The sequence below is a fragment of the Phyllobates terribilis genome, unplaced genomic scaffold, assembly GCF_046119375.1.
Source record: "Phyllobates terribilis strain yellow unplaced genomic scaffold, ASM4611937v1 Scaffold_1__5_contigs__length_1240528914, whole genome shotgun sequence".
Taxonomy (NCBI): Eukaryota; Metazoa; Chordata; class Amphibia; order Anura; family Dendrobatidae; genus Phyllobates; species Phyllobates terribilis.
The window spans coordinates 464,865,349-464,937,437 of record NW_027362761.1 but is presented as its reverse complement, the minus strand read 5'-3'; positions in this window follow the sequence as shown (position 1 = coordinate 464,937,437).

The window sequence follows — 72,089 nt, the reverse complement described above, 5'->3', positions numbered from 1 at the left end:
TCCTTAACATTTTTCCCAGGAAAATCCATTTTGGTTTAGTTTTTGTATGTTTTATTGTGAGTCCATAAAAATGGCATAATACCTCTGACAACGTTGTTGACAGCAGTGACCTGAGAGTCAGAGATGATTCCAGGGGTCTTCCCCATGCTATTCCCATGTCATTTGAGAACTGTTCTCATCGATTTGGGCAATTTTTAGGCCCTCTGCAGACCGCCAGGGAGAGCCGCCGGAAAAATGCTTGAGTTTCCCATAGACTTACATTGGGCTCGTTACTCAGACCGAGCACTCGAGCATTTAAATTTGCTCCACCAGAGCAACGAGTACCCGATCATTTTAGTGCTCGCTCATTACTAATAAATAAAAAATAAAGTTGCACTCTGTGGCGCTATAGCCTTATTGCGGCTGCTGGGTATACATAAATTTTCTAATTTATGCACTAACTATTCTCATTTTTCCTAATTTCTAGAACAGTAATGCAATTCAAATTTCATATATTTCATCTTTGCATGCTATAGAGATACAGAGTGCAACTTTTAATAGTTAGTTATTGTCACGGGTGTGTCAGAGGTGACAGACAGTCGCCCTGCAGTTGGTTGCAGGAGATATCTATGTTTGGCATTACAGACATCTTCTTACAGGCTGTCTCTAGGACCCAGTGGCTACCTCTCTCTGGCTAATTAACTCCGTGGCCTGGGTGTATAAATACCTGGTGTGTTCTAGAGGGATGTGCTGGTGATATTCATTATTCCGTGTGAAGGCTTAGCGAGAGCAGTACCTTTTCCTCTCTGGAGCTTGAGAACGTGTTTGTGCACTTGTCTGGAGTCATCTAAAGCTAAGCACTTTTCCCCTGTTTGTCCTTCCTTGTTGTCTATAGTGTTTAGTGGAGATCGACTGGTGCTCATCTCCTCCCATCCCTAGCTTGAGCCAAACGCCAGGGAAAGACAGGGCAAGGTACGCGATTGGTTAAGAGCCAATACAGGGACGTTAGAGTAGACAGGGTGACGCTAGATCAACCTAGGAGGTGTCCACTTTTCCCCCTTTCCCTAGAATCTTAGCTCCCTTTCCCTTTTCCCTTTGTGTTGCACTAATTCTTTCCCACACCTTGCGTGACATTTATATATGGAGATGGCTACTCTTAGTAAGCACCTGTACACACTTGTTTTCTTTTTGAAAGTGAAGGTCAGTCTTTTGTTAGTTGTATGCATAGGTTCTCTGACTGAGCACTCTGCCCATCAGCCTCTGTTTTAATCACAGCAGGATCCTACCTACCCATTTACATGTAGACTTCAGCTTAGGAGACGAATCACATTAGGTTAGATCCCATCAAAAAGAATTGCCTTATCGTGGCTGCTGGATGCACGTGAATTAGCCAATTTATGCACTATATATTCTCGTTTTTTCCTATTTTCTAGGGCAGTAATGCAGTTAAATTTAATATATTTCATGTTTGCATGCTACAGCGCTACAAAGTGCAACACTACAGAGTATTTGACATATACAATATAACAGCATTGCCCCTTTTTTACCAAAAATCTCTCTCTGTTTCAACGTTTCTGATTTTCATAGTTGGTAAATAGCCAATTTTTTATAATGATAGTGAAAAAAGTGCTACATAAGAATTAATGATGAGCGAATATCCTCGAAAAACTATAGCAAATTTCAAATTCGGCACAAATATGGCACATTCGAATTCGTAATCAGAAACACGAGCAATTTTTCTTAAAATCTGCAAAAATCTATAAAATTCGGTAAAAGAGTGGGAAATTATTGCGTTGCAACTAAAGTATTTTTATCACTTTGGCTAGGATAGTGGTGGTGTATGATGAGACGGGGGATGTGTTTGATGATGGGAGGGGCGGGGAGAGCACAGAGGAGCTCAGTGCAGCGGCGTGCTTGTAATCTTTTTTTTTTCCTAACTTTATGTGCAAATCGCGGTTAGTCAATCAGGGTGCAGGAACCATCCACAATGTCCAGACATAAGGGCTTGTGCCATTGACTGCTGAAATCACATGTCCCTCTCTTTATAAAGAGAGGACATGTGATTTTATTGCCATTTTGGCATCATAATAGCTCACAGAGGCTGTTGCTGACGCTGCTCCTGGACTCATTAGACATTTTAGTTAGTTAGCTAGGCGGTTGCTTCTAAGTCAGATAGTTTAGGTAGCTAGTGTCCTGAGTGGCTGTGAAATCGACCTTCCAGCAGATTTTTTTTTCTTGTGCCATTACTGAGGTCCACACAAAGACAGCACGGCACATTTCATTGAAGTCTGTTGCGCACTGCTTCTATTGTGCTCCATGCACGAGTACACCTTTAAAAATCTATTTTTTTTCCATTGCTAACATGGTACAGCAAGCCTTAGTAGCCCACCTTGTCATTTTGTGAGGGTGAAAATCAGCTGTATGCAGAGCTCCTGCAGAGAACAAAAATCTATTTTTTTCTGTGACAAACGTGATACAGTACACCATGTTACCTTGTCATTTTGTGGCGTTGAAATTTAGCTGTGTGCAGAGTAAAGAAATATATTTTTTTCTATGAGCAACATGACACAGCACACCATAGGCCACCTTGTCATTTTGTGGTGTTGAAATTCAGCTGTGTGCAGATTAAAAATATGTATTTTTCTCAGCTGCTAACAAGAGTTAACATTTCTTTTTTTTCAATGACAAATGTGATACAGTACGCCACATGTCACCTTGTCATTTTGTGGTGTTGAAATTCAGCTGTGTGCAGAGTAAAAAAAACTATTTTTTTCAGTTGCTAACAAGAGTAAAAAAATAAAACATTTTCTGTGATAAATGTGATACATTACGCCATATGTCACCTTGTCATTTTGTAGTGTTGAAATTCAGCTGTGTGCAGACTAAGAAAAATCTATTATTTCTGTGAGTAACATGACACAGCACACCATAGGCCACCTTGTCATTTTGTGGTGTTGAAATTCAGCTGTGTGCAGAGTAATAAAATATTTTTTTTTCTGTGACTAACGTGATACAGCAAGACATATCTCACCTTTTCATACAATGACGTTGAAATTCATCTGTGTGCAGAGCTGTTGCAGAGTAAGAAACTTTTTTTCAGTTGCTAACGTGATATACTAAGCCATATCTCACCTTGTCATTTAGTGCCTCTGAAATTTAGCTGTGTGCAGAGCTGATGCAGAGTAAAAAAATTGTGATACAGCAGGCTAGATCTGAGTTTGACATTGTTTGGATCATATCTTCTCTGTTATACAGGCCTCATCCACACTAAAAAATACTTTCTTCTGTTACTAACGTGATACAGTAGGGGAGATCTCAGTTTGAAATTGTTTGGAGCATATCCTGTATGTTATACAGGCCTCATCCACACTAAAAAATACTTTCTTCTGTTACTAACGCGATACAGTAGGGGAGATCTCATTTTGAAATTGTTTGGAGCATATCTTCTTTGTTATACAGGCCTCATCCACACTAAAAAATACTTTCTTCTGTTACTAACGTGATACAGTAGGGGAGATCTCATTTTGAAATTGTTTGGAGCATATCTTGTATGTTATACAGGCCTCATCTACACTAAAAAAATACTTTCTTCTGTTACTAACATGATACAGCAAGCCATATCTCACCTTGCCACTGAAATTCAGCTGTGTGCAGAGCTGTTGCAGAGTAAAAAAAACTATTTTTTTCAGTTGCTAACATGATACAGCAAGCCATATTTCACCTTGTCATTTAGTGCCGCTGAACTTCAAGTGTGAGCAGAGCTGGTGCAGAGTAAAAAATCAAATTTTTTGTTGGTTTTCAAGGTATACGTGAAGTAGGTGGTAATGTTAGTGAAAGCACTAGTGAACCAACACCATCACGTCCTATTCAAAGACAACTGACAACTTCTGTTACTGGACGGGCTACTCCCCTCCTTTTCTTTGGCAGCCGCACAGCGGTACGCCTTGTTGATGAGGGACAGAAAGAGCAGTTGCTCTAGTGGATGGCAAGCGCTGCTTCAAGTGGCCTCTTCTCCTCTTCCTCCACCTCAACATCACACGCAGTACAGTCCACAGAGGTGGCACCCTTATTACCGTTGCTTCCACCCACGTCACAACTCTCCAATCGTCCAACTGTAGGGAACCACAGATAGGTAAGTATGCAGAGCTGTTCACACATGCTATGCCATGGGCATCAGAAGTGTACTCCAAAGATTTACAGAGACAAGAGAAGGAATCATCTGCACCGATGCCCAAATTTTTTTAGGTTGGATTCAGGGCAGGACGAAGTAGGGTCTGAGCAGCTTCCTGACCCTCATCACTAGACGTTAACCCCCGGGCGGGAGGTGATCCTGATGAGACTCCGATACCTGAGGGTCACACGGACTGTACCGTGCTGTCAGGGCAAGAAGAGGAGAAGGGTGACTCTCAGGGCGAGGAATGGGATAACACATTGGATGATGATGAGGTTGTAGATCCCACTTGGTGTGAATCCAGAGGCAAGCAGCTGTGTAGCTCATCTGAGGATGTGGAGGAGGAAGACAAGGAGGTTACGTTGCGCCCTCTGGCGCAGACAGAGTGATGCAACCAACGCAATCCAAATACGGATCAGCGGACCTCAATAACCATCAGTCGCCCCATCAACTGCATCTGCGAATGCTGAAGTATCGAAACACAATTTTACACAACCTTAAGAGAGGTTTTCCCCAAGACAGCAGTGAGGCACACAGTGTGCATCGCAGCTGTAGACTTTCAACCTCCGGCAAAAATTCATCAACGCCAAAACATTAGCAGCTGCTGCAGCAGCAGTAATGTAAGTGGCAGAAGCAATTTCTGTGAGTCCTTTCACACATTTTTTAGACCAGCTCGTGCACCAGCACAATAGAGTACAAGTCTGACACGTGTTGAACGACTGGAGAGGATTCTGCAGGAGTATCTAGTAGAGATGAGCGTTGTTCTACTCGAACTGTTCGCCAATCTCAAATTCGAGCTGTTTTGGGCGGTGTTCGAGCCGTTCGGCGAACACGAACAATTTGAGAAAAATTCGGCTGTTCGAGGTTATGTTCGATAACTGTTCGTGCACCAAAATCATAACTGGATTTTTTCTCAGTAATGATGAAAATTAATGTTAATACGCAGTTTGAGTGTACAGCGGGGTGGGGGGAGGGGCAGGGGATGGATCTCTGCAGGAACAATGAAGATCTCCATTTTTTTTTCTCTTTCCCGCATTTACAGTGGGGAGGTGCAATCTGTCAGCCTATCAGCAGCGCACACACGGAGCGAAGTGCTTTTTTTCACACAAGCAAGGGCATGTGTCATTGGCAGTGTATGTCACATGTCCTTGCCCTATAAGACCAAGCCATTTTCCCCGTCGCCACCATTTTCTCACTGCTGCAGCTGCGTGTTAGACGGCACCGCTGTTGCTGTGTGCGCTATACCTTGTTAATTTCAAGCCAATTTTCGCACAAATATACAGATAGCTTGGGAGTAGGGAATAGTTGTGATTGCAGTCCTTTTAAGGACTAGGTTACAGCATTTCCTACGACTTTTATCAGGCAGGTCTGTGCTCTTAAATAGATAGGTTGTGGGAGTAAAGACTAATTGTAATTGGAGTCCTTTTCAGGACTAGGTTACATCAGTTCCTATCAGTTTTTGCCAGGCAGGTCTGTGCCAGTGCTGTGCAAGTTTTTTTCACAGCATTTGGCTGAATCAAGCAAAGCTAATCCTTTTTGGCCTGTTGCAGAGTGTGTTAGTCAGTGGAGTAGCCTATCTGTGTTGCAAGATATACCACCTGTGTATAGAATACCAATTTTTTTACTGCACCTAGTGAAGTAAAATCTTTTGGGCATAGCATCATTCTATTAGTCCATCTATACTGACCTCCATCAGGTTGCAAACTGAATCTAATTTTTTTCTGCATCTAGCTCTGAAAAAATATTTGGCCTTCTAGCAGTGTGTGGGACTTGTTCTATTAGTCCACCTATACTGACCTCCATCAGGTTGCAAACTGAATATATTTTTTTCTGCATCTACCTCTGAAAAAATATTGGGCTTCTAGCTGTGTGTGGGACTTGTTGTATTAGTCCATCTATACTGACCTCCATCAGGTTGCAAACTGAATATATTTTTTTCTGCATCTACCTCTGAAAAAATATTGGGCTTCTAGCTGTGTGTGGGTCTTGTTCTATTAATCCATCTATACAGACCTCCATCAGGTTGCAAACTGAATATAATTTTTTTCTGCATCTAGCTCTGAAAAAATATTTGGCCTTCTAGTAGTGTGTGGGACTTTCTCTGTTAGTCCATCTATACTGACCTCCATCAGGTTGCAAACTGAATATATTTTTTTCTGCATCTACCTCTGAAAAAATATTGGGCTTCTAGCTGTGTGTGGGTCTTGTTCTATTAATCCATCTATACTGACCTCCATCAGGTTGCAAACTGAATATAATTTTTTTCTGCATCTAGCTCTGAAAAAATATTTGGCCTTCTAGTAGTGTGTCGGACTTTCTCTATTAGTCCATCTATTCTGACCTCCATCAGGTTGCAAATTAAAAATAATTTTTATCTGCATCTACAGTACCTCTGAAAAAATATTTGGGCTTCTAGCTGTGTGTGGGACTTGTTGCATTAGTCTATCTATACTGACCTCCATCAGGTTGCAAACTGAATATATTTTTTTCTGCATCTACCTCTGAAAAAATATTGGGCTTCTAGCTGTGTGTGGGACTTGTTGTATTAGTCCATCTATACTGACCTCCATCAGGTTGCAAACTGAATATATTTTTTTCTGCATCTACCTCTGAAAAAATATTGGGCTTCTAGCTGTGTGTGGGTCTTGTTCTATTAATCCATCTATACAGACCTCCATCAGGTTGCAAACTGAATATAATTTTTTTCTGCATCTAGCTCTGAAAAAATATTTGGCCTTCTAGCAGTGTGTGGGACTTGTTCTATTAGTCCACCTATACTGACCTCCATCAGGTTGCAAATTCAAAATAATTTTTTGTATGCATCTAGCTCTGAAAAAATATTTGGCCTTCTAGCAGTGTGTGGGACTTTCTCTGTTAGTCCATCTATACTGACCTCCATCAGGTTGCAAATTTAAAATAATTTTTATCTGCATCTACAGTACCTCTGAAAAAATATTTGGGCTTCTAGCTGTGTGTGGGACTTGTTATATTAGTCCATCTATACTGACCTCCATCAGGTTGCAAACTGAATATATTTTTTTCTTCATCTACCTCTGAAAAAATATTGGGCTTCTAGCTGTGTGTGGGTCTTGTTCTATTAATCCATCTATACAGACCTCCATCAGGTTGCAAACTGAATATATTTTTTTCTGCATCTACCTCTGAAAAAATATTGGGCTTCTAGCTGTGTGTGGGACTTGTTGTATTAGTCCATCTATACTGACCTCCATCAGGTTGCAAATTGAATATAATTTTTTTCTGCATCTAACCCAGCCAATAGTTTTGGCCTAATACCACAGTTTGGCCACTCAGCTCTGCTCGGTTACCATCCATTGTTTTTTTGTGCAAACAACTCCAGAGTTGTGAATTAGTTAACCACCAAAATGAGTGGAAAAAGGCCTGCTGCTGGTGGAAAGGGGAATAGGCGTGTTGGGAAGGGGAAAAAAGGTTGTGTCCGTGGGGTAGGTGTTAAAGCAACAGTAACATCTGCAGAAGAAAGACCATCTTCCAGCCAAACTAAAATGTCTACTTCTTTTTTTGCGGACAATGTGATAAGATCCCTTTCTTACGGCCACGCCAATCGCTACAAATTCCAGATGAGGCACAAAAACAGCAGGTGCTTCAACGGATATCAAGTGCTCCTTTAAGTGGGCTCTCCTCCACATCAACTTCAACATCACAAATACTCCAGTCCTCAAAGGTGTCACCCAAATCGCACTTGCTTCCTCACAGCTCCCAAATCTCCAGCTGCCCGTCTGAGTATGAGGTAGAACAGATGGTTGAGTCTGCAGAGCTGTTTACTCATACTATAGCCTGGGAATCAGAGGTCGACTCCAGCGCTTCTGTGAATCCAGACGAGGAAATGATCTGCACTGATGCCCAGAATCTTTATGAGTCGGATCCAGGACCAGACGCAGAAGGTTCTGACCATAATGTAGACCCTCATTCCCAAACTGTAACTCCTGTTGGTGGAGACAATGAGGAAGACGATGATAAGACTCAAATACCTGATTGGAGCGACAACTTTAGTTTTTTGTCAGGGCAGGAACAGGTTGGCTCTGAGGACGACGGGTGTGATAACACACAGGGTGATGATGATGAGGTTGGAGATCCCACTTACTGTCAACCCACAGTCAGCCAAGAGATGAGGTCAGCAGAGGAGGTGGTGGAAGATGCTAGTGACGACGAGGTCAGGTTGCGCCTTCCTGGACAGAGACGTAGTACTGGAAGCACGTCAACAACTGCATCCTCAAACACAACTCTGCCTCTCACCACAAGTCGTGGTGGCTCTTCAGGTCGCATGGGTGCTAAGCCTTGCATAGCCTGGGCATTTTTTCAGATCGATAAAGATGACCCAACTCGTGTTATCTGTAACATTTGTCAGCAAAAGCTAAGTAGAGGCCAAAAAATACATAGTTTGAGTACTTCATGCATGAACCGGCACATGGACATGAAGCATAAGTTGCAGTGGGAAGCTCAGTGTGCTACAATGCGGCCTAGCCGGCCGGGCCAACCACCGTCTGCCATATCTTGTGCATCCGCGGCCTCTTCATCCTCTGTGACTGGGGGGACAGCAGTCACACCTGTTTTGGGGCGCAGACCTGCCACCTCTTTACCCGCAACAGCCAGCGTGATTGGCAGGTCATCATTTTCTTTGGAGGTGGTAACACCAGCTGGTGTTGAGCGCTGTCCGACATCGATAGCACCACCTTTGGATCAAGGCAACCTAACATGTCCGCCTGCATCTTCCTCACAGACCGGCAGTTTGCCGGGGACACCGTTATCAACCCCGTCTAAGCACAATAGCCAGCCCTCGGTCCCTCAGATGTGGACAAGTAAAAGACCATTTCCTCCTAGCCATGAGAAAGCTAAGAGGTTGAATTTCACCATCTGCAAGCTCTTGGCTACAGAAATGCTGCCTTTCCGCCTGGTGGACACAGAGGATTTTCGAGACCTTATGTCCGTCGCAGTGCCCCAGTACCAGATGCCCAGTCGGCACTACTTCTCAAAGAAAGGTGTGCCTGCGCTCCACCAGCATGTCGCACACAACATCACCGCTTCTTTGAGAAACTCTGTGTGTGACAGGGTGCATTTCACCACAGACACTTGGACGAGTAGGCATGGACAGGGGCGTTACATGTCGCTGACTGGGCACTGGGTAACTATGGTGACAGCAGGACAAGGGGCTGCTGTCCAAGTCTTGCCGTCCCCACGAGTTGTGCGTCAATCCTCTTTATGTCAAAGTTCCTCCACTGCTTCTGCCTCCTCAACCTCCTCTCAGTCTTCCACCTGCACCCAAAGCCTTCCTGGTCATGCCATAAGCTTTCTAACTGCGCAGAAGGGATCCTGCACACCTCCTTACTATGCTGGCAGTAGGGCTCAACGTCATCAGGCGGTTTTTACTTTGAAATGTCTGGGAAATGTGAGTCACACAGCTGAGGAGTTGTGGTCAGCTCTGGAGAACCAATTTCATGAATGGCTGTCTCCACTGGACCTGAAACCAGGGAAGGCCGTGTGCGACAATGCTGCAAACCTGGGTGCGGCCCTTCGCCGGGGCAATGTCACACACGTGCCTTGTATGGCTCACGTGTTGAACCTGGTTGTCCAGCAATTTTTAGCCCACTATCCCAGACTAGATGGCCTTCTGCAGAGGGCACGGTCGCTGTGTGCTCACTTCCGCCGTTCGCATCCCGCAGCTCAGCGACTTACATCTCTACAGAAGTCGTTGGGCCTGCCACTTCACCGGCTAAAATGCGATGTGCCTACCCGGTGGAATTCAACTCTGCACATGTTGCAGCGACTGTGGCAGCACCGACAAGCCCTGGTGCAATACGTTCTGACGTATAGCCTGGGCCAACGAGATCCAGAGGTGGGGCAAATCACGCTGGAGGAGTGGTCTCAGATCAGGGACCTATGCACCCTTCTGCACAGTTTTGAAATGGCGACGAAGATGTTTAGTGCTGATGATGCCATTATCAGCATGACTATTCCGGTGATTTACATGCTGGAGCACATGTTAAACAGAATTCGGAGTCAGGTGGTGGCACAAGAGGAGGTGGAGGAAGTAGAGGAGGAGGAGTTGTATGCGGAAGGGCTAACATCTGCAAGGTCCAGACGGTCGGCAGCACCAAGGCGGCAGGCATGTGAGGGTGGGGGAGATAGTTTTACCAGGGCACATGGTAGCAGCCAAACTAGTGAGGAAGGTGCAGGAGCCCAGGAAGAAGTGGAGGACGAACTGATGGAAGACTCATCAGATGAGGGAGACCTTGATCACATTTCTGTTGTGCGAGGTTGGGGGGAGAGGACAGAGGAAGGAAGCATGATTGTTACCTCGCCACCAACACAACAGGGACTTGGTGCTCCTGGATGCGCAACACACATGAGTGCCTTCTTGCTGCACTACTGGCAACATGACCCTCGAATTGTGAGAATTAGAAATAATCCTGACTACTGGGTTGCCACACTGTTAGATCCCCGGTACAAAAGTAAATTTGCCGAAATTATTCCTGCCATAGAAAGGGATGCACGCATGCAGGAGTATCAGCAGAGACTGTTGCAGAATCTTACATGTGCTTTTCCACAAAACACAAGTGGTGCACGTAGTGAATCTCACAGTTCCAACTTGCCAACCGTGGGACCGTCAAGTGTTCAGCACTCAAACCGTAACAGAACCACAGTATCTGCTAGTAACATCAATTTTGCGGAATCATTTCACCACTTTTTTAGCCCATCCTTTGCAAGGCCACAGGAGACAAGAAGTCTGACACATAGTCAACGCCTAGAGACGATGGTACAAGAGTATCTCCAAGTAAACATTGAAGCCACAACTGTGTCACTGGACCCTTGCTCTTTTTGGGCTTCCAATCTGGATAAATGGCCGGAGCTAGCCACTTACGCCTTGGAGATCTTGTCATGCCCCGCAGCCAGCGTTCTGTCTGAACGTGTGTTCAGCGCTGCTGGTGGTGTGCTGACAGATAAGCGCACGCGGCTCTCCACTGATAATGTAGACAGACTCACGTTCATAAAGATGAACAAATCATGGATCCGAAACGACTTTTCTACCCCTGTGTCATCCTGGGGAGAGTAAAAGCTTGATGATTGGTTAAAATCACCCTACCAACCGTTTTAAGCTTTCAAATTACTAATCATGTTTATCTGTATCTTGACTGGAAAATAATTTGGGCTTTGTAGCAGTGTGCAGCACTGATCCTATTAGCCCATCTACCTGCAGCATGACCCTCATATTGTCAGAATTCGAAGTAATCATGACTACTGGGTTGCCACACTCTTAGATCCCCCAAACTTTTCGATCAACCTTTTCATTTTAATAAAGACCAAAAAAATGGTCATTTTTGAAATTATAAGCATTAGCAGGTTGTTAGAAACTGAAATCAAACAGTTTTCAACTCAAAACTTTATTCTAGGTGATGTTACATTTTCACATAGGACCACTTGTTCGAAAGGAGCTTCTGAACTCTCTCGTCCATTGAATTTGTCAGGTTTTGGATGGTTTCTGCTTCAATTGTTTTGCATGAGGACAGAATACCCTCCCAGAGCTGTTGCTTAGATGTGAACTGCCTCCCGCCATCATAGACACTCCTTTTAATGATGCTCCAAAGGTTCTGAATGGGGTAGAGGTCAGGGGAGCATGGGGGTCACACCATAAGTTTGTCCCCTTTTATGCCCATATCAGCCAGAGATGCAGATGTTTTATGTGCAGCATGAGATGGTGCATTATCATGCAGAAAAATGATCTTGCTGTGAAATACACGGTTCTTCTTCTTGAACCATGGCAGGAAGTGCTGTTTGAGAAAATCCACATACATTATGGAGTTCATCTTTAGCGCCTTCAGGGATCCTAAAGGGGCCGACAATCTCTCTCCCCATGATTCCAGCCCAAAACATTACTCCACCTCCTCCTTGTTGGCGCTGTAGCCGTGTTTGCGTGGGGTGTCCATCAACCAGCCATCCTCCACTCCATCCATCTGGACCATCGAGCGCTGCACGGCACTCATCCGTGAACAAAACAGTTTTGAAATCAGTCTTCATGTAATGTTTGGCCCACTGGAGCCGTTTCTGCTTGTGTGAAGTGGATAGAGGAGGTCGACAGGATGGCGTATGCACAGCTGCAAACCTCTGAAAGACCCTGCATCTTGTTGTTCGCGGGACGTTGGAGGCACAAGCAGCTTCAAAAACTTGTCTGCTGCTATGACAAGGCTTTTTTGCCGCTGCTCTTTCAACCTGACGTAATTGCCTGTAGGAAAGAGTCCTCAATTTGCCCTTATCAGCACGCACACGTGTGTACTGTGAATCAGCTACATACTTCTTGATTGCCAAGACACTTCATCATGATCATCGCACAATGTTGATTGTAGCCATGCCTTGACCTAAACACTCCACAATTTGTTGCTTCTCAGCAGCCGACACATCCTTTTTCTTTCCCATTTTGGCAGAAAATGTAGGCTGCTTAATAATGTGAGAGAGCCTTCTTAAGTAGTCTTGCCTTTCATTGGACACACCTGCCAAACTAATTAGCACAGGTGTCTGCAATTGCTTACAGTGATATAAAGAGCCCTGACACACATCACCATCAATGAGTTTAACTGACAAACAAACAAATTCTTCCCTTATCACTCCTAAACACTTTTTGCATAATAATTTGGAACGCAGTGTACATGTTCTTTTCCACAAAACACCAGTGATTCACGTAGTGAATCTTACAGTTCTAACTTGCCAACCGTGGTCTGTATGGAATTGTTCAATAAAGGGCCCAAAATTAAGATAACATAGATGGGAGAGGTCTCTATGAATAGGAATTCCTAAGTATTTGATACCCTGTGAGGGCCAGGCAAAGGGAAAGTTGGACTGGATGGAATCCTATATGGATTTGGGGAGGGAGACATCGAGGGCCTCAGACTTCGCTGCATTGATTTTAAAATTTTACCATGTAACAAAGTGATCTATTTCAGCCATAACAGCAGGGATGGATATATGTGATTGAGTGATATATACTAGGACATCATCAGCAAATAGAGAGCACTTGTACTCGGTGCCTCCCACCTCAATCCACCTAATATTGGGGTTATGGCGAATTGATGAGAGCAGGTGCTCCGTCACTAGGATGTATAAGAGAGGGGACAGAGGACATCCCTGCCTTGTCCCATTGGTGATTGTGAAAGGTGATGAAAATGTTCTGACGCACCCCCTGGGCCTTGGGACACCCGGAGCCGGACCCTTTTTGGTGGATGCTGGTGGTTGTAGTCTTCGTGGCGGCGACCCGGTTCCGTGGCTCAGGGCGGTCAAACCAGTGGCGGAACTATTTATGTGGTTTTGATGTTTAAATGTCCGACTACGCCACCCGTGGATTGCGGTCAGAGTGAACCGCCGCTACAGGGCAGACCGCTGAGGCTGGTGTTGTGGGTGCAGCAGAGCGTAGCATAACTCCCCACGGGAGGAGTATAGCCTCAGGGCAGTGTATGCGGAGGATGGGGGTGATGGTGCAGGGCAGCAGCAGTAACGACACGGAGTCAGTGATGCAGTCCAGGGCCTTTACTCACAGTTCTTATTATCCAGACCACGTCTGCAGGTAACGGCTGCCCACGTCGTACTGTGCTCACCAGGTGAGGGGCTCAGACAACTCCCAGATAACTTTGGAGCACTTCACAGGACCCCCTTTGTGTGTCCTTTGTCTGGCCTTTCTTACCAACACTTCTGTCCGGCTGCCTCGGGCCTCCTCTTGGTAAACTTGGCGCCAGTTTCCCTGACCCTATGTGGTGCCTTCCTAGCGGGTGTAGCGAGGGGCTGCGCCACATAAAATGTCAGAGCCTCCGGTTTCTAGCTGAGGGTCGTTTCCTGCCTCCACTAGTTCGGGGACCGGTCTCCCCCTTTGGCCTGACCCCTCCACGCAGGTGGATTCGGGCGTGCGGTGGCGACTCGCCCGTCCGCACCCCTGGGATCCCTTCATTCCTCGTTCCTGGAGCCTTCTCCGCTCCTCTTCCTTCCTTCTCCCTCTTCCAGGCCTGGGCCTCTGTTACTAGGCCCGCCTCCGGAGCATACTCCCTTCTCAATGCACCCAGGAACTGCTTCCTCCCTGCTCCTGCACTACAGGGTTCCCCTTCCTCAGTGTTCCCTCCCCCCACTCCAGCCAGGGACAGGGACTGTCGTGCCCATCTCAGGGGCATATTGGTCGCCCTGCCCCACGGCAATGTGGTGTAATGCATGCAGGTGTCGGGTCCTGATCCACACTCCATCCTTACCTGAGAGTGAGATATCACACCTCTGGGTGAGGTGCAATACGTCTGTAGCAACCGAGCCCTCAGGGTGCTACAGTTCCATTTATCTTCAGCCTAGGTGACGTATTGCGATACAGGGCTGTGATTTTGGCTATAAAAGGGTCCCCTAGACCCCTACCCCAAGCTTTTTAAGAGAATCATATATGGCGTGCCAGGAGACTCTATGGAATGCTTTCTCAGCATCCAACGAGAGTATCTAATTCCAAATTTTTAACTGCATCTAGCCCAGGAAATACTTTGTGCCTAGTAGCAGTGTCTGCTAGTCAGCGGATTATCCCGGCTGTTAAGCAAGCTACACCACCTGTAGTTTAGACACTTAATTTTTTCAAAGGAAATGCTTCGGGACCATGGGATACTTAGTGAAGAGCATCAGGAGGCACCCCAAGGCATAGGGGCTGGGACTGGCAGTAGGATGCCTTGCGGTGGACAGCCGAGCTCAATCCTTATAAAAGCTTTTTAACTGCAGCAGCTTTAGTGGACGCTACTGGAGCTGGAATTACCGCGGCTGCTGGCATGAGACTTGCCCTCCAATAGATCCTTGTAAATGGATTTAAAGTGTATTCATTCAAATTAGAGAGACAATTTAAATTAAAAAGCTTAGAGCTGCCTCCACCACAGGGGGGCTCGCTCGACCCACCAGCGGACAGGCACCAGTATTGGGAGAGGGGGGCTGGCCGTCAGGGTTCACCGCGGCTCTGGCACAAACCCGGCGACACGGAGGTGGCACGGGCAGGAGCGGACTGGCCGTGTCGGCTTCTCACTTTTTGGATTTTAGAAGGGCATGACATGCCTATATCTGTGTCTCCCCCTCCTTTTACTCCTCCACCTCTTTTATTTTCGCATGACTATATGTACTTGTCACTTTTCCATGTGTTAGTTATGTCTTCTGAGCAGTTTGTCAGCTTTTGGACACCTTTGAAGGTGTTTTCTATGTGTTTCTATGTGTTTTTGTTTGCCTGCCATTGGTTTTAACGGTGTTCGAAGGTGTTCGACGAACAGTTCGACGAACAGTTCGGCGAACACACGGGTGTTCGACGAACCGAACCGAACTCGAACACTACGGGGGTGGCTCAACACTAGTATCTAGAGGTCAATATCAATACCATCAAGGAGGGTTTGGACCCTTTTACATTTTGGTCTTCAAAATGTATGAGTGGCCTAAGCTCGCCTGTCACGCCTTAGAGGTTTTATTATGCCCAGCAGCCAGCATTGTTTCAGAACGTGTCTTCAACGCTGCTGGTGGTGGTGTTGTCCTGATTGATAAGCGCAGCAGGCTGTTCCCTGAAAGTGTAGACCACCTAAGTTGTAGTTTTTAGTGTGCTGCATTGATCTCGCGTAATTGCTGTCTGTGATATCTTTAGCATGGCTTCTATGCCTGCTGTTGCTGCTGCTGCAGGTGTTAACTCAAATTTTGGAAATGTGAACACTCCTGGTTGGGTCTCCATCTGCTAGCTTGGCTATAGTGGAAGAGGTGTCGGTTCTAATTATACTATTTCTACTCTAGTGAAATTGATACCACTTTGGTGGTGTCTGCCACAAATTTTTGGAAATGTGGACACTCCTGAGTGGTTCTCCATCTGCTGGGTTGGCTGTAATGGAAGAGGTGTGGGTCCTAATTATAATATTTCTACTCTGATTAAATTGATGCCACTTTGGTGATTTCTACCCCTAACTTTTTTAAATTTGAAGACTTCTGGTTGGGTCTCCATCTGCTGAGTTAGCTGTAGTGGAAGAGGTTTTGGTCCCCATTATAATATTTCTACTCTGGTGAAATTGATGCCACTTTGGTGGTGTCTGCCCCTAACTTTTTTAAATTTGAAGACTCATGGTTGGGTCTCTATCTGCTGAGTTAGCTGTAGTGGAAAAGGTGTCGGTCCCAATGATAATATTTCTACTCTGGTGAAATTGATGCCACTTTGGTGGTGTCAGCCCCTAATTTTTGGAAATGTGAAAACTCCCTGTTGAATCTCCATCTGCTGAGTTGGCTGTTGTGGAAGAGGTGTCAATCCTAATTATAATATTTCTACTCTGGTGAAATAGATGCCACTTTGGTGGTGGTCAGCCTTTAATTTTTGGAAATGGGGAGACTCCTGGTTGGGTCTCCTTCATTTGTGTTGCCTGTAGCAGTAGGCCTCCCAGACTGGCAGGCCTCCACTTACTTTCAGTCAACTACCCGTGTTACTATCCTTAAATTTTTGTACCAACACTAATTTATGAAGCTGATTTTTCTGCCATCTGAGTGTGGCTGAGCATAAAAGCAGGGTCAATTGATGCCACTTTCCTGGTGTCTGCCACAAATTTTTTGAAATGTGGAGACTCGTGGTTGGGTCTCCTTCATGTGTGTTGCCTGTAGCAGTAGGGTTCCCAGAACGGCAGGCCTCCACTTACTTTCAGTCAACTACCTGTATTTCTTTGATGTGTTTTATCAGCTTTTGGGCCAGTCTGAAGGTGTTGTGTACGCATTTGGTTTTGCCCCCCATTGAATCCAATGGCGTTCGGCTATATTCGGCAAATATTCGATGAATAAATCGGCGAATATTGCAAAATCGGCGATCGTAATCCAAACCGAATATTGAAATATTTGCTCATCGCTAGAAAGAATCTTGTTGTCATTGCTTTTACCAATATCCGTCATATGTTCAAATTTTCTCGCATACAGTGGGCTCCTCATATTTCCTATGTACATATATTATTACTAGAAGGATCAAGATATACCTCTATAGTGGATTTACAATTAAAGGAAATATGTCAGTAGGAACAACCCTCCTAAGCCGTCTACTTGTAGATCATAGGAAGCTGAATTCTGATTTCTTGAAGTTTGGAATCTGATGTGTTATTCCAAATCTGTGTTTTTCTTAATATGTGAATGAGTTGTTAAGATCTAGCTCAATCCTTCTAAGCTCTTTGTAGAAACAGGAAGTCTCTTTACCCTGCGTGAGTCATCCTCCTGTTCAACTCCTGACCCAGCTCCTCCCTCTGCCAGGGACGTTGCAGTGATGTAGAAGTGTAATTCAAATGATGACTCGTGCAGGGAAAAGAGACCTCCTGTTTCTAGAGAAAGCTTAGAAGGATTCAGCAAGTCAGTTTTTTAATCACGTGATGTCATAGACCTAATAAAAAACAGAAGTCTTAGCTGGGTAGAAGGGCAAAATGAGCAATTCTAAGTTCACAGTACTATATAATATGATGATTGCAATTTATTAAGATGATACAAATTTTGATGGGAGTGAAAAAAAACCTTTTAATTAGATATCAATACATAGAAAATAATGATTTGTATTTATCTATTTTTTAAACTTCCTTGTTGACAGCTACAATATAAAAATCATGGGCACAAAAGTTCTTCCTGTTTTGTTTGTAGAAACAGTTGTAATGCAGCAGCTTGCTAGCATTACTGTAAATGGTCCAGGATGTGTTTACCGGACCATGTTCCTTCCCCTTTAACTGACTGGTCACATGACTGTGACATCACACAGGTCCTGTATGCACAGTAAAGCTCTGCACACATGACTAGGACAGCACACAGGACCTATACACACAGCTGACTGATCACATGACTGTGACATCAGCAAGGTCCTGTCAGTATGTGGCTGTCTGTGCACAGCATATATAAACTCTGCTTAATTTGAGACAGGTGTGTTTGGTGTGAGAGGCGTGAGGCCTGTTCCCCATGTGTGTGGGATACCGTGATACCGTGAAGCCTGGCAGCCTGAAGGCAAAGACTGGATCCTGTGCGGATGCTAGTGGCCTTGGAAGGCAGCAGCTTTGGAGTGAAGCCTGGTACCTGAAGGGTCGAGCCTGGATCCTGTGTGGATGTCAGTGGCCTTTGAGGGAGAGCCGGCTTGAGTAAGAGTCCTGGAAGGCAGAACCTGGATCCTGTGTGGATGTCAGTGGCCTTTGAGGGAATGACGGCTGGAGACCCCCACCTGGGAAGCCGCAGAGCCACAGTGGTGGCAGAGTAACGGACTGAGACAGCTAAACCCGGCAAAGGTAATACCCTGTGCTATATGGACATTGTGATATGAACATTGCTATTATTACCTTGCCGTAAGCTGTAACCTGGAGCAAGTGGGCCAGTGTGCCACTTGGCTCATGAATAATGTAGATATGTGTGTCGGCGTGCCATGGAGTTGGACCTGATGAACTGTGTGGACTTGTGGTTTATGAAGTGCCATAATAAACTGCATTGTGGTGAAAAACGTAAAGACATTGCACGTGTGCATTGATTGACGCAGCGAAGCGAATTACCCCCAGTATGATGACTAGCGCTGCCTTACATATGGTTCGAGAGTGCGGGCAACGGCAGCCCGGTTGCTAGTGGCAACGACAACCCCGGTTGCTAGGGGAAACGGCACAGGACGACGAGTGTGGATAAAGCATCTTGCGGCAACTCGGCGGGGTTGCGAAGATTGGCGTCGCACTCAAACCTGGTTTGCTGTGGCTTGGTGGGGCCACGAAAATTTTTCCGGGAGAGCGATGAAGTGCTAGTGTGAACAGTGTACCGCGATGGCTGTGAGCAAAGCAGCAGATCTGTCTGGAGCTGTTGAGCGGTTGAAGGGCCAGTTGGGACCGGAGCAGGTATTTGGGAAACTTTTACTGGACATGGTGCAGGAACCACAGGAGCTGTGGGCACCATATGGAATGGCGGCAGTGGACCATTCTATGGACTCTCTGGGGGCGCCAGTGTTGTCCCAGAGTGCCCGGGGAGGTGGAAAGAGATGTTGTGAACTGAGTCCTAAGACTACTGCTGATTTTTTGTGTAAAAATTACCCTGCCGGTGTGGTTGTTAAAAAGGGGGCAGAGTCTAAAAAAGGGGCGGATTTTCACAAGAGTGTGGAGTGTAGAAAACTGAAAATTGTTACTGGTGGTGGGTTGGTGCCTCCTAAAAATGACAATGAGACCGTTGATAATGGGGTAACTCCAGTAGAAGGGGGTGACGTCAAAGTGGGAGGTGACCTGTTAGGCCACAACACCATGGGTAGTGACACAAACCCCGTAGCTGACTGTGACCCTATGAAAGTAAAAAGTGAGTTCAGTCAGGAGGGGCTAGACGAGGTGAGAGAGTCCCCATCTCGTAGACGGCGCAAGGGCCACAAATAGGTTGCTCCTGTAGACTTGGCTGAAAATAAAAATAAAGAGAATGTAGTACTGTGTGCCTTTGCTTCAAGTGTGGATCCTCCATTAGAGGTAGAAGAGGAGGTGACGTTGCCAGTAGCAACCTCCGGTACGGGACCGTGTCAGAAGGATCTGACAGCCTTGGAAGGGGAGGCGGCCAGTCGTGACCAAGAGCTGGAACCTATCGGCCAGCAGGGTCAGAGTGACTGGCAGCAATTATGTGGAAACCTGGGGAACGTGTCCTCAGTCCAGTTGATCCTGGAGTCTGAACAGCAGAAAATACACCAGCTTGTGAAGGACTTACAGCGAGATCTAAAGGGAAGCAACAAGGAAATTAACCAGTGGAAGGAAATGTTCTACACAATTAAGGAGGACCGCCGCAAAATCCAGGAAGAAGTTTTGCAGTTGAAGCTTGAGAAGGAGGCGCGGCAGAATGGTGTTTCTGGACGCGAACAAATCCTAGAACGACTGCGCAAACAGCTCAACCAGGAGCTGTGTGACTCCAAGAAGGAGTGTGGTGAACGCAGTAGGGAACTGCAACAGAGTAAGAGAGATTATGAGGATCTCCTCAAGGTGAAGGAAAAACTAGAGGAGGATAAGGTGGGTGCAGAGCAAGTGCGCCAAGCGGTTGAGACCACTCTGCAAGACACCCGTGAGGAGAATGATGGTCTCCGGGGAAAGACCCTAGATCTGGAAGCTCAGGTGAAGGAGCTACAGATGTCCTGTGATGCTCTCCAGAAGGCGGAGACGTACCTTAAAGAAACAGTCAGCAAGATGGAAGCTGAGCGGAAAAAGATGGAGGAGTCCGTCGGAGAAGCCACAGACCAGGGCCAGGAGTTGGCCGCTGGTGAGGGGAGGTGTGAAACAGATACCTCCTCGAGTGATGCGAGCTTGGATGATTTGGTGGAAGTAAGAGCCGAGATCAGGGAGCTCAAGGAGTTGCTACAAACCCAGTGGACGCAAGAGAAGCGTGAGAGACTGGCTATTGAGAGCCGAGTGGGCACATTGGAGACGGAGAGGTCTGAGAGAGCTCTGCTGCTGGAAGAGCAGTTGAAGCAGGAAGAGCTTCAGAGACGGGCCGCTGAGAGGTGAGTAACTGAGCTGGAAGGAGAAGTTTTAGAGCTCAAAGGTCGCCTAGCAAAGTGTCACGTGGTGAACGAGGTCTCCTTGGAGAAGAGAAAAGGCAAACAAGTTGCACTTACTCCCTTAGACCCTGAGAAGGTGGACCTGAGGAGAGCTAAAAGTATGGTGTTGGAAGATAAAGGTGAAGTGGAGGTGGTCAAGATGAAAAGTTGTGAAGTGGTAGCTGTGAGTCGGCTCAGGGGAAGCATCCAGGGTGAAGAAGCTGGAAGTCAGTTGTCCCTGAAACCTGAGCTGGTTGATCGTCTGGAAACCACTGGTGAGACCGAAACGTCTCGGTATAAGTGCCTCGTAGATGTACCCGAGGACTTGAGGGAAGAATGCACCCATGAATTCGTGCATGAGGAGTTTAAGAAAGCCGTTGGAGCCTGTAAGGTGTATCTGACCTCAGAAGCTAAACAGCTGGTGGTCCTGTCCACGACCGAAGTCACAGTGAAGAGGGTGGCTATCCTAAGTGACATGCACTGGCGATGTGTTCGCACGAAGCGGTTTCTCCGGTTGAAGACGGAACAAGCCGTTAGACAACTGGAGCTTAGGAGAAAAGCTCACAGTATGCGTGAAGAGGTCATCCGGGCGCCTCATGTTCTGGTGAGAAAGCTCATTGGGAGAAGCGGTCGAGCCATGCAGATGATGGTCAAGAAGTCTGGTGTGGTGAAAGTAAGCAGTCCACGTGATTATCAGGACTGGATACCAGACGAAGACGGCATGGTGTCCTTCTCCGCTGTAGGAACAGAAGAAAGCCTAGAATATATACGCATGCTGATTGAGTACCGAGTGACCTACCTGCAGGAGGTAGAACAATTGAATCTTGCTAGACTGCGAGTAGATAGACAGCATCATCTGAGCAGCAGAAGATGGAAGCCGTCTAGAAATAGTGAGACCCGACAGAGAAAGGGCCCCCTAAATAACAGAACAGCTACAGCTGAAGTTAGGGATCTTTCAAGATGTCCTGAGAGTAGTGGGCGTGGGTTTAGAGGTAGTGAGACCTCCAGTAACTCAGGTTTGAGCAGCCCATACAAACGACCCAATAGAGGACGGGACAGTACGGAGTCGAACCGGACCTTAGATACCGGGGCATGTGAGTCCCACTGCTGTATTGACCGCTGGGAGCGGGGAAGACCTGACATGGTTTCGATTGACCGCTGGGAGCGGGGGAGACCTGACAAGGTTACAACTGACCGCTGGGAGCGGGGGAGACCTGACAAAGTTATGACCCGGAAAGATGACCTGACGAAGTCAGTGACAGTGACCAATGGTAGGTCCCTAAGGAATGGGCTACTGTCATTGACTAAGGTTCCAGGGGCTGAGTAGCACAATTGTAAAGTTCATGGTCTCTGTGAGCTGGGGGTTATAATGTTATTGTGTATATTATGTGTTCAACCCCACAAGTTTGAACAGAGGGGGGGGATATGTAATGCAGCAGCTTGCTAGCATTACTGTAAATGGTCCAGGATGTGTTTACCTGGATCATGTTCCTTCCCCTTTAACTGACTGGTCACATGACTGTGACATCACACAGGTCCTGTATGCACAGTAAAGCTCTGCACACATGACTAGGACAGCACACATGACCTATACACACAGCTGACTGATCACATGACTGTGACATCAGCAAGGTCCTGTCAGTATGTGGCTGTCTGTGCACAGCATATATAAACTCTGCTTAATTTGAGACAGGTGTGTTCGGTGTGAGAGGCGTGAGGCCTGTTCTCCATGTGTGTGGGATACCGTGATACCGTGATACCGTGAAGCCTGGCAGCCTGAAGGCAAAGACTGGATCCTGTGCGGATGCTAGTGGCCTTGGAAGGCAGCGGCTTTGGAGTGAAGCCTGGTACCTGAAGGGTCGAGCCTGGATCCTGTGTGGATGTCAGTGGCCTTTGAGGGAGAGCCGGCTTGAGTAAGAGTCCTGGAAGGCAGAGCCTGGATCCTGTGTGGATGTCAGTGGCCTTTGAGGGAACGACGGCTGGAGACCCCCACCTGGGAAGCCGCAGAGCCACAGTGGTGGCAGAGTAACGGACTGAGACAGCTAAACCCGGCAAAGGTAATACCCTGTGCTATATGGACATTGTGATATGAACATTGCTATTATTACCTTGCCGTAAGCTGTAACCTGGAGCAAGTGGGCCGGTGTGCCACTTGGCTCATGAATAATGTAGATATGTGTGTCGGCGTGCCACGGAGTTGGACCCGATGAACTGTATGGACTTGTGGTTTATGAAGTGCCATAATAAACTGCATTGTGGTGAAAAACGTAAAGACATTGCACGTGTGCATTGATTGACGCAGCGAAGCGAGTTACCCCCAGTATGATGACTAGTGCTGCCTTACACAGTGCAGCAGTTTATGGCAACTACAATAAGGCTGCGTTCACACATTGCGTATTTTGAAAAAGCGTGCGCAAAAATACGCAATGTGCCTTGTGTCTGCCAGTAAAGTGAATGGGAAATTCACTTTGCCGTTCAGACACTGTGATTTTATGCAGCGCGAAAGCGCAGCTGCGTAAAGAATTGACATGTCAATTCTTTACTCAGCTGCGTCCCGCGCTTTCTCCTATTGTGCCCATTATAAGCGATGGAATTACGCAGTGGTGTTCACACACTGCGTAATTCCAGCACTTTTCTATGGAGGCGCAGGAGAATCTATGGATACTCACCTATCCGATGGATGGGAGAGCCGTCCGGTCCGGTCCCGTGGCTTCCAGCATCTGCCGATGAAGCGATCAGGTAACTGTAGCTCACCGGCTTCCGGTCAGCTGATTTACAAGCCGGTCACGTGACAGTCAGCTGATCGCTTCACGGCAGATGCTGGAAGCCACGGGACCGGACCGGACGCCTCTCCCATCCATCGGATAGGTGAGTATCCATAGTTTATTTCTTTTAAAGCAGTGTATGTACTGCAGCCAGAAGCTGTCTGTACATACACTGCTAGGGGGACACTCACACACACGACACATAGACGCTCAGTACACACAGGACACATAGACACAGACAGTACACACAGGACACACAGACACATACATTACACATGTCACACTTCATTTCACACTGCGTTTTTTGCTGCTCTTTTTTATGCAGTGTGTGAATGGAGGTGCTTTTTTTACCTGTGTAAAAAAACACAGGTAAAAAAAGCAGGAAAATACGCAGCATAAAAAAACACAGGGAAATATGCAATGTGTGAACGCAGCCTAAATAGACAGAAAAGTATACATACATCTTCTGTAAGAGAGTACAGCTCTCTCAACCAGAGATAAGTTAGTGACAGAGGAGCCGCATACATCCATGTCTGTGTGTACGGTATATACTTGATATAAGCCTATAGCAGTACAACATACTGTACCTGTCATTGGTCATTAATTCCTCTGCTCATGATAATGATATTAGGGTATGTTCAGACAGAACATATTTTTTTTTCTAAATTTTCTCTCTGGATTTTCAGACAGAATACAGTTTAGTATTTTTTAATATGCATATTAAAATAAAAAAATAAAGAAAATTCAATAAAAATGCAATCAAATATTATTAAAACAACGTCTTAAAAGAGCACAAATATTTCATCTTCAATTTTTTTTAAATATTTTAAAGTGGTCAGGTTTTATTATTTTGATGTTATAGTTGTGAAAATATTATGATTTCATTTATTTTTTTCAAAGCCACATGATCAATCAATCAATCTTTGAAGTCTCTCTTTAAGTTAAACTATATATTTGCTTTTCATTGTTCTTACCCCCCTCGGTACCTGTTTTATATGAACTTTGTCACTGACAAGATGGAGCTGGTCTGAGGCTACTATTTAAAAAAGAATATTTCAAGAAAGAAAAAAAAAAGGGGAAATGTAAGCATTCAAGTGAAAATTCAATCCTTCACACTACAGAGCTTTTGCAAAGTATTTTAAATGACCCTTTTTATCATGGTGCCATGTCTGTACCTTTCTGCATTGTGGGACCTAGTAAGAAAAATAGATGTATGTATACAAGTGGTTGAGTAATGTATTATTCCCGTCCTTTTTGTTCTTCTCTGTAAGCTGACCTTATCAAAAAGAGGAAACCTAGGCGTAGTGACAAGTGAAATCTTGGTGACAAATCCTAAATGAATGACAGATTCATTGCACATACATGTACGTGATAATGCAGAGAAATGAACATTGTAACACACCGTACTATGCCATGTTAGAAAATAAATCATGGGGAAATACACTGTACACCGATATGAGGGACCAGTGGCATCAAATGATAAAATAACAGCAAGTAGCAGAACGCTGTACTGGGGATTTATCTACAGAATGGGAATGTCGTAAATGTATGACTTGTCAGGAACATGCCAGATTACTGTTCAATATACAGTGGGGAAAAAAAGTATTTAGTCAGCCACCAATTGTGCAAGTTCTCCCACTTAAAAAGATGAGAGAGGCCTGTAATTGACATCATAGGTAGACCTCAACTATGAGAGACAAAATGAGAAAACAAATCCTGAAAATCACATTGTCTGATTTAGAAAGAAATTTTTTTCAAATTTTGGTGGAAAATAAGTATTTGGTCAATTACAAAAGTTCATCTAATTACTTTGTTATATATCCTTTGTTGGCAATGACAGTGGTCAAACGTTTTCTGTAAGTCTTCACAAGGTTGGCACACACTGTTGCTGGTATGTTGGCCCATTCCTCCATGCAGATCTCCTCTAGAGCAGTGATGTTTTGGGGCTGCTGCTGGGCAACACGGACTTTCAACTCCCTCCAAAGGTTTTCTATAGGGTTTAGATCTGGAGACTGGCTAGGCCACTCCAGGACCTTGAAATGCCTCTTAAGAAGCCACTCCTTCATTGCCCTGGTGATGTGCTTGGGATCATTGTCATGCTGAAAGACCCAGCCATGTTTCATCTTCAATGCCCTTGCTGATGGAAGGAGGTTTACACTCAAAATCTCACAATACATGGCCCCATTCATTCTTTCATGTACACAGATCAGTCGTCCTGGTCCCTTGGCAGAGAAACAGCCCCAAAGCATGATGTTGCCACCCCCTTGCTTCACAGTAGGTATAGTGTTCTTTGCATGCAACTCAGCATTCTTTCTCCTCCAAACACAACGAGTTGTGTTTCTACCAAACAGTTCTACTTTGGTTTCATCTGACCATATGACATTCTCCCAATACTCTTATGGATCATCCAAATGCTCTCAAGCAAACTTCAGATGGGCCTGGACATGTAATGGCTTAAGCAGGGGGACACGTCTGGCATTGTAGGATCTGAGTCCCTGGCAGCGCAGTGTGTTACAGATGGTAGTCTGTGTAACGTTGGTCCCAGCTCTCTTCAGGTCATTCACTAGGTCCCCCCGTGTGGTTCTTGGATTTTTGCTCAACGTTCTTGAGATCATTTTGACCCCATGGGGTGAGATCTTGTGTGGAGCACCAGATCGAGGGAGACTATCAGTGGTCTTGTATGTCTTCTATTTTCTAATTATTGCTCCCAAAGTTGATTTCTTCACACCTAGCTGCTTGCCTATAGCAGATTTAGTCTTCCCAGCCTGGTGCAGGGCTGCAATTTTGTTTCTGGTGTCCTTCGACAGCTCTTTGGTCTTCACCATAGTGGAGTTGGGAGTGTGACTATTTGAGGTTGTGGACTGGTGTCTTTTATACTGATAACAAGTTCAAACAGGTGCCAGTACTACAGGTAATGAGTGGAGGACAGAGGAGCCTCTTAAAGAAGAAGTTACAGGTCTGTGAGAGCCAGAAATCTTGCTTGTTTGTAGGTGACCAAATACTTAATTTCCACCAAAATTTGAAAAAATTTCTTTCTAAATCAGACAATGTGATTTTCGGGATTTGTTTTCTCATTTTGTCTCTCATAGTTGAGGTCTACCTATGATGTCAATTACAGGCCTCTCTCATCTTTTTAAGTGGGAGAACTTGCACAATTGGTGGCTGACTAAATACTTTTTTTCCCTACTGTATGCAAAGATAGTCCTCCCTGCCGATCACATTATCAGGATCGGAGCATATTAAATTGTATAGGAGAATCAGGGATAATGGATTAGCTAAACAAATCTATTAGGAAGAAATATACTAATTCAAATTCCAAATACTAGTCAAAAGCCAAGCGTGCTATATAATAATACAGTACTATTACACTGGAGCACTTCAAATTGTTGCACAAATCATTTGATTTTGGGATCCCTTTTCTTCATTAATTCAAATTAAGTCTCAACTCGTGAACTGTTATTAAAGGGAATGTGTCATCATCAGAAAATTAGCAATTGCTTAAAGGGGTTTTCCCACAAACAAAAGTTCATTTTACTAAATAGATCTTGAAATAATAATACTTTCCACAATTGGATGTGTTTAAATAAAATTACAGTATGGGATGGCAAATGATTCTTTCTTTGAATTAAAAAAAATGTTTAAAAACTTGCAGGGAAATGTTTTACCTAGCAAAAAGAATCAGCTGTGATACTCTGCTGTAATGTCTATAGACTCTGTTGCTTCTCCCCTGCCCTGGAGCTCTGGTAAGATCAGACCATGTTCCTGCACGGTCAGACACAGCCATTACTCAGTACACAGCAGGGGCACATTTATAAGATTATCTCAGCACAGGAACATTTTATTTAAACACATCCAATTGTGGAAATTATTATTATTCCAACATCTATTGATTAAAATGAACTTTTCTTCGTACCAATAAAAGCTATGAGGTTTCAGAAATCTCCTGCACATGCTTGTTTTTCTTCTGACAATATTTGAGAACTGTGATGTTTTTTAAATCTGCAGCATGTTAATCATTTAATTCCTTAACAACATTTGACGTACTAATACGCGTCTGTGCCCTGGGACTTAAGAGCCAGACCCTTATTAGTACGTCATGGCGATCGCGCGCGCACACAGGCTGTGCGATCGCCGCCGGGTGTCAGCTGATTGTCACAGTTGACACCCGGTACTATGTGCAGGGAGCGGTCCTGCACCGCTCCCAGCACATTAACCCCCGCGATGCTGCGATCGAAGTCGATCGCAGCATTGCGGTGGCAAGGGGAGGTGATTGCAGATACTCACCTCCTCTTCCGGCTTCCAGCGCTGACTGCCGTGGCTTCCAGGATGTTGCCATGACGACCCGATGTCGTCATGACAACATCCGGGTCACCAGACAGCAGGAAGATTTTTTGGACATGCTCAGTGCATCTCCAAACAATCTTCTCCCTGTCCAGCGCTGACAGCCTGCATGACACAGGGATGGTGCTGCATTCCTGTGCCATGCAGGCGATCAGAGAAAAAAAAGTGAAAGTCCCACAGTGGGACAAAGTAATAAAGTATTAAAACTATCAGAGAGTGAAAAAAAAATAAAAAAAAAATTGTAAAAATAAAAAAAAAAATAAAAAAAATAATCCACCAAAAATAAAAATATAATGTACCCATCAATAAATATTATTATAAAAAAATAACAAAAAAAACGATAAAAGTACACATATTTGGTATCGCTGCGTCCGGAACAACCTGACCTATAAAACTGTCCCACTAGTTAACCCCTTCAGTGAACACGGTAAAAAATAAAAATAAAAAACGAAGCAAAAAACAATGCTTTATCACCATACTGCCAAACAAAAAATGGAATAACACGCGATCAAAAAGACAAATATAAAAAAAAATGGTACCGCTGAAAACATCATCTCGTCCCGCAAAAAACAAGCCACCATACAGCTCCATCAGCCGAAAAATAAAAAAGTTATAGCTCTCAGAATAAAGCTATGCTAAAAAATATTTTTTTCTATAAAATTGCTTTTATTATGTAAAAGTGCAAAACATAGAAATAAGATATAAATTTGGTACCGCTGTAAACGTACTGACCCAAAGAATAAAGCTGCCTTATCAATTTTACCACACGTGGAACAGAATAATAATAAGAAAAACAATTCCTAAATTGTTGGTTTTTGTTTATTCTGCCTCCCAAAAATCGTAATAGAAAGCGATCAAAAAATGTCACGTGCCTGAAAATGGCACCAATAAAAACGTCAACTCATCCCACAAAAAACGAGCCGTCAAATGACTGTCTGCCAAAATCTGGAAAAATTATAGCTCTCAAAATATGGCGATGCAAAAACTAGATTTTACAAAAAATGCGTCTTTTAGTGTGTGACAGCTGTCAGTCATAAAAACCCCATATGATTCTGGTATTGCTGTAATCACACCGACCCGAAGAATAAGGTCGTCTAATCACTTATACCGCATGAGGAACAGCGTAAAAAATAAACTCTCAGGTTAGGGTTGTGCTAGGGTTAGGGTTGTGCTAGGGTTAGGGTTGTGCTAGGGTTAGGGTTGTGCTACGGTTAGGGTTGTGCTACGGCTAGGTTTGTGCTACGGTTAGGGTTGTGTTAGGGTTAGGGCTGGGGTTGGGGTTGTGATGGGGTTGGGATTTTTTTCAAAAGTAAGAAAAAAAGATGACGATATGGCGACTAGTGTTGAGCGCAAGTGCTCGCTACTTGAGTTTGCATCGGGTGTTCTGTTATGCATTGAGTATCGTGGGTATTTGAGTGACATGCTCGAGTCTCCGCCCCATATGCTTCACGGCCCAAAAAACTTTGCGGGGATTGTCTGCCATGCACGAGCAATCCCCGCATGTTTTTTTTTGGGTGTCTAATAACCGTGAAACATCCGGGCGGGGACTCGAGCATGTCACTCGAGCACACGCAGTACATGGTGCATACCTGAGTACCCGATGCAAACTCAAGTAGCGAGCACTTGCGCTCAAGACTAATGACAACTTATTCAATATGATGACCTAATGTTATCAAATTCTGTGTCGTACCTCTGGGTTCAAAATGTTCACTATACACCTTAATAAAATCCTTGAGGGGTATAGTTTCCAAAATGGGGTCACTTCTGGGGGAGCTCCACTGTTTAGGCACATCAGGGGCTCTCCAAACGCAACATGGTGTCCGCTAACAAATTGAATGGAAAATCAGCTCAAATTGTTAGCGGACACCATGTTGCGTTTGGAGAGCCCCTGTGTGCCCAAACATTGGAGCTCCCCCACAAGTGACCCCATTTTGGAAACTACACCCAACAAGGCACCTATCTAGATGCATAGTGAGCACTTGGAACCCTTAGGTGCTTCACAAATTGATTCGTAAAAATGGAAAAGTATTTTTTATCCACTTTTTCATTTTTATGAATCAATTTGTGAAGCACCTGGGGGTTCCAACTGCTCACTATGCATCTAGATAGGTGCCTTGGGGGGTCTAGTTTCCAAAATGGGGTCACTCCAATGTTTGGGCACACAGGGGCTCTCCAAACGCAACATGGCGTCCGCTAATTATTCAAGCAAATTTTACAATCAAAAAGTCAAATGGCGCTCCTTCCCTTCCGAGCCCTGCCGTGCGCCCAAACAGTGTTTTTTCCCCACATATGGAGTATCTGCGTGCCCAGGGGAAATTGCACAACAAACTTTTTGTTTCCATTTTTTCTTGTTACCCCTGTGAAAATAAAAAAAATTGGGTCTAAAGTAACATTTTTGTGAAAAAAGTTAAATGTTCATTTTTTTCTTCCACATTCCAAAAATTCCTGTGAAGCACCTGAAGGGTTAATAGACTTATTGAATATGGTTTTGAGCACCTTGAGTGGTGCAGTTTTTAGAATGCTGTCACTTTGGGGTATTTTCTGTCATAAAGACCTCTCAAAGTGACTTCAAATGTGATGTGGTCCCTAAAAAAATGGTTTTGTAAATTTTGTTGGAAAAATGAGAAATCGCTGGTCAAATTTTAACCCTTATAGCTCCCTAACAAAAAAAAATTTTGATTCCAAAATTGTGCTGATGTAAAGTAGACATGTGGGAAATGTTATTTATTAACTCTTTTGTGTGACATATCTCTCTGATTTAAGGGCATAAAAATTAAAATTTTGAAAATTGCAAAATTGTCAACATTTTTGCCAAATTTCCATTTTTTTCACAAATAAACGCAAGTGATATCGAAGAAATTTTACCACAATCATGAAGTACAATATGTCACGAAAAAACAATCTCAGAATCAGGGGGATCCGTTGAAGCGTTCCAGAGTAATTACCTCATAAATTGTCAGTGGTCAGAATTGTAAAAATTGTCCTGGTCATTAACGTGCAAACCACCCTCAGGGGTTAAGGGGTTAAAGAGTAACCGTTGTTTTAATTTTTATCTCATAAATCAGTAGTACAGATTAAAATAAGTAACTTTGTAATACATCTTATCAAAGAAATCTGCTTCTTTCTCTTCTAGAATTTATCAGTCATTATCAAAATTCTCAATTCTGGTGTAAAATCTGTATTCAGTGAAGACAGACTTTCCATTACTGAGATAAGAGATGGCAGTTACTACTGATATACCTCTATGTAGATGGGAGAAGGGAGGAGCTAGAGGCAAAGTGCCTCCCTTTTCCTCCTATCTAGATAGAATGTTATCAGTAGTAGCTGCATCTCTTATCTCAGTAATGCTAAGTCTGTCTTCACTGAATACTGATTTTACACCAGAATTGAGAATTTTGATAATGACTGATCAATTCTGGCAGAGAAAGAGGCAGAGCTCTCTGATAAGATATATTACACAGAATGATCCTTATTGTCATGTGTACTATTAATTTATCAAATAAAAATTAAAACAACGGTTACTGTTTAAGCGTTTTTTGCAGCTTTTTTGCACCCACGAAAATGAATGCAATGAAAAATGCTGCAAAAAAAGCAACAAACATTTTTGCATCATTTTCACAGTGTTTTTTGCTGTGTTTTTAAAGCCTTTTTGAGGATAAAACTACCTTTATAAAGCATACTCAAGGCAGTAAGCAGATTTTGGCTGCAGAAAAAAAAATGTGTTTTTTTACTGCAATTTTTACTCGTGTTTTTTGAGCGTGTGTTAACTCTGCATTTTTTTGTCTCTTTTTGGTAGGTCATGTTTTAAATAAAGTTGCTTTATTACTTATGCTTCCTGGTATTTGGCATCGACAAAATGTTATTTATATAGTCATGTGTGGATTACTTGGGTTTTTAGTGCGTTTCCACTAAGAACGCAAATGCTTTTTTACCTGCCGATTCTCTACATCCAATGTAATTCTATGGAGAGAATCCGCACATATAACTCAGCGTACCCGCAAGAGAAATTGACATGTTGTGGATTTGAAATATGCACCGCAGATCAGTTTACGCAGCGTTAAAAAAGTACGAGGGGCATGAGATTTCTATAAATCCCATCCACTTTGCTGGAGCTGTAAGATGTTGTCGATTTTGCACAGCAAAAATATACAGCATCAAAAACTCATAGTGGGAACTTAGCCTAAGGCTATGTGCCCACGTTGCATTTATGAAGCAGAAAATTTCTGCTGCATAAATGCAAGTCCTCTCCCGGAAAAACGCATGCGGAATTCCGCACGCGTTTATCGCGCATTTTTCGCGCGTTTATCACGCGTTTTCCACATGCGGAATTGCCTTGCGTTTTTTATGCATTGGACAAAGGCAATTCCGCTTGCGGAAACGCAAAATTAAATGACATGCTGTGGATTTTTGAACGCGGCATAAACGCTGCGGAAAAATCCGCAGCATGGGCATAGAACTTGCGGAATCCCATTGGGGACCATGGGGTGCGGATATACATGCGTTTTTCAAGTGTTTACGCTGCGGAAATTCCGCAGCATATACGCTTGAAAAATGCTACGTGGGCACACAGCTTAAATCAGATTTTTTTGGTAAAGGTATTTTTTTAATTGATAATGCTTTTGAATTATCCTTATCATTATCTATATTAACACCACCCACTGGCCCCCAGAAATGTTGCAATTTTCACACTGGCCTATATATCTTATCTTATAAAGTAGGCCTAGTGGCCAGTCTGACAGACTGTAAGATTTTTTATTTATTTGTTTTTAATATAGATTGTGACATGAAATTTAAAAAATCTGTAAAAAAAATTCTTAGTACACTCAACATAAAAATCTGATTTAAACAATAGATCATTTTCAATCTTAGATTCCTTTTAATGACGAAAATATATTCTGAAGTCTTAATTTCATTTGGAGTGATTCTCTAAATGAGGATTAAGAGTAAAGCATATATACAATGATTTTCACTAAATTAGAATATCATTAAAAAGTTAATTTATTTCAGTTCTTCAATACAAAGTGAAACTCCTATATTATTTAGAGTCATTACAAACAGAGTGATCTATTTCAAGTGTTTATTTCTGTTAATCTAGATTATGGCTTACAGCCAATGAAAACACAAAAATATTATCTCAGTAAATTAAAATACTTTATAACAACAGCTTGAAAAATGTTTTGAAAATCTGATGTTGGCCTACTGAAATGTATGTTCAGTAAATGCACTCAATACTTGGTCGGGGCTCCTTTTGCATCAATTACTGCATCAATGTGGCGTGGCATGGAGGTGATCAGCCTGTGGCACTGCTGAGGAGTTATGGAAGGCCAGGTTGCTTTGATAGCAGCCTTCAGCTCATCTGCATTGTTGGGTCTGGTGTCTCTCATCTTCCTCTTGACAATACCCCATAGATTCTCTATGGGGTTAAGGTCAGGCGAGTTTGCTGGCCAATCAAACACAGTGATACTGTTGTTTTTAAACCAGGTATTGGTACTTTTGGCAGTGTGGACAGGTGCCAAGTCCTGCTGGAGAATGAAATTTCCATCTCCAAAAAGCTTGTCGGCAGAGGGAAGCATGAAGTGCTCTAAAATTTCCTGGTAATACCGAGGGAAGGCCACCGCAATCAGGTTGCGGAAAGCTTCCGTCTTCACGAGCCTAAAAGGCAACATTTCGATCGCAAACATTCGAGAAATGTGTGAGTTTAGTAGTGTGGCCTGTGGGGCATTTGCTGCGTATTTGCACTTGCGTTCCAAGGACTGGGGTAGAAACAACTGAATGCTGTGCTGTGACAAGGAGGTGGACGTAGTTGCTGATGATGGTAGTTGCGAGTGTGCAACGACAGGTGCAGGGTGGGAGGCATCTTCGCATCAGCCATGGACAGGTGATTGGCATGCACGCACAACAGTGGAACAAGCAGTGGTGTCACCCACAAACACTGTTTCTGGATCCTGTCATTCAGCCCAACTAGTCGGGTGCTTTGCTGTCATGTCCCCAGCTGCCACTATTTCTCCCGGTGTACCATACCCGCATTACACAAGCACGTGTCCCAGAACATTAGCCGTACCCTCAACAACACAGTTACTGGGAAGGTCCATCTAACCATGGACACGTGGACAAGTGCTAGTGGGCAGGAATGGTAAATCTTACTGACAGCACACTGGGTTAATATAGTGAAAGCCGGGACCCAGTCAGACCTTGGGAAAGAAGATGTCCTCCCGACGCCGAGGATTGTGGGCCCTGAGTCAATCAGGGTTGCCTCCATATTCTACAGCTCCTGCACCTCCTCCTCTTCCTCTTCCATCTCCATTTCCGAAATGACCACATCAGTCAGAAGCTGGAAACACTGCAGCGCACTGCAGCCGAGGCTAAGCGGCCACAGGCACAATGCTTAGGGAACAAACCGCACACCTTTGAAGAATTGTTGACAGCTATAACAGAGCAGGTAGATCTGTGGCTGTCACGGCTGAACCTACAGCCAGGCAAGGTCATGTGTGACAATGACCAGAACCTGGTGGCAGCTCTGAGGCTAGGCAACCTCACACACATACTATGCTTGGCCCATGTGCTCAACCTAGTGGTTCAGAGATTTCTAAAACCTATCGAGATGTGCCTGATCTGCTTGTCAAAGTACCACGTGTGTGTGCCCATTTCAGAAAGTCACCTACAGCTTACGCCGCCCTTGCCGTGCTTCAGCAGTGTTTGCAGCTTCCAGCTCACTTACTGGTGTGCAATGTCACCACGTGTTGGAACTCAGCATTGCATATGTTGGGAAGGGTTTGTGAGCAGCAGAAGGCAGTTGTTGAGTACCAGCTTCAACACACCCGTCAGCATTCAGGTCAGACTCCGCACATAAGAATTGAGGAGTGGACATGGATGTCAGACATCCGTGTTGTCCTCCAAAACTTTGAGGACTCCACCAAGATGGTGAGCGCCGATGATACCATAATTAGCATCACCATCCCACTTCCCTGTCTTCTGAAATACTCTCTACACACAATTAAAGAGGAGACATTGCAGGCGCAGCATGATGAGATGGAGCATGGAACCATACAGAGTGATGTCACACAGCCCAGCCTCATCTCATCCCAACGTGGATTGGGTGCTAATGGTGAGGAGGAGGAAGACGGTGAGGAGGAACAGGAGTTGGTATCCTGCCCTACAAATGGTACTACCCACACCACATTCATACCGTCTGTACATTGTGGATGGCTTGAGGAAAGGGAGAATGAGAAGGAGGAGGGGGATGAGGAGGACAGCATGGACAGTCATCCTCTTGTTCAGGACAGGGAAGACTAGGCTGTTGGCAGTCTGGCACACATGGCTGACTTTGTTCTCGTGACCCTTGCGTTGTATGCATTTTGGCCGACGGTAATTACTGATTGGTCACATTTTTAGACCCATGCTACAAGGAGAACTTTATATCTCTCATTCCAGTGGCAGAGAGGTCTAGTAAAATATTGCAGTACCAGAAGGACCTTTGTTGAGGAATTCTTAAAAAAATTCCCATCTGAAAACGCTGGCGGCAGAGGTCACAGTTCCTTTGACAACCAAGGAGTACAGGCAAGGGAGACACAAATACGATGCAGCAGAGGCAGGTGTGGGATAATTTTCTCAGACCCTCCCAATGCCCAGGCCCTGATGTGCGGGGTGTTCTGACAAGTAGGGAAAAGTTTGGGAAGATGCTGAATTAGTACCTTGCTGACCATACCAACGTCCTCCTTGATTTCTCTGTGCCTTATAATTATTTGCCATCCAAGCTGGAGAAGAACTTGCTCTCTACGCCTTGGAGGTCCTGGCCTGCTCTGCCACTAGCATTTTGTCAGAGTGGGATTTTAGTGCCGCCGGGGGCATTGTAACTGATAGGCGAACCCGCCTGTCAACTGAAAATGCCGACAGGCTAACTTATAAAAATGAACAAGGGCTGGATTGGATTCTCATGCACCTCTTGACTTCCTGATTTTGGCTATTTTCTGTTGTCCTCCTCGTTATGCTCACCCTCCACCACCATATCACAAGGGTGACCATGATGCAACACACACATAATTTTTTAAGGGTGTTTATGATGCCAGTAAGAAATTTTTTTAGCGGCCTACCTCTAACATTCTGCATGATATACAGTGTGTTCATGTATACCCCCCAGGGGTAAATGTTTTTTAGCCCATGCGCTTAGTGCATGGGCATTACCAGTATAGGAGACCCATTCTTTAACAATGGTAACAATTTTTTTAATGATGACCTCCTCTATGTAACATACCTGGCGGCGTCCTTGCATAGTGGTCCATCTCCCACTGTGCAAGAGTGCGCACTTGATTTCCAGTCCAGACTATCACTTTGGCTTCTTTCCATATGGTCTGCTTTGCTCTCCTCTGTCTGCTTAGGGCGACGCCCATTGAACTTCCTGTTTCTTGTAGCTGCTGCAGACACACCCCTAATGCGTCCTCAGCCTATTGCTGTCTGTCACCTGGTATTTTACCCAGCTCCTCCCTGGAATCCTTGCCTGAGCATCTTGTTCTGTCAGTTGGCGTCTTGTCACTGATGTGCCAGGTCCTGTCTGTTTCCTGCCTTGCGGTATCAGTTCCCATGTCTGAACTGAGTCCTGTCTGTGTACTCTACCCAGCTGCCTTTCCTGGAGGCTGTATTTCCAGGCCCGTGTGAACACGCTCTTAGCCTGTTCCTTCTGCCCTCTAGGGGCCGTATACCTAGATCTGTTGTCTGTGTCTTTTCCCAGTGTCTGTTCCTGCCCTATCTATCTTCCAGCCTGTTTCCCCTTTCTCTCTACGCCCATATCTTCCCTTTTTCTGCAGAGTCTGAACTCGTACCTAACTCCTGCTCGTTGTCACTGTACTTCCGTTTGTGAGTTTGTGGTCCACTCGCTACTTCACTGCAAGTACCCTGTGGGTGTCTGGTTCTGCCTTTCCCTTCCTGTCTGTTCCGTGTGAACAGAGCCCTGTCCGCTCTGCTCTGAACCTTTGCTCGCTGCTCCGGCAGTCTCGCTCTGCTCTGACCCTTTGCTCGCTGCTCCAGCAGTCTCGCTCTGCTCTGACCCTTTGCTCGCTGCTCCGGCAGTCTCGCTCTGCTCTGACCCTTTGCTCACTGCTCCGGCAGTCTCGCTCTGCTCTGACCTTTAGCTCGCTGCTCCCGCAGTCTCGCTCTGCTCTGACCCTTTGCTCGCTGCTCCGGGAGGCTCGCTCTGCTCTGACCTTTTGCTCGCTGCTCCGGCAGTCTCGCTCTGCTCTGACCCTTTGCTCGCTGCTCCGGCAGTCTCGCTCTGCTCTGACCCTTTTCTCGCTGCTCTGGCAGTCTCGCTCTGCTCTGACCTTTTGCTCGCTGCTCCGGCAGTCTCGCTCTGCTCTGACCCTTTGCTCGCTGCTCCGGCAGTCTCGCTCTGCTCTGACCCTTTGCTCGCTGCTCCGGCAGTCTCGCTCTGCTCTGACCCTTTGCTCGCTGCTCCGGCAGTCTCGCTCTGCTCTGACCCTTTGCTCGCTGCTCCGGCAGTCTCGCTCTGCTCTGACCCTTTGCTCGCTGCTCCGGCAGTCTCGCTCTGCTCTGACCCTTTGCTCGCAGCTCCGGCAGTCTCGCTCTGCTCTGACCCTTTGCTCGCAGCTCCGGCAGTCTCGCTCTGCTCTGACCCTTTGCTCGCTGCTCTGGCAGTCTCGCTCTGCTCTGACCCTTTGCTCACTGCTCCAGGCGGCCTCGTCTTGCTCTGCTCTTGCTCGCTGCTTCGGGTGGCCTCACTCTGCTGTGTTTGTCCACCGCACCTGCGGTTCTGTTCCTGAGTCCCAGTCTGTACTGGGTCCTATCCACTCTGTGCTCCAACCTGTCATACCTGCCAGTACCTCCATGCCTGCATACCAGTCGTGCTTACCAACATCCACCTGCCTGCTTACCGGCCGTACCTGCCAGTACCTCCCTGTTTGCATACCAGTCGTGCTTGCCAGCATCCACCCGTCTGCATACCTGCCGTGTCTGCCTGTACCCACTAGTCTGTGTGCCAGCCTAACCTGCCTGTTCCTGTATTCCCCGGTGTGGGTCAACAGCCGTGTCCGGGGTCTGACCAGGAGTAGCACCTGGTCCCTCTGCTCGGTCCCTCCTTGGTGCACTGGCGTCGTATGCCGTCGTGCGACCTTGGTCGGATCGGGTGGATACTTAGTTACGCCCCTCCAGGCATTCACTCTCCGGTACTGTCCAGTGGAATCACTACATATACATGCACACGCCAGTCAGTCCAGGCGTGTGCATTACAGCATGCTCAGGCCATGGTTCCCGTTGAGCCCCATGGCCTTCGCTCTCTGAGACGTTTTCCAGCGAGTACGTGCATCTAGAAGAAATGTATTTTTTTGCTACTAGCTGAGTTCCAGGCGAATTACGCAGATCTATCTGCACTCGTTCCTGCGGATCCGCCACGGTACTATGGAGATCCAAGACTGAGTCGTGCATTTGTGGAGCAATGCTTGCTACACTTCAAGTTCTAGCCTCTTTATTTTCTCACCGATCGGGTTAAGGTGGGATTCATGATGTCTTACCTAGCGGGTGATGCCTTGAAATGGATCACCCCCCTATGGGACGCACAGGATCCTATCGTCCTGGACCTGCAGGCCTTTCTGGTGGCCTTTCTAATGGTCTTCGATGACCCTAACCCGGAAACCCCTGCTGAAGCTTCACTTCCCAATATCCCAGAGCAGCCCCGATGGGTAATGTGTGCACTAGTCCTCCTGCCCGAAGAGACTGCTGCCCAACCAGAATCCACACAGGATGACTACGCTCTCCGGAATACTTCTCCCAACCTCAAGAGGCAGTCCAGACGTGCTAGGCGTAGAGGCAAGCCGTCACGCCAGGGTCTGTCCTCCCAAAGACCTCCTGACCCCAATCTTGAAGTCCCTGCTGAAGCTTCACTTCCCAGTATCCCGGAGCAGCCCCGACGGGTAATGTGCGTGGGTAGCGCACCAGTTCTCCTGCCCGAAGAGACTGCTGCCCACCCAGAATCCACACAGGAGGGCTTCCTGCACCCGATATCTGATACTTCACCCACTTGAACCGGTGAGCCTGTCCAAGGGTACTCCAAAGCAGTGATTACCTCTGAGTCCGTGCACCTCTACAACCTGGCGGAGGACCCCCTGTTGCCTCCTGAATCCTCCGGGATACCACTTGATGACAAATGGAGAGAGACTTCCCTACACCCGATACCTGATACCTCGCTCACTTCGTCCAGTGAGTCCGACCTAGTGTACTCTGAAGCAGAGGTTACCCCCGAGTCTCTACACCCCTCTGACCAGGCGGAGGACCTCCAGTTGTCTCCTGAACCCTTCGTGGTGCTACCTGGTAGGGAATGAACAGAGACTTTCCTATACTCTGTACCTGATACCTCGTCCGCTTCGTCCAGTGAGTCCGACCTAGTGTACTCCGAAGCAGAGGTTACCCCCGAGTCTCTACACCCCTCCGACCAGGCGGAGGACCTCCAGTTGTCTCCAGAACCCTTCGGGGGGCTAGCTGGTAGTGAATGAACAGAGACTTTCCTATACTCGGTACCTGATACCTCGCCCGCTTCATCCAGGGAGTCCGACCTAGTGTACTCTGAAGCAGAGGTTACCCCCGAGCCTCTGCACTCCTCCGACCCGGCGGAGGACATCTAGTTGTTTCCTGAATCCTCCGGGGTACCACCAGATAACAAAGGGACAGTGACGTTTCTACACCTTGTACCTGATACCTCGCCCATTTCATCATGTGAGCTTGACAAGATGTACCCTGAAGCAGAGGTTACCCCCGAGTCTTAGCCCCCCTCCAACCAGGCGGAGGACTTCCAGTTGTCTCCTGTACCCTCTGGGGTGCCACCTGAAAATATGTGGAGAGAGACTTCCTTGTATGCTGTTCCTGGTACTCCACCCGTTTCGTCTGTAGCTGAGGATGGCTGGATAGGAGGTAGCATCCTAGCTACCCAGATGAGACTAGTTTTTTCTGTGGACAGCAGAAGTTGTTATGATCTGCTACAAGCACTAAGGAAAGAAAGGAGATCTGTCCCTGCAATAGAACTAAGCTAGATCCCTACGATGTAACGGGGAACCTTATCCTGCGATCAGACCCGCTAAAGTCCTCGGCTAGTCTGTACGAAAACCTATAGATGCAAGGGAGGGATCCCTACAAGAACTAGGGACTGGGATAAAGTTGGACACCTCCTAGCAGAAATTGTAGCAGTAAAAGACAAACACACAACATAGAACATAAAGGTCCGAAGACCTAGCAAAACTGACTGAGAAAGGTAACTAAGCACCAGGCTAGCTAAAGAGTAGAAATTACAATGAAGTCCAGCAAGGCCGGGAGGGCGGAGCAGGATTAAATAGGCAAAAAAGGTCATGTGACCAGCAAGATAGAAAAAACCTAACAGGAGAGTTCTAACAGTACCCCCTCTTCTAAGAGGATCCTCCGGATCCCCTAGGCCCAGGCTTATCAGGACACCTCTTGTGAAATGCTCTGACAAGTCTGGAAGCAGAAACATCATCCGCCCTCACCCATGAGTTATCCTCGGGTCCGAAACCCTTCCAAGCGACGAGATACTGCAAATTCCCTCTATACCGTCTACAATTTAGGATGCGGGAAATTTCGTATTCCCCGTCCTCCACCACCGGAGGAACAGTGGCAGAGGCGTCTCCATCCGACACATAAGCTCTTTTCAACAGAGAAACATGAAACACCGGATTAATCTTCCAGGAGGTAGGAACCTCCAACCTAACAGCAGATTGGTTAACTACCTGAAGCACCTTAAAGGGCCCTACAAACTTGGGACCCAATTTTTTAGAAGGAATCCTCAACCACAGATTCTTAGAGGACAACCAAACCATGTCACCAATAGCAAACAAAACCTCTTGCCGTTTCCTATCAAAGAACCTCTTAGATTTTTTGTTAGCCTCCTGAAGATTACCACGCACATCCGTCCAAACTCTCTCCAAATCACTGGAAAAACTCTCCTCCTCAGGCACAGCCGATACCAATTAGGAGAATGACCCAAAAGACGGATGTCTCCCAGAACAACAAAAAAAAGGCGAACAACCAGCAGAAGAGGATGTATGGTTGTTAAGAGCAAACTCAGCAAGTGGCAGAAACTCAGACCACCCCTCCTGATTGTCTGCCACAAAACAACGCAAGAACTGCTCAACATCCTGATTCTTCCTTTCTGTCTGGCCATTATACTCAGGATGATATCCAGATGAAAACGACAAATGAACTCCCAACCTGTCACAAAAAGCACGCCAAAAACGAGCCACGAACTGAGGTCCCCTATCCGAAACAATGTCAGTAGGAACGCCATGTAGTCTGACAATTTCCTTGACAAAGGCCTTAGCGAGTGTCTTAGCGCAGGGCAGTTTGATGAAAGGAACCAAGTGACACATCTTGCTAAAATGGTCCACGACCACCCAGATGACTGTGAAACCCTCAGAGGGGGGAAGGTCAGTAATAAAGTCCATAGCCAGATGTGTCCAAGGTGCACTAGGAACCTCCAGAGGGCAAAGCAACCCCGATGCAGAAGTATGTGAAGACTTAGATCTAGCACACACAGTATATTGACGCACCCACTTAATGACTTCCTTCTGCCATCCAGGCCACCAAAAACTACGACCCACAAGTCTCTTGGTCTCAGAAATTCCTGGATGACCTGCCAACCGAGACTCATGACACTCAACAAACAAATCTCTCCTAAAGGTCCTAGGCACAAACAACCTCCCATGGGGAGTGATAGATGGGGCATTCTCCTGTGCTTTAAGAATCTCATCTTCCAAAATGGAGTCCAATGCAGCAATCACAACACCTTCTTGTAAAATGCTCCCCTCCTCCTCAGCACCGACCATGGGAGAAAAGCTGCGAGACAAAGCATCAGCTTTAACATTCTTGGTACCCGGGATGTAAGTAACGGAAAAATTAAACCGCGAGAAAAAAAGTGCCCACCTAGCCTAACGGGCATTCAAGCACTTGACAACATCAAGATAGATCAGAATTTTATGATCAGTGAAAACCTGAATGGGAAATTCAGCACCTTCCAAGAGATGACGCCAGTGTTGAAATGCGAGTTTAATAGCCAGCAATTCCCGATTACCAATATCGTAATTAAGTTCAGTCTCAGAAATTTTTTTTGAAAAAAAGCACAGGGATGTACTCCATCCTTGTTTTTCTGAGACAATACCGCACCGACCACCACCGAAGAAGCATCAACCTCAACCAAAAACGGCTTAGTCACATCAGGCTGCATAAGGATAGGAGCAGAGCTGAACCTCTCCTTTAGAAACACAAAAGCTTCATTGGCCTCAGTAGTCCACTGAACCGCATTAGCACCTTCCTGGTGAGATCGGTCAGTGGTTTGACAATAATAGAAAAATTTTTAATGAATTTTCTGTAATAATTGGCGAAACCCAAAAACCTCTGTATCGATTTCAAACCAATAGGCCTAGGCCATTCCTGCAAAGCTTGAACTTTCACAGGGTCCATCTCAAAACCCTCGCTGGAGATAATGTAGTCCAAAAAACTTATTCTCTGTACAGCGAACTCACATTTCTCCAGCTTAGTAAAAAGCGAATTGTCAATTAATAACTGTAATACCTGACGTACGCTCCGCCAATGAGACTCCAGATCCAGTGAATAAATCAAAATGTCATCCAAATACACAACCACATTTTTGCCGATCAAAGGTCTAAGGATGTCATTAATAAGATTCTGAAAAAATGCTGGAGCATTGGTAAGACCAAAAGGCATAACCAGATTATCAAAATGACCCACAGGAGTGTTAAAAGCAGTCTTCCATTCATCACCCTCCTTCATGCGCAAAAAATTGTATGCCCCCCGGAGATCAATTTTAGAGACCCACTTGGCCCCCACTAACTGGTTAAACAAATCAGGAATCAATGGCAGTGGGTAAGGATTGCGTACAGTAATTTTATTAATCTCACGAAAGTCCAGACAAGGACGTAAACCGCCGTCCTTTTTTTTAACAAAAAAAATCCAACAGCCACAGGAGACTTGGAAGGCCTAATGTGACCGGCGGCCAAGCTTGTCTGTATGTATTCCTCCAAAGCCTTTCTCTCAGGAATAGTAAGATTAAATAAACGACTTTTAGGAAGAGTCGCTCCAGGGACAAATTCAATGGTACAATCATAGTGTCTATGGGGAGGCAAAATTTGTGACTCCTCCTCAGAAAAAAACTCTCCAAAAATCCTGAATAGGTACAGGTAATTGCCCTTTTTCCACCGCAGCAATACGTCCGTTACAACACTTGTCATAACACATTGCTCCAGGACTTAATTTCATTGGTAGACCAATCCAGTACAGAATTGTGCAATTTTAACCAGGGTAACCCCAAAACTACTGGAGAAGGCAAATTATTTAATACTACCAAATCCAAATTTTCTTGGTGAATACCATTAATAGTGAGGGGAAGTTCACAGACCTTGTGAGTAACACTCTTCAAGGGGGAGCCATCGACAGAAACCACAGCAATAGGGGATGACAAAGGTTTGGGTTTTAATTTAAGTTTTTCCAAGAATCCCCCATCAATCACATTCAGAGTAGAACCACAATCCACAAATACCCAAAATTCAATTAATTCTTCCTGAGCAGCAGTAGTAGCAGAAAGAAATACCCCCTTAGTATTTAAACAGGCTATACGGGCGTAACTGACCTTTTTTTTTTCTTTGTTCAGACGAAGCACACAGTTCTTAATAAAATGGTCAGATTTCCCGCAATAAAAGCACAAACCTTCAGAAGACCTGCGGTCTTTTTCCTGAGAGCAGGGTGCCATCGCCCCAATCTCCATCGGCTCTCCAATGTCAGTACAGACCCTCTCAAGACTCGGAGCTGACATGGCAGAGGATTTACTCTCATTAACCCTTGCACGCAGTCTCCTGTCCACCCGTATAGCTAATTGCATTGCCTCCTGCAAGTTTCCAGGTGTGGGATAAGCAATCAGCAAATCCTTAACCCTTTCACCTAGCCCCGCAAGAAACAAACTTTTCAAAGCTGAATCGTTCCACCCCACCTGGGCAGACCACCGACGGAAGTGAGAACAATATTTTTCCACATTACCTGATCCCTGCCTCAAACGTCTCAATTCAGTCTCAGCTGATGAGACACGATCAGGATCATCATACAACAAACCCAAAGCAGAAAAAAAACTATCCACTGATCTAAAGCATGGATCACTAGGTTGGAGGGAAAAAAAAAACCCATCCCTGAGGTTCTTTGCGCAAAAGTGACATTATGAACCTTATGCGCTGTGATTCATCACCAGAGGATCTGGGTCTCAAACGAAAATACAACAAACATTTTTAAAGGAAAAAAATTCTTGTTGATCACCAAAAAATAAATCAGGCAAACGCACCTTTGGCTCCACAAAATGTGCTCCAGAACAGCTACTCACGTGTTGTTGGAGCTCGGCGACCTCCAGAGAGAGTCCATGCAGGCGTTGAGCCAAATCCTGAACCGACACCATGATGGAAACTGGAGGTCTTTCCTTAGAGATATTTTTGGGCTGGACTTACTGTTATGATCTGTTACAAGCACTAAGGAAAGACAAGAGATCTGTCCCTACAATAGAACTAAGCTAGATCCCTACGATGTAACGGGGAACCTGATCCTGCGATCAGACCCGCTAAAGTCCTCGGCTAGTCTGTACGAAGACCTATAGATGCAAGGGAGGGATCCCTACAAGAACTAGGGACTGGGATAAAGTTGGACACCTCCTAGCAGAAATTGTAGCAGTAAAAGACAAACACACAACATAGAACATAAAGGTCCGAAGACCTAGCAAAACTGACTGAGAAAGGTAACTAAGCACCAGGCTAGCTAAAGAGTAGAAATTACAATGAAGTCCAGCAAGGCCAGGAGGGTGGAGCAGGATTAAATAGGCAAAAAAGGTCATGTGACCAGCAAGATGGAAAAAACCTAACAGGAGAGTTCTAACAGAAGTAATCTCCTTGAAGTGAAGGATTGGCCCTCGAATTCCCTGCGGAAGATTCTGGCAGGCCTGAAGAAGAGGCTGGGTAAGGGGGGGTACTGTAACATACCTGGCGGCATCCTTGCATAGTGGTCCATCTCCCACTGTGCAAGAGTGCGCACTTGATTTCCAGTCCAGACTATCACTTTGGCTTCTTTCCATATGGTCTGCTTTGCTCTCCTCTGTCTGCTTAGGGCGACGCCCGCTGAACTTCCTGTTTCTTGTAGTTGCTGCAGACACACCCCTAATGCGTCCTCAGCCTATTGCTGTCTGTCACCTGGTATTTTACCCAGCTCCTCCCTGGAATCCTTGCCTGAGTATCTTGTTCTGTCAGTTGGCGTCTTGTCACTGATGTGCCAGGTCCTGTCTATGTTTCCTGCCTTGCGGTATCAGTTCCCGTGTCTGAACTGAGTCCTGTCTGTGTACTCTAGCCAGCTGCTTTTCCTGGAGGCTGTATTTCCTGGCCCGTGTGAACACGCTCTTAGCCTGTTCCTTCTGCCCTCTAGGGGCCGTATACCTAGATCTGTTGTCTGTGTCTTTTCCAAGTGTCTGTTCCTGCCCTATCTATCTTCCAGCCTGTTTCCTGTTTCTCTCTACGCCCATATCTTCCCTTTTTCTGCAGAGTCTGAACTCGTACCTATGTCCTGCTCGTTGACACTGTACTTCCATTTGTGAGTTTGTGGTCCACTCGCTACTTCACTGCAAGTACCCTGTGGGTATCTGGTTCTGCCTTTCCATTCCTGTCTGTTCCATGTGAACAGAGCCCTGTCCGCTCTGCTCTGACCCTTTGCTCGCTGCTCTGGCAGTCTCGCTCTGCTCTGACCCTTTGCTCGCTGCTCCTGCAGTCTCGTTCTGCTCTGACCCTTTGCTCACTGCTCCGGCAGTGTCGCTCTGCTCTGACCTTTTGCTCGCTGCTCCGGCAGTCTCGCTCTGCTCTGACCTTTTGCTCGCTGCTCCGGCAGTCTCGCTCTGCTCTGACCCTTTTCTCGCTGCTCCGGCAGTCTCGCTCTGCTCTGACCTTTTGCTTGCTGCTCCTGCAGTCTCGCTCTGCTCTGACCCTTTGCTCGCTGCTCCGGCAGTCTCGCTCTGCTCTGACTTTTTGCTCGCTGCTCCGGCAGTCTCGCTCTTCTCTGACCTTTTGCTCACTGCTCCGGCAGTCTCGCTCTGCTCTGACCCTTTTCTCGCTGCTCCGGCAGTCTCGCTCTGCTCTGACCTTTTGCTCGCTGCTCCGGCAGTCTCGCTCTGCTCTGACCTTTTGCTCGCTGCCTGCATACCGGCCGTACCTGCCAGTACCTCCCTGTTTGCATACCAGTCGTGCTTGCCAGCATCCACCTGTCTGCATATCTGCCATGTCTGCCTGAACCCACTAGTCTGTGTGCCAGCCTAACCTGCCTGTTCCTGTATTCCCCGATGTGGGTCAACAGCCGTGTCCGGGGTCTGACCTGGAGTAGCACCTGGTCCCTCTGCTCGGTCCCTCCTTGGTGCACTGGCGTCGTATGCCATCGTGCGACCTTGGTCGGATCGGGTGGATACTTAGTTACGCCCCTCCAGGCATTCACTCTCTGGTACGGTCCAGTGGAATCACTACATATACATGCACACGCCAGTCAGTCCGGGCGTGTGCATTACACTCTACATCTCTTCAAAGGGGTATTGGAGTGCATCCAATTTTTTACCAGCCCTTGCAGTCACTGCATGGGTATTACCAGTATAGGAGACCAGCTCCTTTATAATGGGAACATTTTTTTTACTGAGGCCCTCCTCTATGTGTCTTCAAATTGGTATTGGGGTTTTTCTAAAATTTAGGCAGCCGTTGCAGTCACTGCATATGCAATAACTGTATAGGAGACCTGCTCCTTAATAATGGGAAATTATTTTTTTAAATCAGGCCCTCTATGTCTCTTCAAAGGGGTATTGGGGTTTTTCCAAATTTTGGGCAGGCCTTGAAGTCACTACAAACGCTATAAGAGATAATATAGGAGACCCGCTCCTTAATAATGGAAACACCAAAGCATAGCCAGCTGATGGCCCTCTAACAATAGTGAGGGCTGACTGCTGGCCCTTTAACAATAGTAAGGGCCACCTGCTGCCCCTATAAAAATAAGCTTTGTGACTTTCAGAGTCCCTCCTTCATAAATGAAACAGGATGAGTCTGATCATGTCTCACACACAACATGGCCAGATAAGATAGTAAAATGTTAAAATGACATTTACTGGTAAATGTTTTCTTCACCATTGAAAGCAATGCAAAAGTGCAAAAACGCATCAAAAACGCTACTTGTGAACATAGCCCAAGGCGTGGAGGATCATTTTTGTTTTTAGTTATTTATTTTGCCTTATATACAAGTCATTACCCTGGAAAGGATGTTCCTTAAATTTTTTTCCCAGGAAAATCCATTTTGGTTTTGTTCACAGCAGTGACCTGGGAGTCAGAGATGCTTCCAGTAGTTTTCCCCATGCTGTTCCCATGTAATTTGAGCACTGTTCCCATCAATTTTGGCAATTTTTAAGCCCCCTGCAAACCACCGGTGGGGGGTGGGGGGCTGCCGGAAAAATGCTTGAGTTTCCCATAGACTTACATTGGGCTCATTGCTGGGGTCGAGCCCCCGAGTATTCCAATTTGCTTGACCCAAGCAATGAGCACCCGAGCATTTTAGTGCTCGCTCATCACTAGTGAAAATTGTTAAAAATCTCAGAATCCGCATCTGGTCAAATTTCTGCTAACACTTATCAATTGCTGTAAACGAGCTGAGAGAGCTTCCTTCCTTTGTCACTTACTCTGCCCAAGTCATCTTGATGACCCACTACTGTCACCTTCAGCCATGATTGTGTCACGTTCATAAGGAGGTGCAAGGATACACGCTCCATGTCCATGAGGATAAGACCAAAACTAGACACTACATCCACAATTCAGAGCCCTGTTCTCATCCCTTCCATACCTAAGCTGATGGCTGACTGCTTCGGTAGTAATTTGTTTGTACTGTGCATGTCATGGATTGGCACATGAGCAGTGCAATTGTAAACAGAAAACACATACAGGGCTTTATTTGCCAGGCATTAAGGACTGGATGGATTGCATGTGGATGAAAAGTGCATGAACACATCATTTGAATGGGCAAGTTTGATCCACAATTTGGAACAAAATGTCTCTGATTTTTTAGGTTATGGGTGCATTTGGAAGAAAATATATATTATAGTTGGAATTAAAATAGAACACGAGTGCAAAACTCGGACATGCGAATGTAACCTAAACCTCAAATAACCCATTCACTACATAAATAAGGCTATGTATTTTCACACGTTGCATTTTTGCATCTTTTTTTAATGCTTTTTTTTATGCAAATTTTCAGCTGTGTTTTACAGTCCAAGCAAAGTCTATGAGATTTCAGAAATCTCATGCACACACCTTATTTTTTTTTTCCTGACTGTTTTGTCAAAGAGCTGCGCTTTTACAAAATGCAGCTTGTCACTTTTTTAGTGTTTTTCACCCATAGAAAGCAATGGGTAGTGCAAAAACATAGCGACAACGCAAGCATCAAGTTCTGGTGCCAAAACCTGAGGAAGTTGAATCAAGTTATTTTTTATGCACTAAACTTTATTAGCATGCACAAGAGACAAATGGACAGTGACAAAAGTGCAGTTAAAAGACGCAGCGAAAATGCAGCAAAAGCTCATCAAAACCTACTTTTTCACTTTGCTTCTTTTCTGCCAAGAGAACAGGTTTTGCCTGCAGGGAAAAATGCAGCAAAAACACAATGTGTGAACATAGCCTAATTCAATGATAATAATATTTTTTTACTTGGAGGGATTGTATAGTATAGTTGATAAATATGTATAATATTAGTCTCAGTCTTCCTACAAGGGCAAATATGACTAAATAATAAGAGTCCTCATTTTCTGTCATACACTGCCAGTTCTTTCTCCAAGTAGATGTTTATAATGAAGGACATCACCAGTCAGCATGTGTCGGTGTGTCTCCACTTTTTAGAAGTAAACTCATGAAACTGTATACAGATGATTCTGTACATCTTCTTCGGACATTCTGCTTCCATATCAATCAATCCATGAAAAACAAGGCTGCATCATTTTAAATATTAAAATAGCACAAAAAGGAAACAAAATAACCACTTCTTGGCTTCTTTCTACAATTTAACCTAAAAATGTAATCTCAGTAATATATGCTATGTTGGAAAAGTATATGGGCAAACAGGATTAGTGCATTAAATGTGTATATTTTATTTTTATACAGCATGAAAACAAATTGAATAATATATAAAATAGCATAGAGATTAATAGTGAAAGCTTCGGGAGGACATGCATGTAGTCTCCTTGTTGCGAAAAGAAATGTGGCTGTCACCGCTCCAACCTCTGTCTTTCTACTGATATTGGAATGCAGAAGAGCCGCAGTGCCTTCACTTTTGTCTATCCAGTTTTATACTTCTGTCCTTCAACACCGGGCATTTAATGTATTCATTATAAGGGTCACCTACTGCTGTCGTTCCGCTGCCAGCTTGACAAGCATCACATCCTTTTTATTCCCTTGGGCAAAACCATTATATTAGTGTAACATCCTATATACATTGTGAGATATGTATTGAACATATACTGTAACAATTAGATTGTGCTTCCCAAAAAAAAGAATAAAGAGATTCTTTACAACCCATTACCAAATATTGTACAGTCAGCTGTGTCAAATAGACTAGTCTGGCCATCTCTGCTGAACAGGGACTTGCCATGCTTGCATTCAGTCTTAGAGCAGTACGGTATTGCTCAGTGTATTTCTCCACCTTACGTTTTAAATATTTTAATGTGTCAGTGTGACCAGAATTGCAGTTTTGTTCTCTCAACTTCTTACAAAAAAAACAAACTTCTAGGCCTCATTCAGACATCAGCGTTTTTCACAGATAGAACACGTGCCCATTATTGTCTGTGGTGCTGTTCACATGCCGTGTTTTTTGCAGGCGGTTTGTCCGTTTTTGATCTGAATCATGGATAAAAGTTATCCATTCTTATTCATTCAAGTCTGTGGGTCTGTGAAAACCAAGAACTGTATTTTGTTGTTATTGCTGTGCAATCCAAGAGTTTAACATTGTGGTGGATAGGAAAAACTTTACATTTTTTTGTTGCATAAGAGAAAATTCAATAATGGTGAAAACACTTAAGAGGACAGTGATGAAAATAGGTCCATTTCTTCCCACATGCGAGAAAATTTGGACTTCTGGATGACACCTAAATACTGGACTGCAAAGACTTAAGATGTTATCTAAATGTAAGGAAGCAGATGTAGTTAAAAATATCACTGGGCACTGACAAGACTCCCTCCTCTGCAGGCAATACCCTGCGACCCCACCCGCAATCATTACATTCAGGTCCCACTATCAGTATTTGGTCAGTATTCGGTCAGTATTTTTTCTCAGCAGTGGGAGCCAAAACCAGGTGAGGAACAATCAGAGAAATGGTATAATAGAAACAAGTCACCAATTCTGCATTTATCACCCACTCCTGGTTTTGTCTCCCACTCCTGAGAAAAAATTCTGACCAAATACTGATGGTAGGGCCATGGCCTTAGGGCTTATTCAGCCATCAGTTTTTGTCAGACATGTTCTACCCATGCTTTCCACAGAAAGACCGATAGTCTGTGAAGCTGTTCCATAGTGGTCCGCACAAAATCATGTAAACATGTCCGATTTTGATCTGAGCGTTGGATCAAACTTACCAATGCAAGTCTATGGATGCCATCCATGTGATGTCAGTTCTTCATGGACTGTTTGATATGAGAAACTTCCATCAGTTAATTTTTTTTTTATCTGAGAAAAACTGATGACGCTGACCAAACTCTGATGGCAAAAACGGACATGTTCATAAGTTATGTACAGAGCTATACATCTCGCAGTCCATATGTTGTATAACAAAACATGATTAATCGGACCAGATCATCATATTGCTACTCCATGGTCTGACTTTAATTCTCACAAGCCCAATTAAGGCAGTTTTGGTGGTGAACAGGGATCACTTTGGGCCATACTTGCCAAACTTCAAGATTCCAAAGAGGGAAACAAGAAGTAGCATGGATAGAGTGCCGTACAGAATTCTTTCCCTTTAATCTGTCTATCTACAGTACTGACCAAAAGTTTGGACACACCTTCTCATTTAAAGATTTTTCTGTATTTTCATGACTTTGAAAATTGTACATTCACACTGAAGGCATCAAAACTATGAATTAACACATGTGGAATTATATACTTAGCAAAAAAGTGTGAAACAACTGAAAATATTTTCTAGGTTCTTCAACACTTGGCATTCTCTTGATGAGCTTCGAGAGGTAGTCATCGGAAATGGTTTCACTTCACAGGTGTGCCCTGTCAGGTTTAATAAGTGGGATTTCTTGCCTTATAAATGGGGTTGGGACCATCAGATGTGTTGTGCAGAAGTTAGGTGGATACACAGCTAATAGTCCTACTGAACAGACTGTTAGAATTTGTATTGTGGTAAGAAAAGAGCAGCTAAGTAAAGAAAAACGAGTGACCATCATTACTTTAAGAAATGAAGGTCAGTCAGTCTGAAAAATTGGGCAAACGTTGAATGTGTCCCCAAGTGCAGTTGCAAAAACCATCAAGCTCTGCAAAGAAACTGGCTCACATGAGCACCGCCCCAGGAAAGGAAGACCAAGAGTCGCCTCTGCTTCTGAGGATAAGTTTATCCAAGTCACCAGCCCCAGAAATCACAGGTTAACAGCAGCTCAGATTAGAGACCAGGTCAATGCCACACAGAGTTCTAGCAGCAGACATATCTCTACAACAACTGTTAAGAGGAGACTTTGTGCAGCAGGCCTTCATGGTAAAATAGCTGCTAGGAAACCACTGCTAAGGACAGGCAACAAGCAGAAGAGACTTGTTTGGGCTAAAGAACACAAGGAATGGACATTAGACCAGTGGAAATCTGTGTTTTGGTCTGATGAGTCCAAATTTGAGATCTTTGGTTCCAACCACCGTGTCTTTGTGCGACGCAGAAAAGGTGAACGGATGGACTCTACATGCCTGGTTCCCACCGTGAAGCATGGAGAAGGAGGTGTGATGGTGTGGGGGTGCTTTGCTGGTGACACTGTTGGGGATTTATTCAAAATTGAAGGCATACTGAACCAGCATGGCTACCACAGCATCTTGCAGCGGCATGCTATTCCATCCGGTTTACGTTTAGTTGGACCATCATGTATTTTTCAACAGGGCAATGACCCCAAACACACCTCCAGGCTGTGTAAGGGCTATTTGACCAAGAGGGAGAGTGATGGGGTGCTACGCCAGATGACCTGGCCTCCACAGTCACCAGACCTGAACCCAATCGAGATGGTTTGGGGTGAGCTGGACCGCACAGTGAAGGCAAAAGGGCCAACAAGTGCTAAGCATCTCTGGGAACTCCTTCAAGATTGTTGGAAGACCATTTCCGGTGACTACCTCTTGAAGCTCATCAAGAGAATGCCAAGAGTGTGCAAAGCAGTCATCAAAGGAAAAGGTGGCTACTTTGAAGAATCTAGAATATAACACATATTTTCATTTGTTTCACACTTTTTTGTTAAGTATATAATTCCACATGTGTTAATTCATAGTTTTGATGCCTTCAGTGTGAATGTACAATTTTCAAAGTCATGAAAATACAGAAAAATCTTTAAATGAGAAGGTGTGTCCAAACTTTTGGTCTGTACTGTATATGTATACGGAGTATCCCCAACCTACAACAAAAAATAGTTCATATGAACCCCAAAATGTACAGACCTTAGGTCAAACCTCCTTCAAGCACCATTCCAGAATTGTTTTTTTTGCAGCACTGGAGTGGTGCCACTAATCTAAGTTTGCTGCCCCTGGTCTTATACTTACCAGCTGCCATCTTTGTCTTTTATCGTTTGGTCTCCACTCTCCAGCAGTTTGTGACCTGCCGGGTCACTCTAGTGTTTGCAGGGCGATCTAGAAATCACAACTCAATGTAAGTCTATGAGAGCCAGAACAAGGCCAGAACGAGGCCAGAATGAAAGTCTCATAGACTTACACTGAGATCTTCAGTCAGAAATTGTGGTCACAAGATTGCGACGTGGGACCGGAGCAGCACCAGGAATGGTTGGTAAGTATATTAGGGAATATCAGAGAATTTAGATTAGTAGTGTGGCACCCCAAGAGTCCGGTTGCCACAGTGGCATTGTCTCCCTCACAAGGGGGGTGATGCCATGCCTGGAAGCAAGGAGGGGTCCCCTAATCAGATTTTGCTAGCATTCAACACTTCCTGGCTCCAGACCAGCAAGGGGAGCTCCTCCCCTTAGCAACTGGGATCTGGAGGCGGGGTTAGTTAGTGTGAGGAGAGCAGACAGGAGTTGAAGTCAGGACGTCGACGAGGAAGGACCGAGGGAGTGGAGCTGCACGGCAGTTCACCCCAGAGGAAAGCGCAGAAAAACCGGACACCGGAGTTCAAGGTTGTGGGGCACCGAAAGCCCAGCAGCGGAAACCGGAGGGCAGGAGACTGCAGGTCTCCTGGCCCCATCAGACGCCCGGAGGCTCAGCAGCATGATAGGGCCCAGCACTGCCACGTGGGAGCGACACTCCAGGAAGGCCCAAGCTGCCTGCCATACGGGTGAGCACAAAGACGTTTTACTCAGGGATGAGGGCCGCAGAATAGCTATACGCAGCAGGGCCAAAGAGGTAGCGCAAAGGAAAGGCCTACAACTCCACCTGACTAGGTGAATCCCTCAACTTGCTTCCAGGCCGCCTGGACCTCTACTACCAGCTAGTACCCGTGCCCCGGTCTGCCTAACCACCGCAAGTAAAGATAAGAGGAAACCGTCATTTAGTTGTGGACTAATTATTAACTTTGCCATCCTCTGCACTACACTGCACCACGAGTGCTGCTTCCATAACAGCAACATCTACAATGCCCTGGAGCTAAGCTCTACCTATGGAGAGCCGAACCAACTCTGCTGCATTAACATCAGCTCCAGAGGATCTGCTCCGCAATGGCGGTGGCGTCACAGGTGGCATCACAAACTGTATATAAATACTATAAATCCACTGTAAATATCTCCTTTTATTGACCGCCCTGGGTCACGGACCGGGTCACCGCCACTGTGACATCTCCCCTAGTAACGACCGGCCCGGCACCGAGTATCCCACGGCCCAGGGGGCGCGTCAACCTGGCATCACGAACAGGATTCACGAAGCCCGGTATAACCGGGTCCTGTGTGCCATAGACTGTACTGAACTGTGTTATCACGTCATTTGCCGTCAGCCGAGGGGAAGCAGGAGGCCCCGATCCGGAACCGCCAGGCAAGAGATCCTTCCGCCTGCAGTGCAGCATACTGGTACGTCAGCAGACGCCCAGGACCTGGCTGAGGTTCACTAGGGGGGAGGAGGATGCCCAACCGAGGAGAGGATTCAGCCGTAGCCGCGGCCGCCGCCACTGTAATGCCGTTATCAATGCCATATATACCAGGGGCAGCGTGGTTGCCCCAGTACTCAAGGGAGTCGCACACCCTGAACGACTTTGAGGAGAGACTGCGCAGTTTGTTTAAAGTGTACCCCCTGTCTGAGGAGCAAAAAGTCAGCATCCTCATAGGCCAGCTAATCGGTGCAGCCCAGAGAGAGGTGAAGTCCTGGCCGGGCAGGGACAAAGGCACTGTCAAGGAAATACTGGCCGTTTAAAGGATACCTTTGAAACCCGCACCGGAGCAGAAATTAAAATTAAGTTCTACGGGTGCAATCAAAGGGTGCAGGACAGTGTACGGGACTATGCTCTAAACCTGCAGGAGGCACTGTGAGCTATCAAACAGGTAGACCCCGACAGTGTGCGAGACGAGGACAGATTGCTAACTGAGCAGTGTTACGCACATGCCCGGACTGACTGGCGTGAGCATGATTAGTGATCCCACTGTACCATGAACCGAGGAGTGCTTGGAGGGGCGTAACTAAGTATCAACTTGGTCCGACCAAGGTCACACGGCGGCTCAGTCGACTCTGTGAACCAGGGAGGAACCGATCAGGGGGACCAGGTGCTACTCCAGGTCAGAACCCGGTCACAGCTGTTGACCCACATCGGGGAATGCAGGAACAGGCTTGTTAGGCTGGCATACAGACAGGTGGATACAGGCAGGCACAGCTGGTATGCAGACAGATGGGTATTGGCAGGCACGGCTGGAATGCAGACAGGTGGGCACTGGCAGGCACAGCTGGCATGCAGACAGGCGGGTACTGGCAGGTAGAAACGCAGGCAGGATAGGGACCACTACAGACTGGGACACAGGAACGGAGCTTCAGGTGCGGTAGACAAGCAGAGCAGAGCAAAACCCGCAGATGCGGTAGACAAGCAAAGCAGAGCAAAACCCGCAGATGCGGTAGACAAGCAGAGCAAAGCAAAACCCGCAGATGCGGTAGTCAAGCAGAGCAGAGCAAAACCCGCAGATGCGGTAGACAAGCAGAGCAGAGCAAAACTCGCAGATGCGGTAGATAAGCATAGCAGAGCAAAACCCGCAGATGTGGTAGATGAGCAGAGCAAAACCCGCAGATGCGGTAGACGAGCAGAGCAAAACCCGCAGGTGCGGTAGACGAGCAGAGCAGAGCAAAACACGCAGGTGCGGTAGACAAGCAGAGCAGAGCAAAACCCGCAGAAGCGGTAGACAAGCAGAGCAGAGCAAAACCCACAGATGCGGTAGACAAGCAGAACAGAGCAAAACCTGCACATGTGGTAGACAAGCAGAGCAGAGCAAAACTCGCAGATGCAGTAGACAGGACAGGGCTCTGTTCACATGGAACAGACTGGAAAACACAAGAAGATAGCTGGAACACAGGAGTTAGATACGGAGGCAAGGAAACAGAACGAGCAGAACCAGATACATACAAGGTACTTGCAATGAAGTAGTGAGTGGACACAAAACTCACAAACAGAAGTATAGAGACAATGAGTTGGAGTTAGGCGTAGGTTCAGAGACTGCAGGAAAAGGGGAAGGTACAGACATAGAGACAAACAGGTAATGGACTAGGACACTGTTCAGACAGGATCTGAACCAGGAACAAGATACAGGAACGAGCCTGGGAACTCAACCCCCAGGGGGGCGGAAACTGACTAGAAGTCACAAATACAGGTAACAGGACTGGGTATACAACCCCCAGGGTGGCAGAAACAGACTAGATACAGGACAGGACCTGGAAACTCAGTTGCAAGGAACACACAGATGGAAAGTGTTGCTCAGGCCCCTCCTACTGGGTGGAGGGGCTTTAAGTATCCAGTGATTTACAGCAATAGGCTGGGGACGCATTAGGACTGCGCACACTGCAGCTTTAAGAATCAGGAAGCAACAGCGCTGCCGCCCTAAGCCAGCAGACAAGAGACATACAAACAGCAGGTACTGGAGCAAAGTGTGCAGCCTGGTCTGATAGGTAAGATTGCGGTCTTGCATGGTGGGAGGTGGTAAGCCATGCAAGCACACCGCCAGGGATGTTACAGTACCCCCTCTTTACTCCCCCTCTTCTTCAAGCCTGCAAGGATTTCCTGCAGAGAATTTGGAGGCCGATCCTTCTCTTCAAGAAGATTGCCTCTTCTGTCCACTAGAGGGAATGAAACTGGTCTCGCCATCTTGGTGACTAGGATGCTTTCTCCCATCGAGCCATCCTCAGCAACAGATGAAGTAGGTGAAGTACCAGGAACAGGACACAGGAAAGTCTCTCTCCATTTGTTACTATCGGGTAGTACCCCAAAGGATTCACGGGACAACTGGAGGTCCTCCACCGGGTTGGAGGGGTGCAGAGACTCGAGGTTGACCACCGCTTTGACATACACTTTGCCAAGCTTACTGGATGAAGTGGGCGAAGTACCAGGTACAGGGTGTAGAAAAGTCTCACTTCATTTGTTATCAGGTAGAACCCCGGAGGATTCAGGAGACAACAGGAGGTCCTCCACCTGGTTAGAGGGGTGCAGAGACATGGAGGTAGCCACCGCCTTGATGGACATATTGCTAGATTTATTAGAGATAGAGGATCCTTGCTTAGGGACCAACTTCAGTCTGGTTTCTGAGATGATACGTCTGCGAGGCAGGGCGGTACCTGAAGCCAGATCATTGGTACAATCGTCGAGACTGTGTGGGGACATTGCCTCCACTTCCCTTCCTTCGGAGACTTCAGTGCACAGCGAGTCAGTGACTAGCAGATCTGGTGAAGAAGAAGAAACTGCTGACTGTCCTGAAGATATGGGGACTGGACACCCTTTGCACCTCAGCAGTCCCCCAGGAAACACCATGCAGGATCTCCAGACCTGAGTGGGCACTAGATCTCTCGACTCTGGACGACCTGTGGGTAAACCAGACAGCACCTGGAATGTGAACTTCTTCATGTGTAATGCTCCAATCTGGACCTTAATTTGTACAGACATATTTTGACTGTTTCTGAGTAGGGCTCGTCCTTCCGTTGACAATGCCCAAACTGGCTTCTGGAGTTGTCGGACGGGAATCAGACACCGACTCTTCAAGGTTTTAAGCCCGAAACTTCCGGTTAATCCGAGGCCTTCACTTGCCACGGAGACAGTCATGGTCATCTGTGGAGAGGAAACACTAACGTCAAGGTCAGCCTCTCCCACAGGCCTAATGTCTTGGGATTCTCCAACCTTCGCTGGACAAAGACCGTCAGGGGGTCCCAAACAACCGCAGCGGGACCGCAATCCGATGTTGTGACTGAGTTCTGGCCTCTGCTTTGCCTGACGAACATAGTCATCCTTCATGGATTCTGTGCAGATAGCTGCCTCTACAGGCTGGGGAACAGGAGGTCTTTGGGAAGACAGAACCTGGTGTGACGGTTTACCTCTACGCCTTGCACGAATGGACTGCCTCTTGAGGTTGGGAAGAGAAGTGTTCTGTGGAGCATTCTCATTCTGTGTGGATTCTGTGTGGGCAGCAGTCTCTTCAGGCAGGAGAACTGGTAGGCTAACTACACACATTACCCATCGGGGCTGCTCCAAGATATTGGGAAGGGAAGCTTTAGCAGAAGCTTCAGGATTAGGGTCATCGAAGACTATTAGAAAGGCCTTCAGGAAGGCCTGCAGGTCCAAGACGATAGGATCCCATGCTTCCCAAAGGGGGGGGTGATCCATTTCAAGGCATCACCCGCTAGGTAGGACATCAGAAATGCTACTTGAACCCGATCAGTGGGAAAATAGTGAGCATAAAATTTGAAATGTAGCATGCATTGCTCCACAAACGCACGGCTTTGTTTTGGGTCCCCATAATACTGTGGTGGATCCGCAGGAACGAGTGCTGAAAGCTCCATTTGGACTGGTGCGTAAATCGCCTGGACCTTAGTTTGAGAAAAAATTTTTCCTTGGTGCACGTATTCGCCAGACATGGATTCAAATGTCTCTGAGAGCCGTGGGGCTCAACGGGGGCCATGGGGCTCAACTGGAACCATGGCCTGAGCAAACTGTTACGCACACGCCCGGACTGACTGGTGTGAGCATGATTAGTGATCCCACTGTACCATGAACCGAGGAGTGCCTGGAGGGGCGTAACTAAGTATCAACTCGGTCCGACCAAGGTCACACGGCGGCTCAGTCGACTCCGTGAACCAGGGAGGAACCGAGCAGAGGGACCAGGTGCTACTCCAGGTCAGACCCCGGTCACAGCTGTTGACCCACACCGGGGAATGCAGGAACAGGCAGGTAGGGCTGCCATACAGACAGGTGGATACTGGCAGGCACAGCTGGTAAGCAGACAGATGGGTATTGGCAGGCATGGTTGGTATGCAGACAGGTGGGCACTAGCAGGCACGGCTGGCATGCAGACAGGCGGGTACTGGCAGGTAGAACAGGTAGAAACACAGGCAGGATAGGGACCAGTACCGACTGGGACACAGGAACGGAGCTGCAGGTGCGGTAGACAAGCAGAGCAGAGCAAAACTCGCAGATGCGGTAGACAAGCAAAGCAGAGCAGAACCCACAGATGCGGTAGACAAGCAGAGCAAAGCAAAACCCGCAGATGCATTAGACAAGCAGAGCAGAGCAAAACCCGCAGATGCGGTAGACAAGCAGAGCAAAGCAAAACCGGCAGATGCGGTAGATAAGCAGAGCAGAGCAAAACCCGCAGATGCGGTAGACAAGCAGAGCAGAGCAAAACCCGCAGGTGTGGTAGACAAGCAGAGCAGAGCAAAACCCGCTGATGCAGTAGACAAGCAGAGCAGAGCAAAACCCGCAGGTGCGGTAGAGAAGCAGAGCAGACGAAAATCCGCAGATGCGGTAGACTAGCAGAGCAGAGCAAAACCCGCAGATGCGGTAGACAAGCAGAGCAGAGCAAAACCCGCAGATGCGGTAGACAAGCAGAGCCGAGCAAAACCAGCAGATGCGGTAGACATACAGAGCAGAGCAAAACCCGCAGATGCGGTAGACTAGCAGAGCAGAGAGAAACCCGCAGATGCGGTAGACAAGCAGAGCAGAGCAAAACCCGCAGGTGCGGTAGACAAGCAGAGCAGAGCAAAACTCGCAGGTGCGGTAGACAAGCAGAGCAGAGCAAAACCCGCAGATGTGGTAGACAAGCAGAGCAGAGCAAAACCCGCAGATGCGGTAGATAAGCAGAGCAGAGCAAAACCCGCAGATGCGGTAGACAAGCAGAGCAGAGCAAAACCCGCAGATGCGGTAGACAAGCAGAGCAGAGCAAAACCCGCAGATGTGGTAGACAAGCAGAGCAGAGCAAAACCCGCAGATGCGGTAGACAAGCAGAGCAAAGCAAAACCGGCAGATGCGGTAGATAAGCAGAGCAGAGCAAAACCCGCAGATGCGGTAGACAAGCAGAGCAGAGCAAAACCCGCAGGTGTGGTAGACAAGCAGAGCAGAGCAAAACCCGCTGATGCAGTAGACAAGCAGAGCAGAGCAAAACCCGCAGGTGCGGTAGAGAAGCAGAGCAGACGAAAATCCGCAGATGCGGTAGACTAGCAGAGCAGAGCAAAACCCGCAGATGCGGTAGACAAGCAGAGCAGAGCAAAACCCGCAGATGCGGTAGACAAGCAGAGCCGAGCAAAACCAGCAGATGCGGTAGACATACAGAGCAGAGCAAAACCCGCAGATGCGGTAGACAAGCAGAGCAGAGAGAAACCCGCAGATGCGGTAGACAAGCAGAGCAGAGCAAAACCCGCAGGTGCGGTAGACAAGCAGAGTAGAGCAAAACTCGCAGGTGCGGTAGACAAGCAGAGCAGAGCAAAACCCGCAGATGTGGTAGACAAGCAGAGCAGAGCAAAACCCGCAGATGCGGTAGATAAGCAGAGCAGAGCAAAACCCGCAGATGCGGTAGACAAGCAGAGCAGAGCAAAACCCGCAGATGCGGTAGACAAGCAGAGCAGAGCAAAACCCGCAGATGCGGTAGACAAGCAGAGCAGAGCAAAACCAGCAGGTGCGGTAGACAAGCAGAGCAGAGCAAAACTCGCAGATGCGGTAGACAAGCAGAGCAGAGCAAAACCCGCAGATGTGGTAGACAAGCAGAGCAGAGCAAAACTCGCAGATGCGGTAGACAGGACAGGGCTCTGTTCACATGGAACAGACTGGAAAACACAAGAAGATAGCTGGAACACAGGAGTGAGATATGGAGGCAGGGAAACAGAACGAGCAGAACCAGATACACACAAGGTACTTGCAATGAGGTAGCGAGTGGACACAAAACTCACAAACAGAAGTACAGAGACAACGAGTTGGAGTTAGGTGCAGGTTCAGATACTGCAGGAAAAGGGGAAGGTACAGACATAGAGACAAACAGGTAACAGACTAGGACACTGTTCAGACAGGATCTGAACCAGGAACAAGATACAGGAACGAGCCTGGAAACTCAGCCCCCAGGGTGGCGGAAACTGACTAGAAGTCACAAGTACAGGAAACAGGCCTGGGTATACAGCCCCCTGGGTGGCAGAAACAGACTAGATACAGGACAGGACCAGGCAACTCAGTTGCAAGGAACACACAGATGGAAAGTGTTGCTCAGGCCCCTCCTACTGGGTGGAGGGGGTTTAAATATCCAGTGACTCACAGCAATAGGCTGGGGACGCATTAGGACTGCGCACACTGCACCTTTAAGAATCAGGAAGCAACAGTGCCACCGCCCTAAGCCAGCAGACAAGAGACATACAAACAGCAGGTTCTGGAGCAAAGTGTGCAGCCTGGCCTGATAGGTAAGATTGCGGTCTTGCATGGTGGGAGGTGGTAAGCCATGCAAACACGCCGCCAGGGATGTTACAAGCAGTTTATTGAGGGGCTCCTGTCTAACGCTCACCGGACACAGCTGCGCATTATGGCTCTGCAAAACCCTGATCTGGACTTTGCGCAATTTAAAGACCGAGCCATCCGGGTGCTGCGAGAACCAACCCCAGTCGGCACTGCATCCCTCCGGTGTCCAGCTATCACATACCACCAGGAGGTGTCGTCCTTTCCCTCAGGACCTGTGGAGGCTGACACGCAGACTCTAAACAATGACGCGTCTGCAGACCTATGCCTTCAGGTCCACGAGCTGACCAAAATTGTGGCTACACTAACTAAAACCATGCAGGCCATGCAAGTGTCTCCAAAGGAAAAGATCCAGCTGACTTCCAGTCCAGATGACGTACCGTGGCGACGACAGAGAAGAATTCCACCGACCAGAGGTAGGAACAGCCATCGCTACGACTAGGACGGACAACCCATCTGCCGCCGCTGTCAAAAGGCGGGGCACTACGCAAGATTCTGCAATTTAAACGAGCAACCCCTGGGGCAGAGGGCCAACCCCCAGGAGTAAGACGACCAGGCCCACAAAGCTGGCGAGACGAGTACGTGGGAGGACGACTGGTCCTGCCTGTCGTGCCTGATGTCATCCCAATGAACGCACTGCTGGACACTGGGTCCCAGATGACAACGATGCCATATATCCTTTATAAACAATACTGGACTGATTCAGACATTACCCGCCGTCCAGATGAACATCTTAGTATTAGTGTTGAGCGAGCACTAAAATGCTCGGGTGCTCGAAGCTCGGGCGGAGCTCACTGTGATACTCGGGTGCTCGACCCGAGCAACGAGCCCAATGTTAGTCTATGGGAGACCCGAACATTTTTGCGGCGGCTCCCCCGGCAGTCTGTAGAAAGCCTAAAAAGTGCCCAAAACGATAATGACAGTGCTCAAATGACATGGGGACAGCATGGGGATCGCCCCTGGAAGCATTTCTGACCCCCAGGTCACTGCTGTCAACAACGTGGTCAGAGATATTAAGCCACTTTTACAGGCTCACAATAAAAGGTTCAAAAACGAAAGTGAAAGTGCTTTCCTGTGAAATATGTTAACCCCTTAACGACCATGGGTCTTTCTGTTTTTGTGTTTTCCTTTTTTGCTTCCCTTCTTCACAGAGCCAGAACTTTTTAAATTTTCGTTCAATATGGCCATGTGAGGGCTTATTTTTTGCGGGACGAGTTGTACTTTTAAACACCATCACTGGTTTTACCATATCGTGTTCTGGAAAATGGGAAAAAAATTCCAAGTGCAGTGAAACTGCAAAAAAAAATGCAATTCCACAGTTGTTTTTTGGGTCCTTTTTTTACCATGTTCACAGATTGCTAAAACTGACCTGCCATCATTATTTTCCAGGTCGTTACGAGTTCATAGACACCAAACATGTATAGGTTCTTTTTTATTTAAGTGGTGAAAAAAAAATCCAAAGCTTGCTAAAAAAGCAAAAAAAAATAACGCCATTTTCCGAGACCCTTAGCTTCTCCATTTTTCGGGATCTGGGGCCAGGTGAGGGCTTATTTTTTGCGTGCTGGGCTGACATTTTTATTGATACCATTTTGGGGTAGATCCGATGTTTTGATCGCCCGTTATTGCATTTTATTGCAAAGTTGTAGCGACCAAAAAAACTTAATTCTGCCGTTTAAAATTTTTTTCTCGTTACGCCGTTTACTGATTGTATTAATTCTTCTTTTATATTGATAGATCGGGCGATTCTGAACGCGGCGATACCAAATATGTGTATGTGTTTTTTTTTTTTATATATATATATATTTTATTTTGAATGGGGCGAAAGGGGGGTGACTTAAACCTTTATATATTTTTTATATATGGCGCTCATAGCAATTGAGACATGACAACCACAGGCGTCTGCTGCAGACCCTGAGTTGTCATGCCCACCCATTGGTGACCCGCGATCACGTGACGGGGTCACTGATGGGCGGGGCTTAGGACTCCCGGAAGCGCGAGTTAAATGCCACTGTCAGAGATTTAACATGTTAACAGCCGCGGGTGGATTGCGATTCCAATAATCAGCTGACATGTGCTCGCTTCAGTGCGGCCTCACCGCCGGAGGCCCCGCTGAACCGGCCTTCCCGACCTGGTGCGTACTATTACTGACCAGGTCAGAAAGGGGTTAAGGAACATCCTTTCCAGGGTAAAGACTTGTGTATAAGGTAAAATAAATAACCAAAAACAAAAATACTCCTCCACACCTTGGGCTATGTTCACAAGTAGCATTTTTTATGCGTTTTTGCACGTTTGTATTGCTTTCAACCGTGACAAATGCATTCACCGGGAAATGTCATTTTAACATTTTACAACCTTATCTGGCCATGTGCTGTGTGACACATGCATACAGTGCTAAAAAGACATGGGAACAGCATGGAGAAGACCCCTGGAAGCATCTCTGACACCCAGGTCACTGCCTAAAAGTGTGCCCATCAGAAGTGATCCTTGCCGCATCAGAAGATGCAGACTTGCAACTATCCCCGTGCAAGTCCTTGTCCCAGGGCAGTGTTCGATTGTACCTCCCCCATAACTTGCAATACAAGCGCAAGTATGCAGCCTGCCACCCACCCACCCCCAGGCTGCAATACCATACTGCTAGCTTGCTTGCACTTGAAATTGGGCCTTTTAGGCATGTGGAGGTGGAATCTGGCCACCACGTCATAGCTGCGTCGGTAGCCTGGTATTCATACTCAGTCCCCAGCCGCCCGGCGGCCGGGTGTCCACGCTTGGTCCCCAGCTGCCAGGGGGCGGCCGGGTGTCCATACTCAGTCCCCAGCCGCCCCGCGGCCGGGTGCCCACACACAGTCCCCAGCCGAGTGGGGGTGGCCGGGTGTCCATAAACGGTCCCCAGCCACCCCTATTTGTCCCGGTGCGCCTTATACACAAGTGCGCATACCAAAACATTACCTGTGCCCTCCTCAGTGCATTTAGTGGGAACAACAGCCTAACCACAAACACGTGGACAAGTGGATGTGGCCAGGAATGGTCCATCTCACTGACGCCTGCACACTGGGTTAATATTGTGGAAGCCGGGACACAGTTGGGCACTGGGATGCAACACGTCCTCCAGACATAGAGGATTGCGGGTCCTGGCTCAATCAGGCTTCAACACAAAGTTCAAAAGGTAGACAGCAGCAGTAAATTATTCATGATCATGAGGCCATCCACCTCCTTAGCTTTCTGTTCCTTGGAATGCAAGCGCATGTATGTAGTAGCAGCTAGGCCTGAGGTGGTCAGCGTTTTGGCGCATATTCTACCTCCTTCGAGGATTGCTGGATGTTTTCCTGCTACTATCCCAGTTCTATGACTCCCGTTAAAACAAAGCTTCAGGTGATGAATGATGGATGAGGTGGTGGCAAAGGAGAAAGAGCAGGAGGAACAGGGACCATTCACATCAATATCAGGCCAGCCAACCACACATGTCTTGTAGGATATGTTTCTGTACCAAAAGGAGCGGTTCAGCTACACAGTTATAAGGCATACAGTGAATGCAATGCCTACCAAAAATTTCGAGGCACTCCAATGCCCCTTGGAAGTGACATGGAGGTCAGAGGGCCTTAACTAAACCGTTTTTTCCATTTATAGCAACTGGGTCTCCTGTACACTGTTGGCCTAAGCAGGGAATGGAAGGCTTTCCAAATATTATTAGGCACTGCAATGCCCCTTGAAACAGACGTGGATTACAGCGTATTAAAAACCTTCTACCCATTATTGGGGAGTGGGTCTCCCTTAGTGTTCGCCTATGCATTGAAAAGCAAAAGCTGACAAAAATTAGGAGGAAATGCAATGCCCGTTGCAAGAGTCGTGGAGGTTAGAGGTAATTAAAAACAACATGTCAATGCCCCTTGGAAGAGCTGTGGAGTTCAGAGTGGTTTAACAAGACAGTTTTAATGCCCCTTAGAAGAGACGTGGAGTTCAGAGTGGTTTAACAAGACAGTTTTAATGCCCCTTGGAAGAGATGTGGAGGTCACAGTAGCTTAACAAGATGGTTTCAATGCCCTGTGGAAGAGACGTGGAGGTCACAGTAGCTTAACAAGACGGTTTCAATGCCCCTTGGAAGAGTGGTGGAGGTCGCAGTGAAATAAAAAGACAATATCAATGCCCCTTGGAAGAGTGGTGGAGGTTACAGTGGAATAAAAAGACAATATTAACGACCCTTGGAAGAGACGTGGAGGTCACAGTAGCTTAACAAGACGATTTTAATGCCCCTTACAAGAGCCATGCAGTACAGCATATTAAAAACATTATTCCCATTATTGGGGAGTGGGTCTCCCATAGTCTTTGCCTATGCCTTCCAAGCAAAAGCTGCCAAAAATTAGGAAGGGGGAACTTGCAATGTCCCTTACAAGAGCCATTCAGTACAGCATATTAAAAACATTATTCCCATTATTGGGGAGTGGGTCTCCTATAGTCTTTGCCTATGCCTTCCAAGCAAAAGCTGCCAAAAATTAGGACAGAGGAACTTGCAATTCTGGCAACATGGACCACGGTCACCCTGGTGGTATAGTGGTCGTGTAGGCTGAGGATAAGGAGAAGAGCAAAAAACAGCTGAAATGAGGAAGCGTATACCCATGTGTGGGTGTGAAGCGATGCATGGGAATACTCCTCCCGAAATAACACAATGGATTTGACTTTATGTTACTCTGCTGTCATTTGGTGGTGATGAGAAATCTGGCCCAATCCAGCCCTTGTTCATTTTGATAAGGGTCAGCTTGTCAGCATTGTCAGTTGACAGGCGAGTGCGCTTATCAGTTATAATTCCTCCAGCGGCACTAAAAACACGCTCCGATAACACGCTAGCGGCAGGGCAGGCCAGGACCTCCAAGGCATACAGAGTGAGTACATTCCAAGTGTCCAGCTTGGATACCCAATAAATAAAAGGCACAGAGGAATCATGGAGGACGCTGGTACTCCCTCACCATCTTTTGAAACTTTCCACTCCTTGTGAGAGTACCCGGCGCCTCAGGGCCTGTAAGCTGGGCAGGTCTCAGAAAACTGTCCTAGAACATTGACAGTGTTCCCCTGCCTCTGCTGGATTGAAGTTGCGTCCCTCTCGCCTGTATGCCTTAGTTGGGCAGCGAACTGTGACCTGTGCCGCTACCGTATTCAGATGGGAATTTTTTTAATAGTTCTGCAGCAAGGGTCTTCTGGTACTGCCCCATTTTTGTAGACCTCTCCAACTCAGGAATAAGAGAGCGAAAGTTCTCCTTGTAGAGGGGGTCTAAAAGTGTCATCAACCAGTAATGACTGTCACCCAACATTTTGACAATGCGAGGGTCACGGTTAAGGCAGCGTAACATAAAGTCAGCCATGGGTGCCAGACTGAAAACGGGCAAGACTTCCGTGTCCTCACCAAGATGACGACTGATAGTGTTGAGCGATCACTAAAATGCTCGGGTGCTCGAAGCTCGGGCCAAGCTTACCGTGATACTCGGGTGCTCGACCCGAGCAACGAGCCCAATGTTAGTCTATGAGAGACCCGAGCATTTTTGCGGCAGCACCCGCGGCAGTCTGTAGAAAGCCTAAAAAGTGCCCAAAACGATAGTGACAGTGCTCAAAAGACAAGGGGGCAGCATGGGGATCGCCCCTGGAAGAATTTCTGCCCCCCAAGTCACAGCTGTCAACAACGTGGTCAGAGGTATTAAGCCACTTTTGCGGGCTCACAATCAAACGTTCAAAAACTAAACTGAAACGGTTTTCCTGTGAAATATGTTAAGGAATTTCCTTTCCAGGGTAAAAACTTGTGTATAAGGTAAAATAAATAACCAAAAACAAAAATACTCCTCCACACCTTGGGCTATGTTCACAAGTAGCATTTTTCATGCGTTTTTGCACTTTTGTATTGCTTTCAACCGTGACAAATGCGTTCACCAGGAAATGTCATTTTAACATTTTACAACCTTATCTGGCCATGTGCTGTGTGACACATGCATACAGTGCTGAAAAGACAAGGGAGCAGCATGGGGAAGACCCCTGGAAGCATCTCTGACCCCCAGGTCACTGTCTAAAAGTGTGCCCATCAGAAGTGATCCTTGCCGTATCAGAAGATGCAGACTTGCAACTATCCCCGTGCAAGTCCTTGTCCCAGGGCAGTGTTCAATTGTACCTCCCCCATTCCTTGCAATACAAGCGAAAATATGCAGCCAACCACCCACCCACACGCAGGCTTCAATACCATACTGCTAGCTTTCACTTGAAATGGGGCCTTTTAGTTTGGAGGAGGCCGAAGCTGGCCACTACCTCATGGCCACTTCGGCAGCGAGGTATCCATACTCTGTCTCCAGCCGCCCGGCGGCGGGTGTGTACGTTCGGTCCCCAGCCGCCAGGTGGTGGCCAGGTGTCCATACTCGGTCCCCAGCCGCCCTGATTTCTCCTGTCACCTTCCCCCACACTTTTCTTAGCCTGGCCTGCTTTAGGGCAGCATTGGACGAGCCCACCAGAGAACCAGACTCCTCCGGTGGGCCCTGGCTTCTCCATCAGGGGAGTTGAGAGTGCCTAGGTGAGGAGCATGATGATGATGATAGAAGTTAGCATCTGCTTTGTTTTCTTGGAATGCAAGCGCATGTATGTAGTAGCGGCTAGGCCTGAGGTGGTCCGCGTTTTGGCGCATATCCTACCTCCTCCGAGGATTGCTGGATGTTTTCCTGCTACTATCCCAGTTCTATGACTCCTGTTAAAACAAAGCTTCAGGTGATAAATGATGGATGAGGTGGTGGCAAAGGAGAAAGAGCTGGAGGAACAGGGACCATTCACATCAATATCAGGCCAGTCAACCAGATATGTCTTGTAGGATATGTTTCTGTAACAAAAGGAACGGTTCGGCTACACAGTTATAGGGCATACAGTGAGTGCAATGCCTACCAAAAATTTCGAGCCACTCCAATGCCCCTTGGAAATGACATGGAGGTCAGAGGGCGTTAACTAAACCTTTTTTTCGATTTATAGCAACTGGGTCTCCCGTGCACTGTTGGCCTAAGCAGTGAATGGAAGGCTTTCCAAAAATTATGAGGAACTGCAATGCCCCTTACAGGAGCCATGTGTGGCACCCCAGGGGTCTGGTCACCACAGTAATAGAGATATTACGTCGGAGAGCAAGTGGGAGGTTTCCTGGTCAGGATCCCTTAAACATGCAACATCCTCCTGCCCCAGTCCTGGGAGGGGAGAATTCTGCCCTTATAAACTGGATCTGGGGCGGGGTTGAGTGAGTCAGAGTCAGAGTGAGAGCAAGGGAAAGTAACAGCAAGGAGCTCTGTAGGAGCTAGGAGCTAAAGACCAGGGGCTGGAAGCTGAGCAGAGCTCGCCCTGGCAGAAGACAATATGAACCGGACACAGGAGTCCGAAGCTGTGAGGACTTATATATCCTGCAGCAGAAACCAGCCGGCAGGGGATTTCAGGTCCTCTGGCCATAGAAGCCCGGAGGCTCAGTCACAAGCAAGGGACCAGCACCGCCGTCGTGGAGCGGAGGCTAACAGAAGGCCCCAAGTCACCAGCCATACGGGTGAGCACTACACGGTACACTCAGGGACGTTGGCTACTTCTACCCGCTTACAGCGAGGTAGCCAGGAAGAGTGCAGACAGACGGGGAGGCCTACAACTCCACCTGGCCAGGGGAACTCCTGCTTGCTCACAGACTGACCAGGCCTCTTATGCTAGCCAGTACTCCCGGGAGGGTCTACCTTATAATCATCAGTAAAGACCCTGAACTGCACTGCAAAGACTCTGAGTCGTTCCTGCTGCGCTCGTGCACCATCACCCCCATCATCCACACTCACTGCCCTGAGGTTATACTCCTCCCGAGGGGAGTTATCCCATTCTATGCTGCGCACACAACACCAGCCTCAGAGGTCTGCCTCGCAGCGGTGGTACTCCCTGACCGCAATCCACGGGTGGCGCAGTCGGACAATTAACCTCAAAACCTAGGAAATACTGCCGCTGGTTTGACCAGCCTGAGCCACGGGACTGGGTCACCGCCACGGAGACTACAGACCCCAGAGACCTGGCACCGGGTATTCCACACATGTGTACACACGGCCCAGGGGGCACGTCACATGCAGTACAGCATATTACAAAAATAAGTCCCATTATTGGGGAGTGGGTGCCCCATAGTATTTGCTTATGCCTTGCAAGCAAAAGCTGCCAAAAATTAGGACGGAGCAACTTGCAATGCCCCTTACAAGAGCCATGCAGTGCAGCATATTACAAACATAAGTCCCATTATTGGGGAGTGGGTCTCCCATAGTATTTGCTTATGCTTTCCCAGCAAAAGCTGCCAAAAATTAGGACGGAGCAACTTGCAATGCCCCTTACAAGAGCCATGCAGTACAGCTTATTACAAACATAAGTCCCATTATTGGGGAGTGGGTGTCCCATGGTATTTGCTTATGCTTTCCCAGCAAAAGCTGCCAAAAATTTGGACGGAGGAACTTGCAATGCTGGTACCCTGGTGGTATAGTGGTGGTGGAGGCTGAGGATAAGGAGAAGAAGATTAAACAACCGAAACGAGGAAGCGTATACCCATGTGTGGGTGTGAAGCGGTGCATGTGAATACACCTCCCGAAATAACACAGTGGATTTGACTTTATGTTACTCTGCTGTCATTTGGTGGTGATGAGAAGTCTGGCTCAATCCAGCCCTTGTTCATTTTGATAAGGGTCAGCTTGTCAGCATTGTCAGTTGACAGGCGAGTGCGCTTATCAGTTATAATTCCCCCAGCGGCACTAAAAACACGCTCCGATAACACGCTAGCGGCAGGGCAGGCCAGGACCTCCAAGGCGTACAGAGCGAGTTCATTCCAAGTGTCCAGCTTGGATACCCAATAATTAAAAGGCACAGAGGAATCACGGAGGATGCTGGTACGATCGGCAAGGTACTCCCTCACCATCTTTTGAAACTTTCCACTCCTTGTGAAAGTACCCCGCGCCTCAGGGCCTGTAAGCTGGGCGGGTGTCAGAAAACTGTCCCAGAATGTTGACAGTGTTCCCCTGCCTCTGCTGGATTGGAGTTGCATCTCTCTCGCCTGTACGCCTTGGTTGGGCAATGAACTGTGACCTCTGCCGCTAGCGTGTTCAGATGGGAATTTTTTTAAGAGTTCTGCAGCAAGGGCCTTCTGGTATTGCCCCATTTTTGTAGACCTCTCCACCTCAGGAATAAGAGAGTGAAAGTTCTCCTTGTAGCGGGGGTCTACAAGTGTCACCAACCAGTAATGACTGCCACCCAACATTTTGACAACGCGAGGGTCACGGTTAAGGCAGCGTAACATAAAGTCAGCCATGCGTGCCAGACTGGTAACGGGCAAGATTTCCGTGTCCTCACCAAGATGACGACTGACCATGCTCTCCTCCTCCTCCTCTTCCTCCTCCCCCCTGTCCTCAGGCCACCCACGCTGAACCGACGGTATGACACTTGTACAGGTACTACCGTCTACAACGCATGATAGCAGCTCCTGTTCTTCCTCCTCCTCCTCCTCCTCTCCCTCATTGTCCCCCAATGCACGTTGGGATGAGATGAGTCTGGGCTGTGTGTAATCGCTCGCTACGGCTTCTTGATCCATCTCATCATACTCTGGCTGCAATGCCTCCTCTTTAATTCTCTGCAGAGAGCGTTGCAAAAGACAGACAAGTGGTGGGATGCTGACACTAATGATGGCGTCATCGCCACTCACCATCTTGGTGGCCTCCTCAAAGTTTGTCAGGATGGTACATATGTCAGACATCCAGGTCCACTCCTGAGGTCTTATGTGTGGAGTCTGACCTGAATATCGACGGCCTTGTTGCAGCTGGTACTCCACAACTGCTCTCTTCTGCTCACAAATCCTTTGCAACATGTGGAGGGTAGAGTTCCAACGTGTGGGGACATCACACACCAGTCGGTGTGCCGGAAGCTGCAAACGCTGCTGCAACACATCAAGGGTGGCAGAAGCAGTAGCCGACTTGCGAAAATGAGCTGACAGGCGGCGTACTTTCACGAGCAGATCTGGCAACTCGGGGTACGATTTAAGAAACCGCTGAACCACGAGGTTAAGCACATGAGCCAGGCATGGTACGTGTGTGATCTCACCTCGCCTCAGAGCCGCCACCAGGTTATGGCCTTTGTCACACACGACCATGCCGGGATGTATGTTCAGCAGTCTCAGCCACAGATCTGCCTGCTCTTTCACAGCTGTCCACAACTCACAAGCAGTGTGAGGTTTATCACCTAAGCTTATGAGTTTCAGCACAGCCTGTTGCCGCTTGGCGGAGGCAGTACTGCAATTTTTCCAGCTTGTAACTGATGTGGTGATATCTGAGATGGAGGCTGAACATGAGGAGGAGGAGGAAGAGGAGGATGCGCAGGAGCTGTACACTGTGGGGGCAACTCTGACTGACATAGGGCCCGCAATCCTCGGTGTGGGGAGGATGTGTTCCGTCCCAAGGTCCGACTGGGTCCCGGCTTCCACTATGTTTACCCAGTGTGCCGTCAGAGAGATGTACCGTCCCTGGCCATAAGCACTTGTCCACGTGTCTTTTGTCAGGTGGACTCTCCCAGTAACTGCGTTGTTGAGGGCACGGCAGATGCTTTGGGACTCGTGCTTGTGTAGTGCGGGGATGGCACACCGGGCAAAATAGTGTCGGCTGGGGACCGAGTACCGAGGGACGGCCACCGCCATAAGATTGCGGAAGGATTCCGTCTCCGTCAGCCTAACAGGCAGCATTTCCAATGCAAGCAGTCGTGAAATGTGCGAATTTAGGACTGTGGCCTGTGGGGTGTTAGCTGCGAATTTCCGCTTTCGTTCAAAGATCTGGGATATGGACAATTGAACGCTGCGGTGGGACGTGGACGTTGACGTTGATGCTGTTTCTTGAGAAACTGCCATAACAAGTGAAGACTGAGAGGAGGGGGCATCTTTACATGCAGTATGGACAGGGGATTGCCTTGCACACACAACAGGGGTTCTATTGCACGCACAACAGTGGAAGAAGCAGTGGTGACACCCGCTGACACTGGTCGTGGACCCTGGGTTTCGCCCCACAAAGTCGGGTGCTTTGCTGCCATGTGCCTGATCATGCTGGTGGTGGTCAGGCTGGTAGTTTTGTCACC